We start from the raw sequence: 72,089 nt of genomic DNA on the forward strand, positions 1-72,089 counted from the left end.
TAATTTCACACATAAGTCGCTCCTGAGTATAAGTCGCACCCCCGGCCAAACTATGAAAACAACTGCGACTTATAGTCCGAAAAATACGGTATATCACTAAGCTTTAGAACTTTCTTGTAAAAATCTCCTTCTGCGTCTGTCCCTGGCACCCACATTTCAGGCTGGCCGCTCTGGAAACACTCTGTGGAAACGCTCCCCACCCACACTGCTTGGTACCTCGTCTGACCTGCTGTGACGTAGATTACCATAGTAACTAGTAGGGTTGTACGGTATACGGGTATTAGTATAGTACCACGATACTAATAATCATATTCGGTACCATACCGCCTCTGAAAAGTACCGGTCCGCCAAACCCTAAGATTTTTTGTTCAAATAAAGCCAATAATTTTTTCCGGTTCCCTTTATTTAGAAAAGTATCAAAAAGTATTGAAAAGTATCAAAATAATATTAGCATCGGGACAACACTAATCACTAAAATATCATGCAAAAGTGCAGATTCCAGCCATTGAAATACGTTGTATAGTTGAAAGGTCTACTGAAACCCACTACTACCGACCACGCAGTCTGATAGTTTATATATCAATGATGAAATCTTAACATTGCAACACATGCCAATACGGCCGGGTTAGCTTACTAAAGTGCAATTTAAAATTTCGCGCAAAATATCCTGCTGAAAACGTCTCGGTATGACGACGACGGCGCGTGACGTTGCGGATTGTAGAGGACATTTTGGGACAGCATGGTGGCCAGCTATTAAGTCGTCTGTTTTCATCGCAAAATTCCACAGTATTCTGGACATCTGTGTTGGTGAATCTTTTGCAATTTGTTCAATGAACAATGGAGACAGCAAAGAAGAAAGCTGTAGGTGGGAAGCGGTGTATTGCGGCAGGTGTTGTGCTGGATAACGCACCCCCGCCGTAGAATGCACCCCCTGACTGTTGTGCCGGATAACACAGCCGGTGTTTCATTGTTTACATTCCCGGAAGATGACAGTCAAGCTTTACCATTGGCCTGTGGAGAACTGGGACAACAGAGGCTCTTACCAGGAGGACTTTGAGTTGGATACGCAGACACGGTACCGTGAGTATGCATGCAGCTGCAGCTTCCAAACATTTGATCGCTTGCCTGTACGTGCGTGCCGCTATGTGCATGTCACGTATGTAACTTTAGGGAAATATATGTGCTGTATGAACTTTGGGGAGGTGAACGGTACTTTGGGCTGTGGGATTGAGTGTGTTGTGCAGGTGTTTGAGTTGTATTGGCGGGTTATATGGACGGGAGGGGGGAGGCGTTTGTTATGCGGGATTAATTTGTGGCATATTAAATATAAGTCTGGTTATGTTGTGGCTAATAGAGTATATATATATGTGTTTATTTACTGTTTTAGTCATTCCCAGCTGAATATCAGGTCCCACCCGCCTCTCACAGCATCTTCCCTATCTGAATCGCTCCCACTGCCCACTAGTCCTTCACTCTCACTTTCCTCATCCACGAATCTTTCATCCTTGCTCAAATTAATGGGGAATTCGTCGCTTTCTCGGTCCGAATCGCTCTCGCTGCTGGTGGCCATGATTGTAAACAATGTGCAGATGTGAGGAGCTCCACAACCTGTGACGTCACGTTACTCGTCTGCTACTTCCGGTACAGGCAAGGCTTTTTTTATCAGTGACCAAAAGTTGCGAACTTTATCGTCGATGTTCTCTACTAAATCCTTTCAGCAAAAATATGGCAATATCGCGAAATGATCAAGTATGACACATAGAATGGACCTGCTATCCCTGTTTAAATAAGAAAATCGCATTTCAGTAGGCCTTTGAAGACTTATGGTCATTAGAAAACATCACTGCACATCATAATGCATACCTGCCAACTTTTGAAATCAGAAAAACCTAGTAGCCAGGGTCCAGGGGCCGCAGGCCCCGGTAGGTCCAGGACAAAGTCCTGGTGGGGGGTTCAGGCCGACGCAAAATGATTGTTAGCATTCAGACAGGTTAAAATGTTGCTAAAACCATCACTTTTCTATCAGTCACAGTGACTTTTCAAAACAAAAATATTACAGCAAAAATCATATGGGTTGATTGACATGTTTATTCTGTAAGCTAACTTCAATAGTTTGAAATTATTTTGACAGTTAATGCCAGTTATCCTGTCAACCTTTCACAAGACTTCAATTTGTTAATTGAAAGTATAAACAGTATAAACACTTTTTACAGTAAACAAATGGTAAAACAGTACTAAACAATTCCATTAAAAAAAAAATTGGTGTCATTAACTTTCTGTCCAAGCTTGTATAATCTACTGCCTTGTTCAATTGTAAAAAATATTCTGTGCCTAAAATTCACATTTCTATCACAATTATCATACTGTAAACATGGTAAGCTAACTTCATTAAAATTAATAGTCCTGTCAATAGTATGGAATTACAATTCAAATGTAGTTTTTTTGTAAGCCTTTCAAAAGAATTCAAAATATGAAAAATTAATGAAAATTAATTTAAGCCATCAGACACTTGAAAAGTGGCACATCACATCTCGAATGTAATCATTTTAACTTTTCAACAGAAATAGCACTGCAAAAATATTAAGGACATACTTCTGTATTTTGGTAGTTATGCTGTCAACATTTAACAAGATTTCTTCAACTTGGACTTGAAAGCATAAATAGTATAAACACTTTTAATAATAATAATAATAATAATAATAATAATAATAATCGGTGCTGCCGTCAGTCGACATGCTAAATGGTTCCGTCTTCATGACATCGGCGATACTTTTTGAGGATTCTGTTCCAAGACACTGAATAATGTTTGATGTTTTGGTTCGACCACATCCATATTTTTTGGCGATTTTCGAGTCGGGAAACATTTTCCGAAATACCTGTCCCATGTGATCAGCCAGTGCGATTGGAAGTCCATGCTCAATTAATGCCTCCGTAAATAAAACTTCGGCATTTATTACATCCAAAGAATCTGTTTGGGCGACGAAAAACGTTGAAAGTTTTCCACTTGTATCGCTAGCAACGGCATTAGACTTGTGTTTTTTTGTCCCAACGTGGTCTTTTACATCGCTAATTCCTCCGTGTCCGATCGAAAAATCTTGTCTGCACAAGGTGCAATTCGCGTAGTTTTCACTCTTTTTGGAACGGATAATTATTCCCGGATAGGCTTTTGAATATTCTTCACGGAATGACTGCAGTTTTCTTTTCGGTTTAAGACTCGTTTGCGATTTTTCTCCGGCTGTTTCCATGATCGCTCGCTCGTTTGGAAACAATGGCAACTGGTGCCTCGTGCTTGGCAGCGGTGCTATAGATAGCCTCGCGCATGGCATTCGGAATGGCTCGATAGGAAGTTACGGGAAGCAGTGTCGATTGTCATTGTTGTTACGCGATTTCGTGAATAAAACTTTAAAAAAAAAAAATTTTTTTAATTAATGAAAAACCGTATTTTTTATCACTGCAACCGTAACCCGGAATAGGTTGATGAAAACCGTACTAATTACGGGAAAACCGGAGTAGTTGGCAGGTATGCTAATGGCAGCTACACTTTCCATCTTAAAGATCTAAAAAAAATATGTGGGAATGTCCGGCGGGCCAGATTGAAAAGCGGGCCTTAATTTGCCCAGGTCTGGTCCAAACAATACCAGAGAGACACGTACTTGTTCACCATGTTTTTCTGCTTCAAGACTTGGTGCACCTCGGTTGCAGTGGCCGGACCTTGAAGCTTCTGACCGTTCAGCAGCTCCTTCTCCAGCTGCTCGATGGTCTGAGTGCACAAAAACCCTGGCTTTTAACCAACTAGACAAGCAAATAAAACGTTCTAAAAAAAAAAAAAAAAAAGATGCTGTCCTTACTTTTCCCGTTTTGGCAAACTCTTCCCCGATCTTGCGGTTGCGTCCGCCGTAGCAGGTGGTGATGAGGTCGGCCACGCCGCAGCTCTCCAGGAAGGTGCTGGCGGAGACGGCACAGTCGGTGCAGAAGACCTTGGCGAAGGCGATCATCTCCATCAGGCCCAGGCGGATCACCGCCGCCTTGGTGTTGTCGCCGAAGCCCAGGCCGTCACAGAAGCCCGCGCCCACCGCCACGATGTTCTGAAGACACACGGCAGGAGTCGCCCACGTTTTCTGGCGTTCCCCTTTAAGGGTTTCGGACAAACCTTGAGCGCCCCGCAGATCTCCACCACGTCCGACTCCTGCACCACGGTCACGCGGAAGTTGGTGGTCTGCATCAGCTCCTTCAGTATGGGCCCGTGGGCTTTGTCTTTGCAGCCTTTGATGGACATTTCACCATATTTTAGTTTGTTGGTAGTAAATATATACTTCTATACCATACTTGCCAACCTTGAGACCTCCGATTTCGGGAGGTGGGGTGTGGTTGTGGGCGTGGTTAAGAGGGGAGGAGTATATTGACAGCTAGAATTCACCAAGTCAAGTATTTCATACACACATATATATATATATATCCTGAAAATATGCAAACAAAACTGTGTTTAGATAATTGATACTTCAAACTTGCATAAATAAATATTAAGGAATATAACATAACTTGGCTTCTGAGAGTTTCAAAATGTAATGAATAAAATGCTAAAAGTTGTTGATAAACAAGCAATTATTTTAATAATTAAATATGGTCATTTTAAATGAATTATTATGATAATTTAAAATGAATTATTTCAAATATGTTTATTTTAATGTATAATTCTATGGCTGGATGTAATAAGGAGTCAGAAAAAAATACAAATACAAATACAATTAATTTTGATGTTTTTAGCTAAATATAGTAAAAATGTATTTAGTTGTTTTTTTTTTTAAGTTAATAAATATATTTATTTTTAGGTAAAATAAACATAATTATACAATTTATCTCTAGTCTGGATGATTTAGTTCTTGTCACCCTGTTGTCCTCCTGTCATGAAAAAAGGCTGTCCTCACTCAGGTCCGCCTGGAGCTGGAGGGGGCGTGGCTTCCAGCTCCGGCTGAAAATCGGGAGATTTTCGGGAGAATATTTGTCCCGGGAGGTTTTCGGGAGAGGCGCTGAATTTCGGGAGTCTCCCGGAAAATTCGGGAGGGTTGGCAAGTATGTTCTATACTTACTACCTGCACGCTGACTACTCTAAAGTATATCCAAGTTTCATTACGTGAATGCCACAGTATGTTATTCTGATTCAGCTAGAGCGCAAAAGTTAGACGCCCTTCTTCTCCCACAGTTTTCATCGTATCAAAACGTTCAGCTTGGCCAAGACAACCTTGCTAACATTTTTCTTCTACCAAAGTATCGCAGATTACCAGGAATTCCAGGTCATTTTTCCCATTGAAAATGAATAAGGCCATTTTTCAAACGTGCCCACCTGTATACATTTCTCACCCGATTCGAACAGTTCCATCATCCATACACTCCACTCACCCTGGGAATTTAAGCCAACAAGCGGTAGAAAATGGATGGATGTTTCCCGGTTCCAAAAATTCCTGGTTTTCCCGCATTACCAGGAACTTTTCCCCCAATGAAAATTAATTGGCAATTACAAACCACTTCACATCCCACATTTTTTATCTGATTGCAACGTTCCAACATCCATACACTCCATTAACCCAACATGTTTATTGGTTCTGAAAATTCCCTGATTACCAGGAATTCTCACTTTTCATTGCAGTGTGTCCAACCGCTTATATTTTGACTACTCCCACATTTTTCATCCGATTTCAACCGTTCTACTATCAAAATATCCGCCTTCTTTAGAACATTCAAGCTATCAAATAAAAAAATACTAGAAAAATTCTCGATTTTCCCGCATTACCAGGAACTTTCCCCCCACTGAAAATGAATGGGAAATTACTAACCTCTTCCTATCCCACATTTTTTATCTGATTGCAACCGTTCCCAAATCCATACACTCCACTAACCCTGGACTTTCAAGCCAACATGTTTATTGGTTCTGAAAATTTCCTGATTACCAGGAATTCCTACTTTTCAGTCGCAGTATGTTCAACCGCTTATATTTCGACTACTCCCACATTGTTCATCCGATTTCAACTGTTCCACTATCAAAATAAACACCTTCTTTAGGACATTCAAGCTGTCGAATAAAAAAAAATACTAAACATTTTTTCGATTTTCCCGCATTACCAGGAACTTTTCCCCAATTGAAAATTAATGGGCTATTACAAACCTCTTAATATCCCACATTTTTTATCTGATTGCAACCGTTCCAACATGCATACACTCTACTAACCCTTGACATTCAGCCTGACATGTATATTGGTTCTGAAAATTCCCTGATTACCAGGAATTCCTACTTTTCAGTCGCAGTATGTTCAACCGCTTATATTTCGACTACTCCCACATTGTTCATCCGATTTCAACTGTTCCACTATCAAAATAAACACCTTCTTTAGGACATTCAAGCTGTCGAATAAAAAAAAATACTAAACATTTTTTCGATTTTCCCGCATTACCAGGAACTTTTCCCCAATTGAAAATTAATGGGCTATTACAAACCTCTTAATATCCCACATTTTTTATCTGATTGCAACCGTTCCAACATGCATACACTCTACTAACCCTTGACATTCAGCCTGACATGTATATTGGTTCTGAAAATTCCCTGATTACCAGGAATTCCTACTTTTCAGTCGCAGTATGTTCAACCGCTTATATTTCGACTACTCCCACATTGTTCATCCGATTTCAACTGTTCCACTATCAAAATAAACACCTTCTTTAGGACATTCAAGCTGTCGAATAAAAAAAAATACTAAACATTTTTTCGATTTTCCCGCATTACCAGGAACTTTTCCCCAATTGAAAATTAATGGGCTATTACAAACCTCTTAATATCCCACATTTTTTATCTGATTGCAACCGTTCCAACATGCATACACTCTACTAACCCTTGACATTCAGCCTGACATGTATATTGGTTCTGAAAATTCCCTGATTACCAGGAATTCCTACTTTTCAGTCGCAGTATGTTCAACCGCTTATATTTCGACTACTCCCACATTGTTCATCCGATTTCAACTGTTCCACTATCAAAATAAACACCTTCTTTAGGACATTCAAGCTGTCAAATAAAAAAAAATACTAAACATTTTTTCGATTTTCCCGCATTACCAGGAACTTTTCCCCAATTGAAAATTAATGGGCTATTACAAACCTCTTAATATCCCACATTTTTTTATCTGATTGCAACCGTTCCAACATGCATACACTCTACTAACCCTGGACATTCAGCCTGACATGTATATTGGTTCTGAAAATTCCCTGATTACTAGGAATTCCTACTTTTCAGTCGCAGTATGTCCAACCGCTTATATTTCGACTACTCCCACATTGTTCATCCGATTTCAACCGTTCTACTATCAAAATATCCGCCTTCTTTAGAACATTCAAGCTATCAAATAAAAAAATACTAGAAAAATTCTCGATTTTCCCGCATTACCAGGAACTTTCCCCCCACTGAAAATTTATGGGAAATTACAAACCTCTTCCTATCCCACATTTGTTATCTGATTGCAACCGTTCCCAAATCCATACACTCCACTAACCCTGGACATTCAAGCCAACATGTGTATTTGTTCTGAAAATTCCCTGATTACCAGGAAATCCCACTTTTCATTGCAGTATGTCCAACCGCTTTCCCCCCACTGAAAATTAATGGGAAATTACAAACCTCTTCCTATCCCACATTTTTTATCTGATTGCAACCGTTCCCAAATCCATACACTCCACTAACCCTGGACATTCAAGCCAACATGTGTATTTGTTCTGAAAATTCCCTGATTACCAGGAAATCCCACTTTTCATTGCAGTATGTCCAACCGTTTATATTTTGACTACTCCCACATTTTTAATCCGATTTCAACCGTTCTACTATCAAAATAACCGCCTTCTTTAGGACATTCAAGCTATCAAATAAAAAAATACGGTACTAGAAAAATTCTCGGTTTTCCCGCATTACCAGGAACTTTCCCCCCACTGAAAATAAATGGGCAAATACAAACCTCTTCCTATCCCACATTTTTTATCTGATTGCAACCGTTCCCAAATCCATACACTCCACTAACCCTGGACATTCAAGCCAACATGTTTATTGGTTCTGAAAATTCCCTGATTACCAGGAATTCCTACTTTTCAGTCGCAGTATGTCCAACCGCTTATATTTCGACTACTCCCACATTTTTCATCCGATTTCAACCGTTCTACTATCAAAATATCCGCCTTCTTAAGGACCTTCAAGCTATCAAATAAAAAACACTAGAAAAATTAGCGATTTTCCCGCATTACCAGGAACTTTTCCCTCACTGAAAATGAATGGGAAAATACAAACCTCTTCCTATCCCACATTTTTTATCTGATTGCAACCGTTCCCAAATCCATACACTCCACTAACCCTGGACATTCAAGCCAACATGTTTATTGGTTCTGAAAATTCCCTGATTACCAGGAATTCCTACTTTTCAGTCGCAGTATGTTCAACCGCTTATATTTCGACTACTCCCACATTGTTCATCCGATTTCAACTGTTCCACTATCAAAATAAACACCTTCTTTAGGACATTCAAGCTGTCAAATTAAAAAAAATACTAAACATTTTTTCGATTTTCCCGCATTACCAGGAACTTTTCCCCAATTGAAAATTAATGGGCTATTACAAACCTCTTAATATCCCACATTTTTTATCTGATTGCAACTGTTCCAACATGCATACACTCTACTAACCCTGGACATTCAGCCTGACATGTATATTGGTTCTGAAAATTCCCTGATTACCAGGAATTCCTACTTTTCAGTCGCAGTATGTTCAACCGCTTATATTTCGACTACTCCCACATTTTTCATCCGTTCTACTATCAAAATATCCGCCTTCTTTAGAACATTCAAGCTATCAAATACAAAAATACTAGAAAAATTCTAGGTTTTCCCGCATTACCAGGAATTTTTCCCCCATTGAAAATAAATGGGCAAATACATACATCTTCCTATCCCACATTTTTTATCTGATTGCAACCGTTCCCAAATCCATACACTCCTCTAACCCTGGACATTCAAGCCAACATGTTTATTGGTTCTGAAAATTCCCTGATTACCAGGAATTCCTACTTTTCAGTCGCAGTATGTCCAACCGCTTATATTTCGACTACTCCCACATTTTTCATCCAATTTCAACCGTTCTACTATCAAAATATCCGCCTTCTTAAGGACATTCAAGCTATCAAATAAAAAAACACTAGAAAAATTTGCGATTTTCCCACATTACCAGGAACTTTTCCCCCACTGAAAATGAATGGGAAATTACAAACCTCTTCATATCCCACATTTTTTATCTGATTGCAACCGTTCCAACATCCATACACTCCACCAACCCTGAACATTCAAACCAACATGTTTATTGTTTCTGAAAATTCCCTTATTAACAGGAATTCCCACTTTTCAATTGCAGTATGTCCAACCACTTATATTTCGACTACTCCCACATTTTTCATCCAATTTCAACCATTCCACCATCAAAATATCCGCTTTCGTCAAGACATTGAAGCTATCAAATAAAAAAAATACTAGAACATTTCTTGGTTTTCCCGGAATTACCAGGAACGCTCCCCATTGAAAATGAACGGGCAATATATAAATCTCTCCATATCCCACATTTTTCAACCGATTCAAACCTTGCCAACATCCACACACTCCACTCACCCTGGACATTCAAGCCAGCATGTTTCCTGGATACGAAAATATCCGGAGTTACCAGGAATGTACCCCCATTAAAAAGGAATGGCCAATTTACAAACTTCTACATACACCACATTTCTCAATGGATTTAAACGGTTCCAAAGACAACGGTTGCTCTTGTTACTCAGGTGCTAGCATGCTAACATTACATGCTAACATTAGCATGCTAACTGTTAGCATGCTGACATTAACATGTTAACTTTTTCAGCTCATTTTGCAACCATTTACCCATATAACTTGGTATGTGACACATGTTAACATGCCAATGTAAGCATTTCAGTTCCACCCGAGCGTTTCAGTGGTGGCATTCACACACAATTCTTACCGGAATTGCACAGATTGTAGTTTCTAGAGTATTATCCTTATGAGAGGATAAAAAAATGACAATGATGATGTTGTAGGACTGATTGTTTCATAATACCGATGGTCGTTTCGCAGAACTTTTCTTCGGCGACCTCGCTGGCGATGTTGGCTCCCATCAGCACCGACATGCTGATGCCCAGCTTCCCTCGGATGACCTCAGAGATCAGTTTCAGACCCTCTGGACCGGCGTCCACGCCCTGGTGTGAACACACGCATACAAGCTCTGCTCACTTACAGGGTATCTTCTTGGATATTAAGAGTATGTGAAAGTTCAACTCCAACCTTGTTTACTTCCTTGACAAACTCTTTAAGGTTCTTTAATCAATCAGAAATATCAAGCAGCTAAAATGCGCCAAACATGGATATGTGTGGCGGGAGTGTTTTGCATTTTCCCATCATCCTTTGTAATGGATTTAAATGGGTGTAATTTTGATTATTTTGTTTTACGTTGATTGGACCTTTTTTATAATATCCACAAAGTCCGGCGTGGCGCGGTTGGGAGAGTGGCCGTGCCAGCAACCTGAGGGTTCCTGGTTCAATCCCCACCTTCTACCAACCTCGTCACGTTCGTTGTGTCCTTGAGCAAGACACTTCACCCTTGCTCCTGATGGTTGGTGGTTAGGGCCTTGCATGGCAGCTCCCGCCATCTACCTCTGAGTATTAGACAAGCCTCCTCTCTTCCTGTTTTTAAATCTCTCTTAAAAACATACTTTTATTCCATGGCTTTTAACATTGAGTGATATCCATCTTGCAATGGCGCCCCATAATACACCTGCTGTGAACATGTTTTTATGTTTTTATTTATTCTATTTTATTTATTTATTTTTTATCGTGTTCTGTTTGTGTTGTGTTGTGTTTGCTCGGTACTCGTATTATCTTTTAACCTGCCCATTGTACAGCACTTTGGCTACCCCTGTGGTAAATTTTAAATGTGCTTTATAAATAAAGTTGATTTGATTTGATTTGATTTGATCAGTGTGTGAATGTGTGTGTGAATGGGTGAATGTGGAAATAGTGTCAAAGCGCTTTGAGTACCTTGAAGGTAGAAAAGCGCTATACAAGTATAACCCATTTACCAATGAGCAGGTTGTGTTATGTGTGACCATGTTTGTTGAAATTTTGTGCTGGTTGATTTTTTTTTCGTTCACCATGACTAGGGAAGGTTGTCTGAATTGGGTCATAAAAATAAATGTCTTGCAAAAACAATAACTTTCGTTGACCACCTGATGGCAACAAAATGGCCATTATTTGACTGCTGACTTTGGCTACCGAATTTTTCGGACTATAAGTCGCAGTTTTTTTTATAGTTTGGCCGGTTCGATCGAACCCAGGTTAAGAACCACTGGTATAGCATGTTCTATATGTTATAGTTATTTGAATGACTCTTACCATAATATGTTACGTTAACATACCAGTTGGTTATTTATGCCTCATATAACGTACACTTATTCAGCCTGTTGTTCACTATTCTTTTTTTTTTTTTAATTGCCTTTCAAATGTCTATTCTTGGTGTTGGCTTTTATCAAATAAATTTCCCCAAAAAATGCGACTTATACTCCAGTGCGACTTATATATGTTTTTTTTCCTTCTTTATTATGCATTTCCGGTCGGTGTGACTTATACTCAGGAGCGACTTATGTGTGAAATTATTAACACATTACCGTAAAATACTTATGTGTGAAATTATCAACACATTACCGTAAAATATCAAATAATATTATTCAGCTCATTCACGTAAGGGACTAGACGTATAATATTTCATCGGATTTAGCGATTACGAGTGACAGATTGTTTGGTAAACGTATAGTTCAGTGGTTCTTAACCTTGTTGGAGGTACCGAACCCCACCAGTTTCATATGCGCATTCACCGAACCCTTCTTTAGTGAAAAATAAAATGTTTTTTCTTAATTTAATCTTTATTTGTAAATATTAATCATGAAATTATGTTATTATATTAAATAAATACTAATAAAGATATATTTTACAAACAAAGTTACAGGAATGTACACATGATTCCATGTTTACATCTCATTGTGCAACATGTGAATGTTTTAGTGGGAACTAAATGCGATATCTGAAAGGGTTACAAATTATTTCCAAAGCAGGACCCTCACCCAGACATACAATACTAGTACACAGCTCATGAAAAACAATACTTTTTGTTATTGTCATTGCAAGTGGGCCAAAACACTTATATTAGAAAATAATCTCATGGATTACAATGATTATTGTAACTGTAGCTACTAATAATTAATATAATTTGTTTTATTTCTCTAAAACAGAATAATAAGTTAAGTTCATAAAAGGGAATTCAAAGTAACTGTAGCTACTAATAATTAATATAATTTGTTTTATTTCTCTAAAAACAGAATAATAAGTTAAGTTCATAAAAGGGAATTCAAATCAAAATGCATAAAAGTTCATAAGAAGGCTATATTTAAGTTACTATGGTCAAAAATGTAATTTCATGCCTTTTTGTTAAGTTTGTGGCATACTTTTATTTTGAAGTGTCTCGTTTGGTCTGTCGTCTGATGTAAGGAAGCTACTTCCGGGTATGAGTAAACATTTTTCATGCCATGTGAAGGCAGAAAGAGAGAAACTGATTGTCACAAAGACTAAAAAGTGTCACAAGGACTTGAAGCGTTTGGGCTATAAGAGCCTGAAGATCACAATTTCCTCCTAAAAGAAGCATGCAGGCCAACGAGGTATTTGTTTGTCACTTCTGTTTGTATTTACTTCGGTAAAATGTTCGATCCACATGCTGTGCATGTTGTTATTTTTACGTTTATAACGTGCTTTATTTTATTTCAGTTTTCACGGTGAATTTGAAGGGAAAGGAAGCCTTCAAATAAATCAGTTCAAGAAAGCCATTGTGTCTGTGCTATTTGGAGGGAGTTACAATTATAATAATAAAACATTTAACTTGTTATTTAGTCAGGTTTGGGACTGGTGTGCTGCTGGTGTGGCCACAGTGCATGTGCACGTCTGACGTCGCTCACATGTGCTCCACTGAATGCTCAAGGAGTTTTTGCGTTTGCTCAAGCATATGGAAAATTAGAGGGAACATTGTTTGGGCGTATCCATAATACCCCGATAGAGAGAAGTTTTTATTTACACGATGAGTCGGGTGTGTCTTGACCTCTGTGGCGGAGGCTCCGTCGAACCCCTGAGGCCGACTCACCGAACCTCTACGGTTCGATCGAACCCAGGTTAAGAACCACTGGTATAGCATGTTCTATATGTTATAGTTATTTGAATGACTCTTACCATAATATGTTACGTTAACATACCAGGCACGTTCTCAGTTGGTTATTTATGCCTCAAATAACGTACACTTATTCAGCCTGTTGTTCACTATTCTTTATTTATTTTAAATTGCCTTTCAAATGTCTATTCTTGGTGTTGGCTTTTAACAAATAAATTTCCCCCAAAAATGCGACTTATACTCCAGTGCGACTTATATATGTTTTTTTCCTTCTTTATTATGCATTTCCGGCCGGTGCGACTTATACTCCGAAAAATACGGTATTTTGCTTCTTGAACTCTTGCCGTCAGGTGGGCCAAATTGAATAGATCGTCTCGCGAGCCAAATTGAAGACGCCGTAGTTTTGACACCCCTGATTTAGACTATATTTATATTTAGACTAGTGATGGCTGTATGATGACACATTTTCAGTAGATTGTAAATATATATTACTAAAGCTATTCACACTGTAAACGGACTACTCTAAAGTATATGTGTTGCGAAGATACAATGTGAGGATTGTACTCTCAAGTCACACTACCTTGATGAGCGACACGCCGTGAGCGTCCTTCTTGATGTGGTCCTTGATGGTGTCGCACACCCTGATGATGAACTGGTGAGGCACCACAAACATCAGGATGTCGGCTCCCGCCACAGACTGCGCCAAGTCCGGGACGGCCACCTGGCGACGCCAACAAGCCTTTAGTCCTTCTTCCGCTCTGTCGTCATTCATTGTGAGGGGGAAAACTCACCACATTGGGGGGCAGCTTGTGACCGCGCAGATATTTGACGTTCTCGTGATCCGTGTTGATGATTTCCGTCAGCTTGCGGCCATCCACCATCTCCTCGAAGACCCACATGTTGACCACCGTTTCAAACGTGTCATTTTTGGCGGTGTTGGCCCCCACGATCTTGGCGATGGCCGAGCCCCTGCACACGTCACACATTTTGATAGGGGAACTGCACTTTTTGGGAATTTTGCACATCATTCACAATCCTTATGTAAGACAGGAACACATATGATTTTCTTTTTTATGCATTCTAAATCGTAAATAAACATTAAGAAAAGTCAGCTAACAATTGAGTCAATGGGAGTTGATCTATTCCTCGTATAAAGCGCTCTAAAAATCATACAAAAACCTCCATCAAGGCTTTATATATATATATGCTGTTAGTATATATGTAATGTATTAACATTCATAATAACATGTAATATTTACATATTTTGCTCATTTTAAACCTATAAGCGTATTAAAATCAGTTATATCACAACGTTCACTATTTCCTTCAACAATAACACCACTACTAATCATGTCAGACTTCATGAGAGACAACAAAGACTACTTTGGGACAAATGGTGATCCAGAACCTTATATTTTTGAGCCTGAATATACAGAGGATGACCTACAAGTTTTAAAAGCTGAGCAATAAGCAGATCCAGCAAATAGCAGTGTTGCTAAGTGGCTAAACAAGAAATTCAAACTACCAACATAATAAAACAATCACTTACTGTTTGGGGTGTAACGGTACTAGGGCTGCAACAACTAATCGATTAAATCGATTAAACTCGATTATAAAAATAGTTGGCGATTAATTTAGTCATCGATTCGTTGGATCTATGCTATGCGCATGCGCAGAGGCTACTTAAAAAAAAACAAATTATAATCCTTTATTTATAAACTGCAACATTTACAAACAGCTGAGAAACAATAATCAAAATAAGTATGGTGCCATTATGCTGGGTTTTTTTTTTCAATAAAATACTGGAAAGGATAGAAATGTACTTTGTCTCTTTTATCCGATTATTAATCGATTAATCAAAGTAATAATCGACAGATTAATCGATGATCAAATTAGTTGTTAGTTGCAGCCCTAAACAGTACACAAAAATTTCGGTTCGGTACGTACCTCGGTTTAGAGGTCACGGTTCGGTTCATTTTCGGTACAGTAAGAAAACAACAAAATATACATTTTTGGGTTATTTATTTACCAAATTTGCAAAATGTTCCACCAAAAATATTTTTCTTAGTGGAATATTTGATGTGAAGTAATGGGAACCTTGGATAGGTCAATAATTCATAATAACATTGATTTTGATTCAATATTATGTTTTGAGCAATGACAGTTTGAAAGAAAAAAAAAACAGCTTTGATTTATTAGTCAACATTGCAACTTTTTCTAAATTACATTCAACCTTTAAGCTTTTTTATTTCACTTTTGTTATGTTTTTGTTTATTTTGATAGTATTTTTAGAATGTGCTGTGGGCCTTTAAAACATTAGCTGTGGGCCGCAAATGGCACACTTTTGACACCCCTGCTATAGATAATAAAAATTAAATGTGATAAATCTATGGATAAAAAGCAGAGCCTGGCGACGCATGGGCGTTTATCATAAGTCTCTCTCTCTCTCTGTCTCTGCCCCTCCCTCACCAATGCTGTTGCACGCACAGTTTGTTTTGTTTTCAACCCCTTCTTAACCCTGAACGTACATAGAAAATACACGCAACCCTAACTCAAAATGCTGGACATTTGAGGCATTTAAGAAACTCCGCCCTGACAGCTCTGCAAAAGAGGACATGTCCAGTGAAAAGAGGACGTATGGTCAGTCTATCCTAGCTCGTTAGCTGCTAGCATGCCGTGTGTTGTGCCTCGGTGTGCATTGTTTACACAACGTATGTTACACTACTTAATATGTCCGTGTGGAAACTCGTTCGGTACACCTCCGAACCGAACCGGAACCCCCGTACCGAAACGGTTCAATACAAATACACGTACCGTTACACCCCTACTTACTGTACAATGTCTGCTCTCACTGGGATGCCGACTGATGGGATGTTTATACCTTCCCGTTTAGATTAAAAATGTATCATAATTCTCATGCAGGGTTAAAAAAAAGTGACGCAATCAAGCGTCTTTTCGTGTCTTTCTCGCCATCTCCGGGTATAAGTTGGATGTCAAAGTTGACCAACATCTCGGTTTATGAGGTGAGCGGCATGATTTATAATCTAGAATTAACCTAGAGGCAATCATTAGCAGCCGCTCAGCATGTCAATACAGAAGCATAAGCTAGTTAGCGTTGTGATCGCGGCGCGGCTAAAAGTAGTTCCTCTGCATTAGCGCTTATTATAACAATATTGCTAATACTTGGTTAATATTCAGGTCACGAGATGTAAATGGAGTATTGTTAGCGCTTTTTGGATGCATTTTTTTTAGAGTGATTAGAGGCAAAATGAATTACACTCATTAGCTGCATTGCTAGCCACCGATGACAAGCGGATTATTACAAATTAGAATGCAAAAAAAAAAATAAAAGTTTATCTTGTCTTACATAAAGTTTGTTAATGATGGGCAAAATTCTAAAGAAGCGCAGATCCCCTGCAAAGGTCTCATTGTGTCCAAAAGACCCAAATGTCACACAAAAAATCCTATTTATGTATTTTTTTGCTCCTGGAAATTAGTCTGGCTGTCATTTCCAATAAAAACGTTTTTAAGTAATGTGTAGATAACTAACTGTTCTTGCAAAGCCCCCCTTTCCATCGCCAGACTGGATATGTCGCCCCCTCTTGGTGTAACTGGAGCCTATTTCCCAGCCATACACAGTGTGGATAAAGGCAAATTATTGATTATTGAGTCACTTAATCCAAACGGAGTAATTAAGTACAGCAGACACTTTTTAGAAAGGAAGTCAGCAGTCTCACTGTGGCTAATTTACCTGCTCAGTGGCCTTGTGGTTAGAGTGTCTGCCCTGAGATCGGAAGGTCGTGAGTTCAAACCCCCACCCACTCACCGAGTCATACCAAAGACTATAAAAATGGGACCCATTACCTTCCTGCTTGGCACTCTGCACCAAGGGTTAGAATTGGGGGTTAAATCACCAAAATGATTCCCGAGCGCAGCCACCGCTGCTGCTCACTGCTCCCCTCACCCTCCAGGGGGGTGGAACAAGGGGAGGGTAATTTTCACCACACCTAAAGGTACTTTAACTTTTTAACATTTTTTATTTTTACACTTGTATAGTTAGGATTTTTAATATGCAACTGTGTACAGTTTGTAACAGTGATGGTGGCAGCAGTTTGACCCTGGAACAGATTATTTCCATTTCCTATCGAGTTTCTATTATTACTACTTTTTCTTGCACAATTACACAGATATTGTTGAGCACCCACGCAGAAAAGTTGCTCGCAGGGTTTAGGTGGATGGATCCAAACATCGATAGTATCAGTATCGCAGTTATGATTTACAGAGCCCCTAAAGGGACATGGGGGAAATATTTTTTTTTATAATATTTTTTTTATTTTATTTTTTTTTTAGCGCACGAGAAACTTTTTATAAAATTATAAAAAATTAATTAAAAAAATTATATATATTCATATATTTTTTTTAGACATGTATCTTGTGCGCACAAGATAGTTTCTCGTGTGCACGAGATACAGTACAAGTCTAAAAAGAAAAGAAAAAAAATAATCCAAATATTTTTTTTATAATTTTATAAAAAGAAACCCTCATGCGCACCAGAAAGTTTTTCGTGCGCATGAGATACATGTGTAAAAAAAATTAAAAAATTAAAAAATTAAAATTTTTATTTATTTTTTTTACTAATTTTATAAAAAGTTTCTCATGCGCACGAGATAGTTTCTCGTGCGCACGAGATACAGGTCTAAAAAAAATATATATAAATAAAAAATGATTTAAATTTTTTTCCCCCCATGTCCCTTTAGGGGCTTTCTAATGATTTCTGTGTTATCGCAGGTTTTTTTTTTGCATTAAATAGAAAAAATGCTTGTTTTTACTGGACATTGCGTCGATATCATTAGTTGCAGTATCGCCCAACAGTATGTTTTGGGTTGGTCATGTCTACATAGGGGCTGCAAAAAAGGAGCCATTGTTTCCTGACTGAGACTTGCACGGATGTAAACATGCCTGTGAATACTAAATGATACTATTTACACTATTATTTGTAACTTGAAATGCGAGTTGACCGACAACAACAAGCGTTCCCCGTTATTAGGCTGCTGGTGTGGACTGTGGAGCCATTAAAGGTCAGCGGGGGTCATTCTGAAGCCCGCTAAAAATAGACGGCGAGTGAACTTTATGGATGCTGTCATTATGTAACGAGACAAAGAAGGAGGTAGAGTTGTTTGTTGTGAAATGGAAGTTTTAAGGCAGTTTACTCACCAGTTTCCAGAGCCCACCACACACACCTTCTTGGGAGAAGCCATCCTTGTCTCCACACAGCAATGACTGGACCCGCCCCTATTTATTACGGGCACGCGCCTGGTGCGCGAACGAGCGCGCACGTCATACCCCTCCGCCGTCGAAATGACGTCACGTGCGACTTTATCAATTAATGCGATTCGGTTGTTTGTTTTACTTTTTTATAAACCTTTATTTATAAATTTCAACATTTACAAACAGTTGAGAGATAATAATCGAAGTAAGTACAAAAACAGTACAAAACAGAGTAAAGTAAATTCAAAAGCGATTCGGTTGTTTTGATTATTCATCTACTTATGACGTCACAGTAACATTTTTAATAAGCAAAAAACAAAAAAAAACAAGAACAACCCCGTGGCGCTGTATTGTACTATTGTTGTACTTGTTTTGATTATTATTGTAACCTATTTTTATGGGCTTGCCTCTTTATGATGTTAAGTTCCTGTTATAAACTGTTATACAGTATATGCCTTGAGCTCTTATTTTGAAGGCGCCAAGAGGGGAAGTGATGACACGTTGTAGTGGAGCGGAGGTTTTTGAAAGAAAGAAAATAAAGTGGTCCTCTGTTTCTTTGCTTGTTTGTAAATGTTAAACATTATAAATACAAATTTATAAAAAATAAAAAAATACCAATAACACCACCGGCTAGCTTACGTTACTAGTGGTGGTTTAACAGAACACATTTGTTTGGCGATTGTCTATATTTGTCACAATCACAAAGTTTGTGTATCAAAATGTTTTACCGGCCAAATAAAACGATTGGTGTTTACGGCGGTCACTCACCCGGTCTCGTCGTGTTGTTGTTATGATAGAATAAACACACCGTGACAGCTAATGCTACAGCTATCCAAATTGCTATTAGCTAACGACACCTGAAGCTAATGCGCGTGCATGTGTTACGTACGTAATTACGTCATTACGTATGAGAAGCCGTGAGTGGCGCCCTCAAGGCAGCTGTGTAAATGTTGCATAAAAACAAACATTTAAGATATTCATAAAACGATTGGTCCCGGTCTCGTCGTATTGTTGTTATGATGGAATAAACACTGCGAATGCTATAGCTATCCATAGCTAACGACACCTGAAGCTAATGCGCGTGCATGTGTTACGTACGTAATTACGTCATTACGTACGAGAAGCCGTGAGAGGGCGCTATATCCTGTGGCGCCCTAGTTTGTTTACTCCAAATATTTGTTTATAAATATTTTAAATGTTTTTTTGTTTTGTTTTTTGCAACATATACACAGCTGTATATGTTGCAAAAAATATATATATATTTAAAATATTCATAAACAAATATTTGGAGTAAACAAACTATGACTGTCAATTAATTTTATTTTTTTTAATCAAATTACATTTTGGAATTTGGATCATTAATGATTGCATAATTGAAAATGTGCTTAAAGCAGAAGTGTCGAACTTGTTTTCATCGAGGGCCACGTCGCAGTTATGCCACCTTCATGACAGTGAATAATTTATCAATTTAAATATACAGGGATTCACCTCAATTGCCTATGTATATGATTATATTTTTTACATACATTGTAAAAAAAAATAGGGATGTCCGATAACGGCTTTTTTGCCGATATCCCGATATTGTCCAACTCTTAATTACCGATACCAATATCAACCGATACCAATATATACAGTCGTGGAATTAACAAATTATTATGCCTAATTTGGACAACCAGGTATGGGGAAGATAAGGTCCTTTAAAAAAAAAATAAAAAAATAAAAATAAGATAAATTAATTAAAAACATTTTCTTGAATAAAAAAGAAAGTAAAACAATATAAAAACAGTTACATATAAACGAGTAATTAATGAAAATGAGTAAAATTAACTGTTAAAGGTTAGTACTATTAGTGGACCAGCAGCACGCACAATCATGTGTGCTTACGGACTGTATCCCTTGCAGACTGTATTGATATATATTGATATATAATGTAGGAACCACAATATTACCGGTAATAACAGAAAGAAACAACCCTTTTGTGTGAATGAGTGTGAATGGGGGAGGGAGGTTGTTTTGGGTTGGTGCACTAATTGTAAGTGTATCTTGTGTTTTTTATGTTGATTTAATTAAAAAATAAAAAAAAATAAAAAAAATTAAAAAAATGATACTGATAATTAAAAAAAACGCTTCCGATAATTTCCGATATTACATTTTTTAAAGCATTTATCGGCCGATAATATATTTAAAAAAATACTGTTTTACTATACAATTTATAGTGTTTTTACAGCCATATTACCGTAAATGGAAAAATGATACTATTGTTTTTTGCAGTAAAATTCTGGCAACTGAGTAGCAAGTTGTTTCTTTTACCGTAAAATCTACTGTCATTTTTACAGTGTACAGTTTGATGGATAACTCGCTTTGCCGTCATAAGTCAAGCAGATATTTATTTTCATTCTAGTAAAAAAAAAAAAGTGTATGCAGTCAGAGTCTCCTCACTCATTTTTTACTGACGTACTGATCACTGACCATATAGCGGATGAGGTAAAAAAAAGCTTGTGTGCTCAAAATAAATTGTACAATTAATCTAAGTGTGTTCTTGAATAATGGGATACTTTTTTGTGATGAATCCCATGAGGTAACTCGGTAATTTTGACAGCCCTGATATAAAGATACAAATGAATACCGTAAATTTCAGACTATAAGCGGCTACTTTTTTCCTACACTTTGAACCCCGCAACTTATAAAACGGTGAGGCTAATCCATGGATTTTTCTTCGCTGGAGCCATAATACAAGTAGTTTTCAGGAAAACAACTCAAAAGGTGTGCTAGGGCGCCATCTTTTGGACGAGTTCACTCACTGCAGGTGCTGCAATGTTCTTCCATAGTGAAGTGAAGTGAATTATATTTATATAGCGCTTTTTCTCTAGTGACTCAAAGCGCTTTACATAGTGAAACCCAATATCTAAGTTACATTTAAACCAGTGTGGGTGGCACTGGGAGCAGGTGGGTAAAGTGTCTTGCCCAAGGACACAACAGCAGTGACTAGGATGGCGGAAGCGGGGATTGAACCTGCAACCCTCAAGTTGCTGGCACGGCCACTCTACCAAACGAGCTATACCGCCCCATACAGTGCTTTTAACCGGAAGTAGAAGTGCCGTTCAGTCTTCTAGCCGTCCACAGCGTTTTTACTCGTACGGATTCTTCATTCATCACTCCAAGCAAGGTTTGTATGTTTTACAATATAACTAAAACTGTTCATATTTACTAACTTACCTACTCAGTGGCCTAGTGGTTAGAGTGTCCGCCCTTAGATCGGTAGGTTGTGAGTTCAAACCCCGGCCGAGTCATACCAAAGACTATAAAAATAGGACCCATTACCTCCCTGCTTGGCACTCAGCATCAAGGGTTGGAATTGGGGGTTAAATCACCAAAAATGATTCCCAAAAATGAGGCCACTACTCCCCTCACCTCCCAGGGGGTGATCAAGGGTGATGGGTCAAATGCAGGGAATAATTTCGCCACACCTAGTGTGTGCGTGTGACAATCATTGGTACTTTAACTTTAAAACCGTCCCACGTGTGATGTCGGAGTGTTTTTATGCATATTTGTACGTGCTATAATAATGTTACGAGTGTTTTGTGTTAGTGTTACTAACAATGGCATTATTTTTGTATTGTTTCAGTTTCACAAATTCCTCAATAAATTCACCAAAAACGTCACCGTGGAGTTATTCAGTCTGTTTAGCTGATTGGAGAGCGAGCGAGTGCACGACGATGACTTCTGTTTTGTTTGATCAGCCGTTTTGCTGCCGTGTAAAATATGTAAAGAAACATTTACAGAATATTTTTGTGTAAATAAGTAATTTCACTACGCTTATAGTCCGGCGTGGCTAAAATATGGGGAAAAAAATTCCCCTAAAATTTAGTGGGTGTGGCTTATATTCCGGCGCTCTCTACAGTTCAGAAAATAACATATATATTGGCCATAATAGGCAAGGTATTGAAATGCCATGCTCAAAAATGATGGATTTCAAGTAAAAATAGCCACTTAACTCAAACTCAAAACAGAAAAGGTGTAATTAAACACTTAAACAATGGCTGTAGTCCTGCTTGATGCAAGTATTTCAGGTTAGTGGGAATGTTGCTCCAAGTGGCTTCATGAAGGGCATCCACTTTGAAACGGATTTGTATTTTTGACCTCGCGATCATCCCCAAACGTTCTTTACTGAATGGAAATCAGGGCAACATGCTGGATAGTTGAAAAGAGTGATGTTGTTCCGATGTCCCGGCGTAAGAAAACCTTTCGAGTGAGATCTCCTTGGCATGCTAATGACTCTGAAAGTCATCAGGAGGACCGTCAAGGTAATATTTACTATAAATAACACAGCTTTCTTCCATCTTTAAATGCCCGATGGTTGTTGCTCCCTGGCAAACTCCCAACCGGGCAATGAAGACATGTTTTTGTTTCTGCAGCCCTTCCCTTGCCGATGGTTTTCATTTGGAACGTGGTCCCGTGCAGTATCGGGACCAGTGACATTTTTGGGGCTTCTTTGTTTCATATCCTTCAGGATCTGTGAAGACCTTTAAAATGTCATCCTTACTGCGTCCAACCAACCAGAGGCCGTGCTTATGCAGCTCCACAATCCTACTACCTTCAAAGACAAAGCTTTTTTGTGTGCCTTTGGGCATTAGATCATGACAATGTAATGGAATACAAACATTTGTACACATTTTGGGTTTTGAAGGCGTCAACTTTTGATTGGCTGACAAAACCATTTAAATTCAGTTTTCAATATATTGCCTGATGAAAATAGTTTTGTCTCTTGCTTCCATTTGTCTTTTTGCATTTTGACTTTCCTTAGAACCTTCTGAAGATCTAACATTTAAGTTTTGCTTATGATCAAGAGAGTGTGTTTGAATAAATACTCGACCAATATCTATATTGTAGCTTGCAGTTCTGACAAATATATTAATTTCGTGGTTGTACCCCAAAATAACAGTTGGATTTAAATGTTAAATCAGTAATTGTCAACTTGTGGTACTTGCGTGCCATCTAGTGGTATGCCAAAAAAATCCCTTGATTAAAGTACAGTGTTTGATTTTCTTATACTCAGTGTGCATTGGCCAAAAATATTACAATATATTTGTTAAATAAAACCTCTACCTTGTTTTTGATGCATACTTAAACCTACTGTGCTACTGTATTTCAATGTTGGTCAGTATAGTGGTACTTCTGAGGTGATACCTTGTGAAAAAAGTTTGATTATTAGGGGTGTAGGAAAAAATAGATTCATGTCTAAATCGCGATTCTTATTCAATTGATTCATAATTTTCAAAAATTGATTAAAAAAATCTTATATATATATTTTTTTAAATAAGAATTGATTCCTAAAAAACATTTTTTAAGCTATCTTCATGAAACCAGACAAAGCTTTCCTAACCTTTAACATGTTTTGAAAAAGTTTCATTATAATTATTATACCAAATACATTGCCAGAATCGGTTTGAATCAAAAATCGTGTTGGATCGAGTAACGATTCTGAATGAAATCGTTTGCTGCCCAAAGATTCACACCCTTACAGATTACCGTACTTTTCGGAGTATAAATCGCTCCGGAGTATAAGTCGCTCTGGCCGAAAATGCATAATAAAGAAGGGAAAAAACATATATAAGTCGCACTGGTGTATAAGTCGCATTATTTGGGGAAATGTATTTGATAAAAGCCTACACCAAGAATAGACATTTGAAAGGCAATTTAAAATAAATAAAGAATAGTGAACAACAGGCTGAATAAGTGTACGTTATATGAGGCATAAATAACCAACTGAGAACGTGCCTGGTATGTTAACGTAACATATTATGGTATCATGCTATACGTTTACCAAACAATCTGTCACTCCTAATCGCTAAATCCAATGAAATCTTATACGTCTCGTCTCTTACGTGAATGAGATAAATAATATTATTTGATATTTTACGCTAATGTGTTAATTGTTTCACACAGAAGTCGTTCCTGAGTATAAGTCGCACCCCCGGCCAAACTATGAAAAAAACTGCGACTTATAGTCCGAAAAATACGGTATATTTTTTAATGTTAGAGATTTCACGTGTTGAGAGAAATAATACTTTAATTGAAATATATATCTGATAGAGATGCGCGGTTTGCGGACACAACCGCGGAGTCCGCGGATTATCCGCGGGTCGGGCGGTTGAAATAAAAAAAAATTAGATTTTAAATAGATTCAGGCGGGTGGCAGTTAAACCAATTCGGAAATATATATACATAGTTAAATGTTGTTACCCACATACGAAAAACGAGCAGGCACCTGCAGCATATGCCACAACAGAGGAAGAAAAAAAAGAAGAGATGGACACTTTTACGGAGCGGAGAAGGGACGCCTCGCCGGGGTCCGGGACCGAGGCCCCTTCCCCCGAGAGGGCCCCACCGGGAGCCGTAGCTGAGGTGATCCGCGAGAAGGGCCCGACGCACGTCCAGGGTCACCACCGCGCCGACACCCCGCCTCGTCCGCCTTCGCCGCGGCCGGCGTCACGCGCAGCAGGTAAGCAGCTTACCTGCCCGCCACCCCCGTGGCCGGGGGCTCGTAACAGGGGTCACTCCGCGCGCTCCGCCCGCGCAGCTAACCTGCACGCCACCCCCGTTGCCGGGGGCGCGTAACAGAGGTCACTCCGCGCGCAGTGCGCTCACGAAAGGGGTGGGGCTCACCCTGGTGAGCCGAGTGGGCCACTTTTGGTAAGCAGAACTAGCCCTGCGGGATGAACCGAACGCCGGGTTAAGGCGCCCGATGCTCATCAGACCCCAGAAAAGGTGTTGGTTGATATAGACAGCAGGATGGTGGCCATGGAAGTCGGAACCCGCTGCCGAATCAACTAGCCCTGAAAATGGATGGCGCTGGAGCGTTGGGCCCATACCCGGCCGTCGCCGGCAGCGAGAGCCGCGAGGGCTAGGCCGCGACGAGTAGGATGGCCGCCGCGGTGCGCGCTGAAGCCTAGGGCGCGAGCCCGGATGGAGCCGCGCGGGTGCGAGGGACATCGCACCTCCACGCGCTTGGAGGTGCGCTCAGCGCGGCTCCTAGATGATTGCGCACTGGTGTGCGTCTGGGCCGTGACAGCGTGGCACGCATTGAATGTCTCTGCTGCATTGGATCAGTCTCCTTTCTTTCTAACAGGCAAAAGCTTTATAACCTCACTAATGCCTTGCATCGTCTATATTAGATATAAAACAACGGGCGGGTGCGGTTTTGATTAAATGTTAGTTCGGGTGGATGCGGATGGTTGACGACTTTTGTGATGCGGTTGCGGATGAAATAATTGCCTATCCGCGCATCTCTAATATCTGAACACAATCAACCCATTTATTAATCAGTTTTAAATAAATCTATACGAAGAAAAACGGGAAAAAAATATTGTTGGTCAACTTTCTTTACGTGTCCTTTATTATGACATAATAACATACAGAAAAATAGGTTTGGTCCAAGAAAAAGATTCAAATAATACTACAGTATTGTTTCCTAATCAGACATCACTCCTCCCAACACACACTTTAGTTCATTTCCTCAGTGTCAGCTCTTTTTGCAAGTTCCAAGTGACCACTGCTCTTGTGTTTAGGGAGTGCAAAAAACTGATCAATTATAAATGCAGCTTCTACTATCTGACCATAGACAAAAGTTTAGAAAAAAAAAAAAACATTTGTTGGGATAAGAGGTACAATTGGACTTCATTTTCTGCTCAGTATGTACAAAAATGTATTTTGACAAGAGGTACTGGCACTAGCTACTTCCTTGATCTTCTTCTGTACTAGCTAACAAGACAAGTACTTATACTATACATAGTTAATGAAAAGGATTAATCGAAATAAAAGAGAAGTATTTGTTAAAGATAGAAATAACTACATGATTACCTGAAACATGTTTGTTGTTTGAATGAGTCACACCATGATTGAGGAGATTTAAACAATATCAGCATGAGTTGGGTGAGGTTGGTAGTTTAAAAAAAACAAAACTGTATAAATGAAGTGTTGTCAGGTATAATCTGCTTGTCTGCTCTTCATTGGCGGGGTGTAGAATGTGAGTCGACATGGGAAAGGAATGTATGGTTAAGACATGCAAAACTCATTGTGCTGGAAAAGCAAACTTGGGGGCGGGGGAGAACAAGGAAAACAAACTTGTCATCCAACATGGCCATATGTCTAATCACTCGTGGAGAACATCAGACTGGAGTTCTTTAGGTGTTCCTGATGCCAAGGGCTTGCTCCAGCTCCTGTCGCCTCTGCTGCACCTGGAACACCAAACAAAGGAGGAGGTGAAGGACATGCACAAGAGATCGACCGATGGTTTTTCCAGGGTCGATACCGATTATTAGTAGTCAAGGAGGCCGAGTGCCGATATTTATCTGCAGTAGAGGTTATATAAACATGAATAGTATGTCAGTAAATAGCTGGACAAGGCTTTATATTGTTAGTTTTCATTTTATTTTAGGAAACATGGGACCAGTAGCCATATCATTTTTAATCCGGTGCTAATTTAGGTTAATTTAGCAGCAAAAACATCAAACACCTTTATTATGTGTGTTTCAGAGGAACATCAACATTTGCATTTCAAAATATGGGAAATTTCCTGGTAAGATTTATTTTAAAAATATGATTTTTTTTTATTTTTTTTTACACCACAACAACTCGCCGCCATCTACTCAATTTAATAGCAGTTTATGGATTTAATACATTGGTAGGTTTCCTCATGATGAACCCTAAAATATTTGTTGGTTGGTCGGTTTAAGTTTCTTTTAAACGTGTATACCGTATTTTCCGCACTATAAGGCGCACCGGATTATTAGCCGCACCTTCAATGAATTACATATTTCATAACTTTGTCCACCAATAAGCCGCCCCGGACTATAAGCCGCGCCTACGCTGCGCTAAAGGGAATGTCAAAAAAACAGTCAGATAGGTCAGTCAAACTTTAATAATATATTAAAAACCAGCGTTCTAACAACTCTGTTCACTCCCAAAATGTACGCAAATGTGCAATCACAAACATAGTAAAATTCAAAATAGTGCAGAGCAATAGCAACATAATGTTGCTCGAACGTTAATGTCACAACACACAAAATAAACATAGCGCTCACTTTCTGAAGTTATTCTTCATTCGTAAATCCTTCGTCTTCGGTGTCCGAAGTGAAAAGTTGGGCAAATTTACGATCCACTGGCAGATGTTGGCGTCGTCTGGCGCTGCCTCCTCGTCTTAGTGAAGGTGTGTTCGCCTTCTGTCTTCCATTGTTCCCACGCAGTTAGCAGTCTAGCTTCGAATGCCCTGTTGACACCAATATCTAGCGGCTGGAGGTCTTTTGTCAATCCACCCGGAATGACGGCGAGTATTGAATTAAGTGCGTAAGCGTGTCTCTCAATGTGCTGTTATGAGCTAGCAAATATAACAACTACACTACCCAGCATGCAACGATAGTTACGAGCATGCGCGGTAGCCCTGAGAAGTTCCCACGCAGTTAGCAGTCTAGCTTCGAATGCCCTGTTGACACCAATATCTAGCGGCTGGAGGTCTTTTGTCAATCCACCCGGAATGACGGCGAGTATTGAATTAAGCGCGTAAGCGTGTCTCTCAATGTGCTGTTATGAGCTAGCAAATATAACAACTACACTACCCAGCATGCAACGATAGTTACGAGCATGCGAGGTAGCCCTGAGAAGCGATGTTGTATGCTGGGAGTTCGAATGTGGTTATGAGCACGCTGTGAGAAAACGTTGAGAACTCAGTTAACACGCCTCGTCTGCATTATTTATAATTAGACAGACAACACACTTAATAGGAGCCATTTTGGGGTCTTTACATAAACACACAAATGGAAATGAAACGTCACATATCCCAGCATGCACCGCGCGCTTCTTCTACGGGGAAAAAAGATGGCGGCTGTTTACCGTAGTTGCGAGACCTAAACTTTATGAAAATGAATCTTAATATTTATCCATATATAAAGCGCACCGGGTTATAAGGCGCACTGTCAGCTTTTGAGAAAGTTTGTGGTTTTTAGGTGCGCCTTATAGTGCGGAAAATACGGTAGTTTTAATATGATACGTCACATGGCGCAGTGGGTAGAGTGGCCGTGCGCAACCCGAGGGTCCCTGGTTCAATCCCCACCTAGTACCAACCTCGTCATGTCCGTTGTGTCCTGAGCAAGACACTTCACCCTTGCTCCTGATGGGTGCTGGTTAGCGCCTTGCATGGCAGCTCCCTCCATCAGTGTGTGAATGTGTGTGTGAATGAGTAAATGTGGAAGTAGTGTCAAAGCGCTTTGAGTACCTTGAAGGTAGAAAAGCGCTATACAAGTACAACCCATTTATCATTTATTTATTACATATTATATATCTGCGTTCAAAGAACTCCGGCTTATTAGTGATTCCCAGAGCACAAAAAAGTCTGCGGGCTATAGAGCATTTTCTATTGGGGCTCCAGTACTCTGGAATGCCCTCCCGGTAACAGTTAGAGATGCTACCTCAGTAGAAACATTTAAGTCCCATCTTAAAACTCATTTGTATACTCTAGCCTTTAAATAGACCCCCCTTTTAGACCAGTTGATCTGCCGTTTCTTTTCTTTTCTCCTCTGCTCCCCTCTCCCTTGTGGAGGGGGGGTACACAGGTCCGGTGGCCATGGATGAAGTGCTGGCTGTCCAGAGTCGAGACCCAGGGTGGACCACTCATCTGTGCATCGGTTGGGGACATCTCTGCGCTGCTGACCCGTCTACGCTCGGGATGGTGTCCTGCTGGCCCCACTATGGACTGGACTCTCACTACTATGTTAGATCCACTATTGACTGGACTTTCACAATATTATGTCAGACCCACTCGACGTCCATTGCATCCGGTCTCCCCTAGGGGGGGGGTTACCCACATATGCGGTCCTCTCCAAGGTTTCTCTTTGTCATTCACATCGACATCCCACTGGGTTGTGAGTTTTTCCTTGCCCTTATGTGTGCTCTGTACCGCGGATGTCGTTGTGGCTTGTGCAGCCCTTTGAGACACTTGTGATTTAGGGCTATATAAATAAACATTGATTGATTTCTTTCAAACGTGTATAGTTTTAATATGATACGTCACATATTTTACATATTCTAATTACAACATGTCCGAAGAAGAGTAGGAAGAAGCAATCGCATATGTAATCCTACCCTTTTCTATTTCATTGCAATTACTACATACTTGCCAACCCTCCCGGATTTTCCGGGAGACTCCCGAAATTCAGCGCCTCTCCCGAAAACCTACCGGGACAAATTTTCTCCCGAAAATCTCCCGAAATTCAGGCGGAGCTGGAAGCCACGCCCCCTCCAGCTCCATGCAGACCTGAGTGACGTCAGGTGCGCAACACCACGTAAATCGTTGGCCAACCAAAAAATAACCCCAGTACGCTATAGCCAACATTCACCAGGAGATGGCAACAGACAAACATAGATCACTATTACATTCCTCCCCTTTTAGAAATGTATAGAAGTTACTCAAAATAAATAAACAACCCAACCAAAAAATGCAGCAGCTCAATTAAAAAACTGTACTTAAGCCACATTCTTTTCTTTTCTTTTTTTTTTTTAGTACTGAACTCTTAACCCTCATTTGTAAAAAATAACATGCTTATTATACAAACAGTACTTGTACACCTTTAACACAGATTTTTATACTGTCTTCAGAGATTCAGTTTTTTTGGTGGTACTCGAAACCTTTCTGGGTACCTGCGAAAGGGTGTTCAGCATGGTTAGAAAAATAGTGACAGAGAATAGAACAAGGATGGACAATTCAACCCTTAACTCAACAATGAGTAGATGAGTGTTATGTGTGTGTGTATATGTGTAAATAAATGAACACTGAAATTCAAGTATTTCTTTTATTTATATATATATATATATATATATATATATATATATATATATATATATATATATATATATATGTAACTAAAAATTACTGAAAGTCAAGTATTTTATTATATATATATATATATATATATATATATATGAAATACTAGACTTGGTGAATTCTAGCTGTAAATATACTCCTACCCTCTTAGCCCCGCTCCTAACCACGCCCCCGCCCCACCCCGACCTAGCCCCCCACCTCCCGAAATCGGAGGTCTCAGGGTTGGCAAGTATGAATTACTAACACATATGTCCACTTACTGTTCTCAATTTATAACACAATATACATCAATGATTTCTAAATGGTATGACAGATATGAAATTACATTTAAATCAATGCAATTCTGGGCTCCTTCACGTAGTTTAGAGTTGAGACATTGTTTACGATGGCTGACATGATTTCTTCCTGGATGTTACAGAAAGTATGAGACCGTGTGAGCTGCTGCCTGTTCTTCTTTACTTATATAATATACTCCTTTTTGAAAATTTACTCAAAGTTTGTTTTTTGGCAGATATTTTTCTATCATCCCATGTCCACCCATCTCTGTCGCATTGTTTTTTATTGAATAACAGCACTCGCCACGCTGGGAGTGTTGCGGACGGAGGCTTGTCGAGCAACTCGCAGTAGCGAAAAAACAGAAGGAAGATTTCTTTAAAAAAGGACAAAAACTGGAATGCCCGGCAAACAATGTAAGTTGTGAAGAGTTCATGTAAGCAGAGGAGACGTGCTGTCGGTAACCAGAGAAAGGGGGCTTGGGAGTTAGCCGTGTGAGCACCGCAGCACAAGTTAGCAGACCGGAGCGGTGGTTATTACTATCTACTTCACTAGTTATTTATTTTTTCAATACAAAATACCAACATTTTATGTGTCTCTATTGTATCTCCTGGTGTCGTTCTGTTGTAGTTGTGTAAAATAAACAATAAAATAAATTAAATATGAATAAAAAGACCAAAACCAATATACGTCAAAATGCCAAATATCTGGCCAATCCCTAACCTGCACACAGCCGCACCAAGATGGCGCTCAAGTCTCACCTTGGAGTAGAAGTAGCGGCAGACGGCCTCCTGAGCCCACGGCTGGTAGTAGAACTCCGCTCGTCTCTCTTCTTCTGGGTTGCCCACGACGTCCGTCATGGTCTGTTTACATGAGAAAGCCTCGTTAGGTGCTACTGAGGTGACATTGTTCTCATGTGCACACGTGGAACAAAACCACTGTGACGTGTCACATTCACAGCTGGCAGGTGTGTGACGGCTGATCAGCGCGTCGTAACGCGGTGGACGGGAGTGAGGCAAGCACCCGGCTCAGTGTGATTGAATATTTTCCACTTGGCGCTCTGCAGTCACACCCGAGTGGTTGCGAGGGAAGGCATCTGAGCGTGACGTGTATACTTCATAGACTCAAGTGTTAGCACGACGCTTTGTGATGCACTAATGTAAATAAAATGTCAGAAATGTATCTGTGAGGAAAAGTGTCCTGCAAATTGATTTGATTGTATGTTTAATGAATAACACGTTTAAAATATTTTAAACTACTTTGAACCCAAAAAGGAGAGCATCTGTTGCCTTTTCCTGTTTTCTAAAATTATACTTTATCATTATGTATAATCATTTAAATTCTTCAAAAAATGGGTATACTTGTATAACGCTTTTCTACCTTCAAGGTACTCAAAGCGCTTTGACACTATTTCCACATTCACACACACATTTACACACTGATGGCGGGAGCTGCCATGCAAGGCCCTAACTACCACCAATCAGGAGCAAGGGTGAAGTGTCTTGCTCAAGGACACAACGGACGTGACGAGGTTGGTAGAAGGTGGGGATTGAACCAGGAACCCTCAGGTTGCTGGCACGGCCACTCTCCCAACCGCGCCACGCCAAAATGGATATCTTTAGAAATGGATATTAAAAATCTTACCACAATAATTTACTAAAATAGTTTTATGCCATTATTTATTCCAAAACATTTTAATTGTTTGCTTAATTATTGTAATGTGCTTAGTGTTTACATGCTACTAGCATATATGCCATTAGCCTCTTCTGATAACAAATTTTACTCTGCAATATATTGACCTAAAAATTATTGCTGATCAGCAATATCATTGTCAACAATTTTTTGAGACCAAATTGACCACTAAACGCGAATACATAATAATGCAAATATGCCCTTTAAAAGCAACAAAGTATTTCTCGTATATTTTAAACATTGCAATTGGAATGTCAACTTTTAAATATCCGGGTTAAATAAAATAATAAAAATAAAATATACCGTACTCCGTTAGCAAAATGTTGCACTTGATTTAAAATTACAACCAATAGCAAAGTTGTAATATACCTCAAATATACCAAACCAAAACAATACAGTGGCTGACTAAAATTATTGTGAACAAAATTATCATTGTTAATATTATCGCGGTATTGTTGAATGTGTTCAAAAAGTATTTATACACACTAAAATGTTTTAACTAAGTTGTATTTTTCTTTTTATAACAAAAAATTAAACGCAATAGACTTTCTTGGCAGAGAAAACTAATATTGTTCTGGCTTCGTAAGAAACCTATTATTTTTATTTGTGTGTTTAAATATGCTCTTCCATTTTAATTTGTACACATTTAAAACATTTTTTTACTGTAAATTTGGTGATCACTTTGTTTCACTTCCGGTTTATGTGACGTCACGTGAGTCACTTCCGGATAAACAAATCTTTGTATGTTTCAACTCGACACTCTGGAGTTTACAGTATATCGATAACTGTGCAAAGAGAGCACAGCCTTTATGTTCAATGTTAATATCCTATTTAGACAGTAATGCGCTTATATAAGTTTAGTTTAGGGTATGACGCTAATGTCTCTTGTTTTCATGTTAGCATTTAAGCTAGCAAGCAAGCTAACGCTAGTCAGACCATAAGTTTATCAAACAGCTGTTATCATTCAGGTTATTTTTATTATTTTATTTAATACGATAATACTAATTGAAAAATATTTTTTCCTGGTAAAATTTAGTGGGTGCGGCTTATATACTGTGTGCTCTATAGTCCGGAAAATATGGTATGCCAGATTTTGTTTCGAAAAAGACAAATGTGAAGAGAGATGGCCCTCGTAAATTTCAGATTGTCAGGAAGACCCTTCTTAAAAAGGCAGTAATATCCACATTAGAAAGTAATATACAAAAATAGCAATGATTGTTAATCTGATGGATAAACGACAGATGGAAAGCCTTCCACCTTAAGGTCTCTGCACTGCGACTGCAGCCAGTCGTTGATGAAGCCCTGAGGGTCCCTGGCGAAACTGAGCATGAACTCCCTCTGGGTCTTTAGCTGGTTGATGGTCTCGATGGTTTCGTGGATCTGAATGAATGAATCAAATGTGAGAAGCGAGGCATTTTCTGAAGGACACTCTAAAATGTGAAAATACCAGGTTATATTTTTTTCTAAACTGTCAGGGTGAAAAACCATGACTGACCAGCAGGAGTCACTATCTCCAAAACAAAGAGGACTGGGACACCCTGTGCTTCCTAATAGCTGCTGGCAGGTGGTGGAAAGGACCTGACTGACCTCATGGATTTTGGGAGTCAATATGACATTGAAGGCCAAATCAGATTTGTGTGAAATTGGCCTCAGCACGCTGGCCATCTGTAGCTGTAACAAGTTTGTGCTTAATGTAGCTGTGCCTTCACGCCACATTTAAACTGCTGGTATTCATCATGAAGCACGCTCATTATTCCTACAATACACTCACTAGTCACTTAATTCGGTACACCTCGCGCAAGAGTTGTGTTGAAACAATACCACAATCATTGAGATATTGAGGTGTTGCACACGGTGTAAAACCAACCAAGCATGGTGAATAAACAACAGGCAAGATGCGATCAGTTTACCCGTCTTAACACCACCTGGAGGCTGCCGTTACCTTGTTGTCCAGCCCTGCTATCTCCTGCTGACTGGCCGTGGAAAGCAGGAAGGAGTTCATCTGGGTCTTCAGTGTGTCGTCAACTTCCACGTCAATGTCGTAGCACGCCGTCTTCTTTTGGTCGTTGGGGTCCACGCTGGCAGAGGGAGGGACGCGTCACAAAGTGCACATTTAGCTTATGCGGTTATTCCATGATACGGTGTAGCCAGGGATCCCATGATGTAAAAAAAAAAATGGAGGTATTGAAAAATATCAGCTGGGAGCTCAGAGGGCGGATTTTTACCATTTTTAAGATGCTTTAGAAGGCATTTCCTACATAGAAATTCTGAAAAAATGCAGGAAAACGTACAAATGGTTTCTATCCATTAGATGCTATAAGCTTTAAAACCTTTTTTTTTTCACAATAGTTCTTGTTTTTGTTGAGAAAATATCTTCACCATATCAATATTAGCCATTCCAAGATGTAAAACATCCGTAGTTTGTCATTAGTTTAATGTTTTGTTTGCTGTGAGAAAATCCCTTCACTACAATATAGGGGTGTAACGGTACGTGTATTTGTATTGAACCGTTTCGGTACGGGGGTTTTGGTTCGGAGGTGTACCGACCGAGTTTCCACATGGACATATTAAGTAGCGTACCGCATGTTTTGTAAACAACGCACACCGAGGCACAACACACGGCATGGTAGCAGCTAACGGGCTACGATAGACTGACCATACGTCCTCTTTTCACCGGACATGTCCTCTTTTGCGGGGCTGTGCGGGCGGAGTTTCTTAAATTCCTTTAAATGTGTATTTTCAATGTACGTTCAGGGTTAAGAAGGGGTTAAAAACAAAACAAATTGTGCGCGCAGCAGCATTGGTGAGGGAGGGGCAGAGACAGAGAGAGCGAGAGAGTTATGATAAACGTGCGTGTCGCCAGGCTCTGCTTTTTATCCATAGATTTATCACATTTCATTTTTTATTATCTATAGCAGGGGTGTCAAAAGTGTGCCCCGGAGGCCATTTGCGGCCCACAGCTAATGTTTTAAAGGCCCACGGCACATTCTAAAAATACTATTAAAATAAACAAAAACATAACAAAAGTGAAATAAAAAAGCTTAAAGGTTAAATGTCATTTAGAAAAAGTTGCAATGTTGACTAATAAAACAAAGCTGTTTTTTTTTTTTTCAAACTGTCATTGCTCAAAACTTAATATTGAATCAAAATCAATGTTATTATGAATTAATGACCTATCCAATGTTCCGATTACCTCACATCAAATATTCCACTAAGAAAAATATTTTTGGTGGAAGATTTTGCCAATTTGGTAAATAACCAAAAAATTTATATTTTGTTGTTTTCTTACTGTACCGAGGTACGTACCGAACCGAAATTTTTGTGTACCGTTACACCCCTACTACAATACTATAAGGCCTTTCATAAATACAATAGACATGATGGCTATATTTGATAACAAATATTGTAATTGTAAAAACTAAAATATTTTGTTAAACTCATGAGTCACTTAGTAAGGCATGAATGTAAGACTGCATTCATTGTACCTTCTAAAAGTTAGTTTTTTTTAATTATAAAAAGAAGCTTTTTATAACATGTAATCTTAATAAATCCATGACTATATTATATAGTGCTTTTCAGGCAACTTTGGCCATGCAGCACTGCATTTTGATTTGTGGGTTTAGTATTGTAAATCATAATTTATAATCATGACAAAAACATAAATTACATTACCGTATTTTCCGCACTATAAGGCGCACCTAAAAACCACAAATTTTCTCAAAAGCTAACAGTGCGCCTTATAACCCGGTGCGCTTTATTACGATTAATTTTCATAAAGTTTCGATCTCGCAACTTCGGTAAACAGCCGCCATCTTTTTTCCCGGTAGAACAGGAAGCGCTTCTTCTTCTACGCAAGCAACCGCCAAGGAAAGCACCCGCCCCCATAGAACAGGAAGCGCTTCACCCGCCCCCATAGAACAGGAAGCGCTTCACCCGCCCCCGGAAGAAGAAGAAAAAACGCGCGGATATCACCGTACGTTTCATTTCCTGTTTACATCTGTAAAGACCACAAAATGGCTCCTACTAAGCGATCCGGTTCATAAAAAGACGCAATCTCTCCATCCGCACACGGATTACTACCGTATTTCACAGCAACTGAACCGCACTGTGGAACGGGAGCACGTACGGTGAATATTCGCACCACAGGGAATGAAGTCATCCTTCACTGTGGTTCTAGCTTGCCATGCTAACTTCCACTCATGGTGATATTCAAAAGGAAGACCTTGCCAAAAGAGACCTTTCCAGCCGGCGTCATCATAAAAGCTAACTCGAAGGGATGGATGGATGAAGAAAAGATGAGCGAGTGGTTAAGGGAAGTTTACGCGAAGAGGCCGGGTGGCTTTTTTCACACAGCTCCGAAGGCGAACACACCTTCACTAAGACGGGCAGACAGCCTCGGACGACATACGCCAACATTTGCCAGTGGATCGTAAATGCTTGGGCAGATATTTCGGTCACAACTGTGGTCCGAGCTTTCCGGAAGGCAGGATTCACAGAACAACAGCGACACTGACTCCCGATGACTTCTACGAGACGGAACCGGCCATTTTGGATACCACGCTTGCGCAACTTTTCAATTCGGACACCGAAGACGAAGAATTCGAAGGATTTACGAATGAAGAATAACTTCAGAAGGTGAGCGCTATGTTTATTTTGTGTGTTGTGACATTAACGTTCGAGCAACATTATGTTACTATTGCTCTACACCATTTTGAATTTTACTATGTTTGTGATTGCACATTTGCGTACATTTTGGGACAGAGTTGTTAGAACGCTGGTTTTCAATATATTATTAAAGTTTGACTGAACTATCTGACTGTTTTTTTGACATTCACTTTAGCGCAGCGTTTTTTTGACATTCACTTTAGCGCAGCGTAGGCGCGGCTTATAGTCCGGGGCGGCTTATTGGTGGACAAAATTATGAAATATGTAATTCATAGAAGGTGCGGCTAATAATCCGGTGCGCCTTATAGTGCGGAAAATACGGTACTTTTGTTTCTGTAACACTGATAAATGTGACGATAACAGTATCACAAATAGTGCAAACATCTAAAATTCTACATTCAAAAGTACAGTTACCTTATAGAAGGCTGTTTCAGTCATGTATTTACGATCAGGCAAGCGGCGAAATCCCCCATTCTTCACCACTGAGAGCAGTTGATCATCCAATACCATGAATAAGATTAGTTTACCGCAAATGCTGACTCCATGTTGGGATTCTCTTGAAAAATGTTTTCCCCGCTGGAATGAATGGGTTTGTTGTTTTTGTCCCGCCTCGTTAGCTTTAGCCGCGGTAACTTCATTGTGTGCGTCTGCATGGCGGGCTTTTCAAGTGTTTCATGAAGTTTCTTGTATTGAAACGTCCTACATGTGTCTTACCCCTCGAAACAGAAGTATTGCATGTCGCTGCTTGAGTTTATGATTTTGCCGCAGCGTAGTCCTCCATTGATGCAATGGTTTTCCATTTCAGGTAGAAAAGAGGCGAAGCAGTAATTTCCATCCAGCATTATTAGCATGCTAGGAGACTATTGGCTTCTATGTGGCCTACTTAGGTCATAGACCCGATGTTTCCAACAAAACACCTATTAGTATGGTATCAGAGATTTAGTTACAAATATTAACCAATACAAATATCTCCAAAAAGTGCCGTATCAGCATCGAAACATTTTGGTGATTGTTTTGGCATACCACTAGATGGAGCCCACATACCACTACAATTTGAGAATCACTGGGCTAGAAGAATAGCGGATCCCTGTGCAGCAGCTGTGGTGCATGATGCTTCACTACCTGATCACATGGTTGATGATGATAGGCTCTGGAGGCATCAGAAGTGCATGCAACCGCTGTGGAATCTCAGAGAACTTCATCCTCTGGGTCTCAAAGATCTGCAAATTAAAGGAAAATGAATGCAACTGTTTAGGAGCAAATTCATATACTTGCTTGATCAATTTTCAAACTTTTTTTTTTTTTTTTTATAAATATGTAGCCATATACAGCAGCCCTATATTGATGAATATTAAATGCTCAGTCAAAAAGACAAAAAACAGGTGACTTCACTGTCTATATACAACTATTTAGTCTCATAGCAACTTCAAATAGTCAGCATTTATTGCACTGTAAAGTAGGGCTGGGAGCAGAGAGGTAGCGTCATGGCTAACGTTAGCTGTGGTGCGAGTGGTAATACGAGAGAAAGAAGGTGCGAATCTGGTAACAAATGAAGGAAGAATTAATTCCTAAGAAGAACAGCACAGGGTCCATCGTCTGGCGGTGGTTTGGCTTCAAGTGGGAATATGTCGAACAGACAACCGTAATTTGTCAAGTGTGGGGCAAAAACGTTGCTACAAAAAGTAGCATTACTGCTAATATGTAGCATCATTTGAAAAGTCACCTGCTAGAGAATGAAGAGTGTTTGAAACTCTGCATGTCCACATCTCCGTTCGGTGCCACACCAACAAAATGCAGAGGCAACCATTTCCACATCAACACCGTATGAAAAAAATTGTCAACAACAGAAGGAGATAACGTCCGCAGGAACCTACCACATAGCGCAGGACATACACTATTTGATTTCCTATTATGCAGCTCATTTTTATTTGAGTTATTGAAATATCTTGGGTGACATCATGCACAAAAGTGCACTTTACTTGTTTTAAACTATTGTAGTGGTGTTCAGTACAAAAAGTGCACTTTAATTTAGTAATGTATGTCATCTTAGTGACATCATGCACAAAAGTGCACTAACAGCTTGTTTTAAAATGTCTCTGATAATCTTGCACTTTCTGTTTTGAAATGACATGAATGTGCCACTGCTCAATAACTGTTTAATAAATACAGTTTTGGTAAATTGACTTAGTTAATATTTCCCTCTCTGCATGAAAGTTTAAAATGAGCATATATTAATGCAGTATGAAGAAGAATGTTTTAATGTAGACACATAGAATCATCATACTGCTGTGATTATATGCATTAAGTGTTCATTCAAGGCTAAGGCAAAATATCCGGATATATATCGTGTATCGTGACGTGGTCTAAAAATATCGAGATATTAAAAAAAGACCATATCGCTCAGCCCTACTGTAAAGCATTTCCAGCCTTGGAAATTCAATGCAACATCTTCAAGAAATTCAAGCACTGATGGGAATGTTGTGAATTCCACAAGAATGGGATGACACAAATAGTGGTAAGAAAAATGTGATATGTAGAGAGTTTTCACTCATTTTCAAATATACGTATTTAACAGAATAATAAACTAGGCATCATTAAATTCTCCTTAAGCTTATGTCTATAGACTGGTGCCTTTTAGTGAAATGGCATTGGATCCTTATGTGCCAACGGATCTGGGCCTGAGCACAACAGTCGTGTTTAGTCCCCTGGAGCTCAGCCTGTTATGTCTGTGTCTTGTGTCGCCAGTGAGCCACAAAGACGCAAACCGTCTCCTTACAAGGACAAGACTGAGAAAAAAGCACTGCTCAGCATCAAGAGCAGGAATAGTACTGCAGGATTTTGAGGGGAAAAAATTATTGAGATTTTTCTTTCCAAGAATGCGATTTGATTTGCGATTTTTGTATTTCATACACATATATGCATACAACTGTGAAAGAACGAGTGAAGGAACACGTTAGACTCTTAATAAACATATTTTTGTCTCAAGGAGCCACACATTACGACAATTTGCAATAATTTACTTTCAAAAATATTTGGCATTAAGCAGTCTGAGCTTTTGTCAATATAAGGCTCTTACACGGAATAAAAAATCGATAACTATACAGTGTTAATAATGTAATGTAATAAAATACCACCATAACGACCAACATTAAAATACTGTGGTGTAGTAGGCCTAAGTGTTCAATAAGGCAATGGTTTTATTTAACAAGTATACTCGGTTTGAAAAGTAACACTGTTTGAATACAACAAAACACTACTTTAATCAAGTGATTCTTTGGCGTACAACTAAATGGAGCTGGCATACCACTAGTGGTACTTGTACCACATATTGAGAATCCCGGTCATAAATAAATTAACAAAAAATGTAATTGACTAACAACCAAATTTTTACTAAAAGTGCATTTTTTTCCAGTAGGAAAAACTAGGTTGGGAATTCTTGCTCATTCGTCTGTGTTGATGGGCTCATATTGCCCATCAGATTATAAGATGAAGTATTACCATTATGGGACATTTGGCTTTGTAATCATATTTTTCCCTCCTAATTTTTGTTACTTTGTGGAACTTCTCACTGGGGAGTCGCGAGGCTCTCTGTTTGTGATTTGGTCTCGTTGAGTCACTCTTCGCCCACCAAGACAAAGACTGTGGATGAGTGAAAAGAGGGCTCACTGCGTTCAGTTAATTCTACCGTTCAGCTGCTAAGAGTGATGCACCAAATGGGGCTTTTTTTCCTCCCTGTTTAAAGCGAGAGACAGGGAAAGGCGAGGCTCAAAACCTCAGCACTTTTGCGGTTACATAATCAAACTAATTAAAACTTTGATGTTGATTATTCGTGCTGCCCTAATTGAGAACTGTAATGGCTATTATCCATCATTTCATCTGCAAAAAGAAAGACGTCGCCCACCTGCTGCAGGTACTTATCGCAGTTGATGAACTCTCGCTCGTGAGGGTCCTGCAGCTTGTGGGTCTTGACGTACTGCCACAGGGCCTGAATGATGACCGGCCTGGTCTGGGTGTGGATCCCCAGCATGCGAGCAAGGCGAGGGTCCAGCTTGAACTGCGGGGGCTATTTTTGGTTTGTAGAAAAACAACCACCTTGCAGTCAGAATATATTTGATTACTCATACTTTGGCAGTTTATTATTCGGGAATATGATCGGGGAAATACAAAACACCTTGTGCATTACATTTCATGCTATCTCATGTATTCCGGTATGACAAAGTTCCTTAAACAAGTCAAAATCAATGTTAATATTAGCTGCTAGAACAGATTACATGCAAGCAAATGGCTCAAATGTGGCGAACGGCGTTCAAAATCTTCTTGGATTTACACGATTCATCGGAAGGACCATTTTGGCCAAAATTTCCAGGAAAAAGCAGACAAATCACATTCCTAATTGGTAATATGAACCTTAACCTGCATACCTGGTAGTCCAGCATGAGCAAGACAGTGCAACGAACACCCACATCACCGGGTCGTTTCACCTGGAAGCCATCAGTCTCCTGGGTGGTGGCGGTCCTATGCCACTAAAATTGTGCAAAGGGATTATTTTTATTACCACAAGAACACTTTTATAGGAAAGTATTTTTAGGTCAACCAATCAAATCAACCAAATGTTTGCCCTCTTATTTCTGAAGGCAGTAATGAAGGAATAGTGTTTCAAAGAAAAAAAAAAGTGTCTCCTTGTGGCCTTACCTCCACAAGGTGATTATCTGGACCGTAAAGATCTTTGTCCAACTCGATGACCAGAGACTTGAAGAAAGAAGAGAACTTCCTCTTCTGTTTAGTGGATTCATACTTGGATACAGCAGTCTGCAACACACAAAAAATGCATACTGAAATAAATAAAAGTACTTTTTAGTGACTAAAAGAATGATCTTGATTACAACTCTTACATCTTCCAGCAGACGCCCCTCCACACGTAGCTCCCATGATGCTACAGTGCCCTCTCCATCCTCAGCATCGGGTTTGGCGGGATTGAATGTGTTTGATATGAAGATGCGAAGCTTTCTCTTTTGCTAAAGGCGAAAAACAAGAGCCCAATGTCATGTTATCAGTAAAAAAAATTTAAAGTACACTGCAGAACCGCTAAATCCGACACCACCAAGGACTTGTGACAGAGCAACCCTAAAAATTGGGACACAAACCTTTATGGGCCTCTTGAGGGCCTCCTGGATATCCAGCCTCTTGCGCATGATGGTCTGGTCCAGCTTCCTCTCAAAGGCCAGAAGATCCATGTAAGCCTGAGATTCAGGGACCAGTTCCCTGATCTGCTAGGACAAAACAGTGAGCAGAGTGTTACAAGAAAACACACTTGAAGACACATTGTGTCTCTAACGACTACTACTCCTATTAGGGCTGGAAGATTCGGCAAAAAATTATGTTTTCCGTATCATCCACTCTCGATTAATATCAAAAACATTTTTAATATTGTTATTAGTGCAAGTTTTAAAGCATCTGTACTGAAAACAATAAAACTAGGGTATTCTTTAAGATTTTATGAATATACTGAGTTAAAGCAAATTAAATTAAAGAGCAGCAATTGAATAATTTACCAAAAATGTATATGCAACCAATAAGCAAAGAAGTCAAACAATGCACTGATATGATCCAGTTTAAGAAACTATTCGAGTACCGGTACATCGTCAGCCGTTGTCAATCCACTGCTGGACGAAAACCTCAGCATGTTTCTGCCATAGTGAACGATCTCTAGCTGCTCCCTGCCACTGCACTGTTCCTCAATATTTGTCTATTTCATCTCGCCATCTCATTCTTTGTCTTCCTCTATTTCTGCTCCCATCCATGGGTCTCCATGATGTCATTAGGGAAGTACATCTATTATCTGTTCTCCTACTGATATGTCCAGCCCACTTCCACTTACTTAATTTGATAGTTCTCATAATGTCTTGGACTTGTGTTTGTTTTCTCACCCATTCATTTGTTTTTCTGTCTTTATATGTGATCCCGAGCATATTTCTTTCCATGTTGTGTTGTGCTGCTGCTATTTTCTTTTCCATTTTATTTGACAATGCCCAGGTTTCAGCTCCATATGTCATTGATTAAAGACCTTTCTTTTTAGGCTTAACGGTATTTCTCCTCTCATGATGTTGCTCAGTTTTCCATATTGGCACCAGCCCAACCTGATTCTCCTCCCTATCTCCTGTTCTTGACTCTTCGAGTTGCAAAGTGTTTAAAAAGTACAACTGATAAACATTTGGAATATTATTGAAAATGGGATAATCCTATTATTGTCATTATATGAATCTCGACCTAAACATTTATTCACAAGAACTTTAATGTTAATTTTTTAGGGATTAAAATTGTGTTATAAATTAAGAACCCGAAATGTGTTATGGTAAAGGGGTAGAATTAAATTTGTTCTGCTTCTTCCTACTCTTTTTTTAGAGATGATGTAATGAGAAAGCGGAAAAATGTGATGTCCCATAATGTAATTGTACACATGTTTGAAATAAATTTAAACTACAACCATAACCGTTTTGAGATTTTGAGCAAGGATGCCTCAGTTACTACTCTAACACTTGTGGTCAAACTTATGTATTAGACGCTGTCAAGCTATCATTCACTTACCAATTAAAACATCTTACCAAAAAATATTTTTAGAGTGGTATTGGTGATTGTGTCCACAACTAGCTAGAAATTAGCATTAGCAGTCATAGCATGGTGTTTATCACACAGCTTTTGGGTGACAAGTAGTCATCATATTGCAAAAAAACATGTAATTTGGGAACTGGTCGCCTCTGTGTTTTGGAGTTACCGTAGTTTAATAGTTTGAGGTGGCGGCGTGTTCCGGAGGCAGGCACAGAGATGGCTCGAGCAGGTTTCAGGGCTGCCGTCTAAAGTGCTGGCTTGATTTTGTCCACAATTTTGTTGACGCGTAAATCACAGGGCCCTTGATAACTCCCAAAGTTGGTATGTATTTTGCTGCTTTCAGTTGCGCATTTAGCTCCAAGTTTGGTCATTTTGTTCACATCTATGATTCCGTTTACTTCTGTGTATCTTGTAACCGGAATTGGGACGGTACAATGTCGACTCAGATCGCCTGTTGTCATGGACATTTCCGCCATTTTTGACGGAGCTAAACATGCTCACATCTGATCACTGTGATCGACTTGAAATGTATAATATAGACCAGGGGAGAGCAATTAATTTTTACCGGGGGCCGCATGAGCAACCTGAGCACTGCTGGAGGGCCACACCGACAATATTTCAATTAAATTTTGCTCAAATTATTTTTGATATACCTTAAGATAAATAATAATAATAATTTCATTTAACCTAACTTAACTTTATACAAAAGCAGATTGCTTTTGATGGTTTTATTTTTAAAACTGTCTTACACAACACTTCCTGATGTATAATACAATGCAAAAATGTCAATTTCTGTCACTTTATCCTACATCCTCTTTAAAAGTCCAACATTTTTTCCCGTCAGATTTGGACAACCATCTGTTGTCACACCTGCCAGCTTGTCCCATTTCAGTCCTAACATGTCCAAACACACATTTACCTATGTGAACAAGTCATTACCTGTGGTTGTCTCTTTAATTGACTGCTTGGCTGCCAGCTCCTCCGTGATTTGAAAGTCTGCAGTTATCCCACGTAAGAAGATGAGCAGCTGGGCGGTGTTACGTACATCGCAGCACTCATCCAAAGCCAGCGAAAAACAGTCAAAGTCGGCTGTTCTGTTCTTCAGCTGAAGCTACAAGTTTCCAGCGATGGTCTCAACCCGCCTTGTTACAGTTCGTCGGGTGAGTGAGACGTTCTCAAATGCGCCCCTCTTCTCCGGGCATATTAGCACAACAGAGTCCAATAAGCACTCCTTAATAAACTCTCCGTCAGAAAACGCCTTACTTTTTCTGGCGATTTTGTGAGAAATGACGAAACTTGTCCTGATGGCTGCATCTATGGGGGTGTGAAATTTGGCAAAAAGTCCTTGTTGGGTTTGCAGTTTTACCATCAACGCATCAGCCTCCCTTGCGCACGCTTCATCAGACAGATTCCGGTATTTTTCCTCGTGCTTCGCCGTGTAGTGGCGATTCAAATTATATTCTTTAAACACAGCAACCTGTGTACCACAAATTAAGCACACGGCTTTACCTTTAATTTCTGTAAAGAAATACTTGGCAGTCCATGTCTTGTTGAAAACACGGCATTCGTCATCAACTTTTCTCTTTTAAGCGTCTCTGGGATAATTGGACATCATTTGTCGCTGTGCACCTTCACTCACAGGTTACACAAGGACATACGCTCATAAATAACACTTTTCAAAATAAAAGCAGCACAGTTGTATTGCACGCACGACATAAATGTGTTTTTAAATGTATTTTGTAATTTGTGATTGCCGCTGTTCACATTCACTCACAATCGCGCACATGCATACGTCCACACGGAAGTAATACAAATAACGCTTTTCAAAACAAAAGCAGCACCGTTGTATTGCACACTCGACATAGATACTTTTTAAAATGTATTTTGTAATTTATGATTGGCCTCACGCGGGCCGGACAGGGACGCACAAAGGGCCAGGTCTGATATAGACTAAGCCCCAACTCCTACTACAACTCACCCTCTGAGGTAGTATTTTATCAGCCATCTTCTTCTTCTTTGTGCTGCACAAAACAATAAAAGTAGATCAATATGACGAACAGGCAGCTGTCGTGTATTTGTCTGTTAACTAAATATAATTGAAGCTCGTTCATGTAGTAGATATTCAACTCATGTTTTAAGTAGGACTTGCAAGTCTGTAATGGAATGTTATTAAATGAAAAAAATAGAGGTTGTACAAAACAAATGGGACAAAAACATGACTGCCTCTTAACTCATCGATGTATGTGAAACAGACTTACTGCTGGTTGCGGCTCTGCTGTTGCACCTGCTGGATCTGCTGAGGGGCGGGCCTCTTGCGAGATGGATCCATCACACCGGGCATGCCCGGGCGGGACACGGGGCTGCCGCCGTACCCCGGTGGGCCCATGGCCGGCCCCTGCGGGTTCATGCGACTGGATGGAGGCATGCCTGGTCTCTGTAATTGGAAAACACTGTATATAATTACCAGAGTAGGGCTGGGCAAATAATTGAAAAATAATTAAAATCAAATGTGGAGCTTTCAACCAACGTAAAACTGCTGTGCCGGTTATTTCAACGGTTCCCTCCTTGTAATTGCATTTCTACTAATACACGTGTCAAACTCGAGGCCTGGGGGCCTGTCATGTAGTTTTATGTGGTCCGAAAAAGCCTGGAAATAATGTGCGTGAATAAAGTACTTCATTCTTTCTACTAAACTTATTCTTACTTTCAATTTTGACGGATAAAATTGCACCGGTTGATCATCCAATACTATGAATTTCATTTGTTTACCGCAAATGCCGACTCCACATTGAGATTCTTGTGAACACTCTTCTTTCCACTGGATTGAATATGTCAGGGTTTGTTGTTTTTGTTCCGCCTCATTAGCTTTAGACTTTAGCCATGTTGTGTGCGTCTGCATGGCAGGCTTTCAAGTGCTTCTTTAAGTTGCTTTTGAAACGTCCGACATGTGTCCCACCCCTCGAAACAGAGATGTTGCAAGGTTTGCATATTGCCGTGCAACTTGATGGCTGCTCGAGTTTGTTATATTGCCACACCGCCGACATGATGTTGGCTTTGGTAGTGCAGTCCTCCATTGCCGCTTTAGTATGCCCATTCCAGGGAAAAGAGGCAAAGAAGAAATAATTTCCGTGTAGCAACATTAGTATGCTAACGGACTTACTGGCTTGTGTGCGCTCTATTTAGGTCGTACACCTGTTTTTTCTTACAAAATTCATATTATTGTGGTATCGGACATTTCGTTACAGGTACGTTCTGATACCTATTCCTCCAAAAAGTGCTGTATTGGCATCGGAACATCCCTGTATTTAATTAAAGTACCAGCATAATGGAAAAACAAGTTGACTTTATATGCTTAACTGTGTTTCATTGTATCCATAAAACTATATCCAATTGTATTCACAATCAGCAAAGTATGTGAAAATACTGTCTAAACATCACAAAATGCCACAATTTTGAATCCCATTTTGAATATTCCGTTCTAAATATCTTTGGCAATTTCCGTAGATTTGAGGCAAGGCAAGGCAACTTTATTTGTATCGCACTTTTCATACACAAGGCAGACTCAAAGTGCTTCACAGCACATGTGGTACATCAAAGTGAAATGAAAGAAAATAAAAGCAAAATTAAAATGCAGACAATAAAAATAAAAACAGTGCGGACGTTAAAAGATTTAGCTGAAAATAAAAGTTTTCAGCCTAATTTCTTTTCAAGTACATCAACAATCTCTCAAGTCTTGTGTAAGATTTGTTGCAACTTTTAAGGCATATTTCCCCCCGCAAACTGCACAACTTGTGTGGAGTGGTATGTCCCAAAGGTGTGTGAGTTGCCGATACTGTACAAAAGAAAATGGAAGCAACACAGCGGCAAACAGGGTCCGAACGGAGAACAACTCACCAAGCCGTGCGCTAAAATATCAAAGAGCTGACTTCGTGTATCTGACAGCATGAACGCAGCAGTTTAAAGGCAGCAGACAACTCGACAAGTCACTGATGGCGGCTGTCTTCCGGCAGGAATTCCAACAAACGAAGAGGGAAGGACAGCAGCAAGGGCATCTGATGTCGACTTGTCAACAATATCGGTCTTATCGACGTGCTCTGTACGCCATTCCCCTCCCACATACCCAGATAGGGACCTCCCACACTACATGGCCTTGATTTACCTGAAAACAGGAAAGTTCTGCGCAATTCAGAGTGTAACGCGTCCCTGAATGTGCTGCACGAGGCTTCTTGTATGAATGAAAGCAGTCAAGGACGCTCGGAAAGAACGAGGGAGGCTTCTTTTCAGAAAAGTTGCTGGTAGCTAAGCAACAGGCACTCTTGACAACTGCGGACCACTGATAAAAAAAATCTATTAAATACTTTTAAATACAAGGGTATCCTTGTGGGGAAGAACATTGAAACACATTTTGAAAGACTACACCTATAAAGAAAGGGTCATCTGCCAACCTGCAATGAAAATATGGCTGTACAAAAATATGTTTTAGATTTGTTCAATGTTGTGCATGTGAATGAAAATGTTTAGAATTTTTAGCATAAAACCCAGAATATGCTCTTGTGCAGTCACTACGCTGTCCCTTCCAATTAGAGATCAATCTGCGCCGATAATTGGTATTTTGACATAGATCAGTTTCGACCTTACATAAGCAGACACAATATATACACCACAGGGTCAGACTCAGGGCCCGGGGGCCAGATCTGGCCCGCCACATCGTTTTATGTGACCTGAGAAAGCCTGGAAATAATATCTGTAAATAAACCACGTCTACTTTCTTACTAAACATATTTGTTCTTTCAATTTTGACAGAAAATGTGCATGTAATGCCTACAATTGCATGTCTTTTAAGCTTAAAAACTATTTGGCTTTGCAAAATAAAATGTGTTAACACAGGACTGTCCAAAGTGTGGCTAGCAGTTCCAGTTTTGTTGGTATATTGTTGCATAAACAATAACAGTAAAATCTAAAATTTCTGATGCTAAGCGAAAAAAATATTTGAAACTAATAAGACAGGGATGTCCAAACTTCTTCAAACAAACAAGGGTCGCATACTGAAATAAAGTATTTGGGGGCAGTTTAGATGTTTTCCCATTAAAAAAGAGTGTGTTATAAGTGACAGTGTACTATTAGATATTAGTATCAACATTTCAGCTTTTTCTTATTACATTTAATCTTTTTTGCATTACTATTTTTTTTACCCGTCTAATAATAACAGTACATTGTCATCTATAACACAAAACTGACACATTTTGTATTTAGATATATGGAAAGTCTGTTTTTAAAATTCTTCTTACAAACGAAAAATACAGTACATCAAAATGGCCCCTGCATACTTTGACTTTTTAGTACACGGCCCTTGTTGGAAAAAGTTTTGACATCCCTGTATTATTAACATACATTCTAAACATTTGTTAGAACAAAAATATTGTCCCCCGACTTATGATTTCACAAGCAAGTACGTTATACATTAATTTGTACATTAAAAAAAAAAAATCAAATGAATTGGGAATTGTGTCATATCATGAGGGGATTATACATTAAAATTAATATACTTGAGTTTGAGTTTATTTGGAACATGCATGCATACAACATGATACATCACACTTTCCAGTTCCTCTATTCAACATGTTCGAAAAGGAGTAGGAAGAAGCAGAGCTTATTTAATCATTTTCCTTTACATAGCAGTTGCTAGAACTTTCATTCACTTATTGTTCTCAATTTATTCACAATATACTCCATAAGTAATAACAATAAAAATAAATAAATAATAATTGGTGAAGTAAGTTATATTTCATATGATGAGATGAGTAAGATTATCTAGAAAATGAATGGATGTATGAAATAAATTCAGAATGTTTATTATGGTTCTTCTTCTTTGTACTTTGTAAACACTTTAAGTTTGAAGAGTTTCTTGAAAGGATTATATTAGTACATTGTTTGATTTCTTTGCTGAATCCATTCCATCATTTAATTCCACATACTTACATACTGAAGGTCTCAAGTGTTGTACGTGTGTACAAATGTTTTAAATTACATTTTTCTCTAAGATTATATTTCTCCTCTTTTGTTGAGAAGAATTGTTGTATATTCTTGGGTAGCAGATTATAGTTTGCTTTGTGTATAATTTTAGCTGTTTGCAAATTCACGATGTCGTGGAATTTCAGCATTTTTGATTCAATGAATAAAGGGTTTGCATGTTCTCTATGTCCAACATTATGTATTATTCTAACTGACCTTTTTTGTAACACCGTTAATGAATGAAGTGTACTTTTGTAGTTATTTCCCCATATTTCTACACAATAACTCAGATATGGTAATGCCAGCGAGCAGTAGAGAATATGGAGTGGTTTTTGGTCTACAACATGTTTTGCTTTATTCATTAGACGTGTTTCTTGCTTTATTTTTACTGTAAGAAGCGGAACTCGGAAAGCAGAAAATGAGGGAAACCCGTGGGAACTAAAAGTTAAGAATACAGTGAATAGCTTATGAAATAAGTTTACCAACCATTCTCTCCTCAAAAAGGGCATATTTTTTCAAAGTTAAATTCTTGCATTGGCCTGTTACATATCTAACAGATGTGAGTCACTTACATTTTTTTTTACCAAAATGTTTTCAAATGTCTGAATATCCATCCATCCTTTTTCTACTGCTAATCCCAATTGGGGTATATTGTAGCGTCCCGGAAGAGTTAGTGCTGCAAGGGGTTCTGGGTATTTGTTCTGTTGTGTTTATGTTGTGTTACGGTGCGGATGTTCTCCCGAAATGTGTTTGTCATTCTTGTTTGGTGTGGATTCACAGTGTGGCGCATATTTGTAACAGTGTTAAACTTGTTTACACGGCCACCCTCAGTGTGACCTGTATGGCTGTTGACCAAGTATGCATTGCATTCACTTGTGTGTGTGAAAAGCCGTAGATATTATGTGATTGGGCCGGCACGCAAAGGCAGTGCCTTTAAGGTTTATTGGAGCTCTGTACTTCTCCCTACGTCCGTGTACACAGCGGCGTCTTAAAAAGTCATACAATTTACTTTTTGAAACCGATAATTTTTAAACCAATACCGATAATTTCTGATATTATATTTTAAAGTATTTATCGGCCGATATCGGTAGTCTGATATTATCGGACATCCCTACCTCCATTATTTACTTTTTTAATCAATTCTGTACACTGCTGCTGGAATTTTAATTTTCCTGAGGGAATTCTCTTGAAGGAATCAATAAAGTACTAGTTATCTATCTATCTATTTCAGTGGTTCTTAACCTCGGTCGAACCCTAGGGGTTCGGTCGAACCCTAGGGGTTCGGTCGAACCCTAGGGGTTCGGTCGAACCCTAGGGGTTCGGTCGTGAGTCGGCCTCAGGGGTTCGGCGGAGGTCGAGACACACCCGACTCATTGTGTAAATAAAAACTTCTCCCTATCGGCGTATTATGGATATGGCAACAGCAGAAGTCACACTGATTTGCAGGTGTGTAATTTGTTGTGAGTTTATGCACTGTGTTGGCTTTGTTGTTTGAACAAGGTGATGTTCATGCACGGTTCATTTTGTGCACCATTAATAAAACATGGTAACACTTTAGTATGGGGAACATATTCACCATTAATTAGTTGCTTATTAACATGCAAATTAGTACCGTATTTTCCGCACCATTAGCCGCACCTAAAAACCACAAATTTACTCAAAAGCTGACAGTGCGCCTTTTAACCCGGTGCGCTTTATATATGGATAAATATTAAGATTCATTTTCATAAAGTTTCGATCTCGCAACTTAGGTAAACAGCCGCCATCTTTTTTCCCGGTAGAACAGGAAGCGCTTCTTCTTCTACGCAAGCAACCGCCAAGGTAAGCACCCGCCCCCATAGAACAGGAAGCGCTTCTTCTTCTACTGTAAGCAACCACCCGCCCCTGGAAGAAGAAGAAAAAACGCGCGGATATCACCGTATGTTTCATTTCCTGTTTACATCTGTAAAGACCACAAAATGGCTCCTACTAAGCGACAAGGACCCGGTTCATGAAAAGACGCAATCTCTCCATCCGCACACGGATTACTACCGTATTTCACAGCAACTGATATTCCTGTGAACCGCACTGTGGAACGGGAGCACGTACGGTGAATATTCGCACCACAGGGAATGAGAAGTCATCCTTCACTGTGGTTCTAGCTTGCCATGCTAACTTCCACCCATGGTGATATTCAAAAGGAAGACCTTGCCAAAAGAGACCTTTCCAGCCGGCGTCATCATAAAAGCTAACTCGAAGGGATGGATGAAGAAAAGATGAGCGAGTGGTTAAGGTAAGTTTAAGTTTACGCGAAGAGGCCGGGTGGCTTTTTTCACGCAGCTCTGTCCATGTTGATATACGTATGTTTGTGATTGCACATTTGCGTACATTTTGGGAGTGAACAGAGTTGTTAGAACGCTGGTTTTTAATATATTATTAAAGTTTGACTGACCTATCTGACTGTTTTTTTGACATTCCTTTAGCGCAGTTAGATGCGGCTTACAACACGGGGCGGCTTATTGGTGGACAAAGTTTTGAAATATGCCGTTCATTGAAGGCGCGGCTTTTAACCCAGGGCGCCTTATGATGCGGAAAATACGGTAACATATTTGCTCTTAACTAGTCATTATTAAGTACTTATTAATGCCTTATTCGGCATGGCCTTATTATAACCCTAACCCTCTATCCCTGGCCCTAACCCTAACCAAATAACTTTAAATTAAGTCTTTGTTACTTAGAATATGTTCCCCTAGTGTCCAAAAAACTCTAAATTAAGTCTTTGTTACTTAGAATATGTTCCCCTAGTGTCCAAAAAACTCTAAATTAAGTCTTTGTTACTTAGAATATGTTCCCCTAGTGTCCAAAAAACTCTAATTAAGTCTTTGTTACTTAGAATATGTTCCTCCTAGTGTCCAAAAAACTCTAATTAAGTCTTTGTTACTTAGAATATGTTCCCAATACTAAAGTGTTACCAAAAACATATAACTTTGTCTTGAATTTGAAAAAAAACACAACATTTTATTTTTCCACTAAAGAAGGGTTGGGTGAATGTGCATAAGAAACTGGTGGGGTTCGGTACCTCCAACAAGGTTAAGAACCACTGATCTATTTCTATAAAGTTTCCGGTGCACACACTTTAGCCGAAGAACGTTTTAAGACATAATGCACATGACATTTGACTACAAAATGAGTAAAGTGCAGCAAGTATCTGTGCACATGCATGGACTATTTGCATGGTTTATCCTACGCATCATAACGTAAATGACCGCCATAACCACAACACCAGGGGGAGCTCCACAAACCACGTTTGTGGAGCCCGATCTAACAAAGGTCTTAACTCATTCTCCTTCTATGCCACATCAATATAGAATGCACTCCCAACAGGTGTAAAAGAAAGGGCATCTCTATCCTCCTTCAAAACCGCACTAAAACAACACCTCAAGGCAACTTCAACCCTTGACAAACACCCTCCCCGCTCCACATCCCACCTCCCCGGATTGTAAATAACCAAATGTAAATAATCAAATGTATTTCTAATGTATATACTTGTTCTTATGCTATCTGAACTCACTATGTTCTCTGCTCGCTGTACATATCCTACCAAGTCAGACTTAGGGCTGGGCGATATATCGATATACGCGATATATCGCGGGTTTGTCTCTGTGCGATATAGAACATGTCTATATCGTGATATTCGAGTATACGTTCTCACGCAGTTGCTTTTAGCTGCTGGCATTACACTACAGGCTCTTCCCACTCTTTCTTGTGTCTCCTTCCCACAGACAGCAAGCGCACATTCTTACATATGTCACATACTGTCACGTCATACGTCACATACGTGTACGCCCTCCTTGAGCAGAGAGGTAGCAGCATGGGTAACGTTAGCTGTGGTGCGAGTGGTAATACGAGAGAAAGAAGGTGCAAATCTGGTAACAAATGAAGGAAGAATTCATTCCCAAGAAAAACAGCACAGGGTCCATCGTCTGGCGGTGGTTTGGCTTCAAGCGGGAATATGTCGAACAGACAACCGTAATATGTCAAGTGTGGGGCAAAAGCGTTTCTACAAAAAGTAGCATTACTGCTAATATGTAGCATCATTTGAAAAGTCACCCGCTAGAGAATCAAGAGTGCTTACTCCGCATGTCAACATCTCCGTTCGGTGCCACACCAACAAAATGCCGAGGCAACCATTTCCACATCAACACCTTATGAAAAAAAGAGTCCACGACAAAAGGAGATAATGTCCGCAGGAACCTACCACATAGCGAAGGACATACACTATTTGATTTCCTATTATGCAGCTCATTTTTATTTGACATTTATTGAAATATCTTGTGTGACATCATGTTCATACCTGCCAACTTTTGAAATCAGAAAAACCTAGTAGCCAGGGTCCAGGAGCCGCAGGCCCCGGTAGGTCCAGGACAAAGTCCTGATGGGGGGTTCAGGTTCGCCCCCCGACGCAAAATGATTATTAGCATTCAGACAGGTTAAAATGTTGCTAAAACCATCACTTTTCTATCAGTCACAGTGACTTTTCAAAACAAAAATATTACAGCAAAAATCATATGGGTTGATTGACATGTTTATTCTGTAAGCTAACTTCAATACCGGTAGTTTGAAATTATTTTGACAGTTAATGCCAGTTATCCTGTCAACCTTTCACAAGACTTCAATTTGTTAATTGAAAGTATAAACACTTTTTACAGTAAACAAATGGTAAAACAGTACTAAACAATTCCATTTAAAAAAAAATTGGTGTCATTATTAACTTTCTGTCCAAGCTTGTATAATCTACTGCCTTGTTCAATTGTAAAAAATATTCTGTGCCTAAAATTCACATTTCTATCACAATTATCATACTGTAAACATGGTAAGCTAACTTCATTGAAATTAATAGTCCTGTCAATAGCATGGAATTACAATTCAAATTTAGTTTTTTTGTAAGCCTTTCAAAAGAATTCAAAATATGAAAAATTAATTTAAGCCATCAGACACTTGAAAAGTGGCACATCACATCTCTAATGTACCGTATTTTCCGCACTATTAGCCGCACCTAAAAACCACAAATTTACTCAAAAGCTGACAGTGCGGCTTTTAACCCGGTGCGCTTTATATATGGATAAATATTAAGATTCATTTTCATAAAGTTTCGATCTCGCAACTTAGGTAAACAGCCGCCATCTTTTTTCCCGGTAGAACAGGAAGCGCTTCTTCTTCTACGCAAGCAACCGCCAAGGTAAGCACCCGCCCCCATAGAACAGGAAGCGCTTCTTCTTCTACTGTAAGCAACCACCCGCCCGCGTAGAAGAAGAAAAAGCGCGCGGATATCACCGTACGTTTCATTTCCTTTGTGTGTTTACATCTGTAAAGACCACAAAATGGCTCCTACAAAGCGACAAGGATCCGGTTCATGAAAAGACGCAATCTCTCCATCCGCACACGGATTACTATTTCACAGCAACTGATATTCCTGTGAACCGCACTGTGGAACGGGAGCACGTACGGTGAATATTCGCACCACAGGGAATGAGAAGTCATCCTTCACTGTGGTTCTAGCTTGCCATGCTAATGAAACTTCCACCCATGGTGATATTCAAAAGGAAGACCTTGCCAAAAGAGACCTTTCCAGCCGGCGTCATCATACAAGCTAACTCGAAGGGATGGATGAAGAAAAGATGAGCGAGTGGTTAAGGTAAGTTTAAGTTTACGCGAAGAGGCCGGGTGGCTTTTTTCACGCAGCTCTGTCCATGTTGATATACGTATGTTTGTGATTGCACATTTTCGTACATTTTGGGAGTGAACAGAGTTGTTAGAACGCTGGTTTTTAATATATTATTAAAGTTTGACTGACCTATCTGACTGTTTTTTTGACATTCCTTTAGCGCAGTTAGATGCGGCTTACAACACGGGGCGGCTTATAGGTGGACAAAGTTTTGAAATATGCCGTTCATTGAAGGCGCGGCTTTTAACCCAGGGCGCCTTATGGTGCGGAAAATACGGTAATCATTTTAACTTTTCAACAGAAATAGCACTGCAAAAATATTAAGGACATACTTCTGTATTTTGGTAGTTATGCTGTCAACATTTAACAAGATTTCTTCAACTTGGACTTGAAAGCATAAATAGTATAAACACTTTTAACAGTAAAACAGTACTAAACAATTCCAATAGATAACATTGGTGTCATTACCTTTTTGTGGCTAAAATCCAAATGTATTCTATCAGATTGATCGTAACTGCAAAAATGATATGGTAACTTTATTGTCAACTGAATAATGTTTGATGTTTTGGTTCGACCACATCAATATTTTTTGGCGATTTTCGAGTAGGGAAACATTTTCCGAAATAACTGTCCCATGTGATCAGCCAGTGCGATGGGAAGTCCATGCTCAATTATTGCCTCCGTAAATAAAACTTCGGCATTTATCACATCCAAAGAATCTGTTTGGGCGACGAAAAACGTTGAAAGTTTTCCACTTGTATCGCTAGCAACGGCATTAGACTTGTGTTTTTTTTGTCCCAACGTGGTCTTTTACATCGCTAATTCCTCCGTGTCCGACCGAAAAATCTTGTCTGCACAAGGTGCAATTCGCCTAGTTTTCACCCTTTTTGGAACGGATAATTATTCCCGGATAGGCTTTTGAATATTCTTCACGGAATGACTGCAGTTTTCTTTTCGGTTTAAGACTCGTTTGCGATTTTTCTCCGGCTGATTCCATGATCGTTCGCTCGTTTAGAAACAATGGCAACTGATGCCTCGTGCTTGGCAGCGGTGCTATAAATAGCTTCGCGCATGGCATTCGGAATGGCTCGATCGGAAGTTACGGGAAGCAGTGTCGATTGTCATTGTTGTTACGCGATTTCGTGAATAAAACTTTAAAAAAACATTTTTTTTAAATTAATGAAAAAACGTATTTTTTATCACTGCAACTGTAACCCGAAATAGGTTGATGAAAACCGTACTAATTACGGGAAAACCGGAGTAGTTGGCAGGTATGCATGTTTTTAAACTATTGTAGTGGCGTTCTGTACAAAAAGTGCACTTTAATTTAGTGTTGTTTTGATAAGTCATCTTAGTGACGTCATGCACAAAAGTGCACTAATAGCTTGTTTTAAAATGTCTCTGACAATCTTGCACTTTCTGTTTTGGAAATGACATGAATGTTTGTGCCACTGCTTAATAACTGTTTAATAAATACACTTTTGCTAAATTGACTTAGTTGTGATTTCCCTCTCTGCATGAAAGTTTAAAAGTAGCATATATTAATGCAGTATGAACAAGAATGTTTTAATGTAGACACATAGAATCATCATACTGCTGTGATTATATGTAGCCGAGCTAAATTTTATTCTATTTTATTTTAATTTTGGTCATTTATTCACATCATTTTTTGTGGTGAACTTCCCCAAAAGGGTTTCTCATTGTAAATAGGTTCCACTCTATTATTTTCCATTACATACCTTTTTGTTTCCCTGGGGGGTGATTTGGCGTTGCACCTTTGTGACCAGCTTCAGTGAGCACTGACGCTCGGAGCAGGTAAGTCACGTTTATGTCTCTCTCCTTTTTTTTATAAACTTTTTGGTTGTCGTTCTTAAAAGTGTTTTGTGGGAATGCTCACTGTCTTGTGACTTGTTGGTGGGCATGCGTGTTGAATTCCTGAATGTTGATTGTTGAATTAGTGACAAAAAAAATACTTTTGTATGCTAAATGATGTGTGGATTAGCCTATTGCTAGCGGCAGTTGTTGCGGGGTTTCCTGGTCTCGTAAGTTTACGCACGGGTCAGGGGCTCTGTTGTGTGTCTGTGTGGACATCTTGTGTGCCGCTCTAGCATTAATATGAGTGTGTATTATTTTCTTCTTTATTTTTAGTGGAGAGAGATCGTTTTTGCCGTGGACTGTGTGACGCCCCGTTGTTTTTGTTTCTATTCAAAAAAGGTATGTATGTTATGAGGTATTTTTGACATGGTTTATTGTATAAAAAATATAAAAAGAGTCGATGTGGGTGGGAAAGATGAGGTGTATTATTGCACATTTTAAGGATCATTTTTCTTAATATATATTGTTATTTGCTGAAGTATATATTTTATATTCTGTGTTTTATTTAATTAATTTAATTGAGACTATTGTATGCTTTATTTACCTTTTCATTATTATTATTATTATTACTATTTTAGTTATTTTTATTATTATTATTATTTCCACATTAAGAATATATAATTGAATTGAGTGAGCACTGACGCTCGGAGCTGTGGAGAGAGATCGTTTTTGCCGTGGACTGTGTGTGACGCCTCGTTGTTTTTGTTTGTATTCAAAAAAGGTGAATAAACCCTCCATGATTCAACTCCTGAGTGTGCGCCTCACTACAAGATACACAACGCAGAACAGTGACTGTTACATATATGCATCAAGTGTTCATTCAAGGCTAAGGCAAAATATCGAGATATACATCGTGTATCGCGATATGGCCTAAAAATATCGAGATATTAAAAAAAGGCCATATCGCCCAGCCCTAGTCAGACCTACAATGTTTCAATGTCCATTTCTGTGATGATGCAATTGTTGATGACTCAGCCAAACCCTCCTCATCCCACCCCCCGGATTGTAAATAATGTAAATAATGCAATGTATATACTCTGATGACTGTATTATGATGATAGTATATATTTGTACCATGAATTGATTTACGTGGACCCCGACTTAAACAAGTTGAAAAACTTATTCGGATGTTACCATTTAGTGGTCAATTGTACGGAATATGTACTGAACTGTGCAGTCTACTAATAAAAATGTCAATCAATCAATCAAAAACACAACAATCAGCATAAAGTGGATGTGAATATTTCAGGCGCCATTCATTCATTCGTACGCTTAACAATACAACATAAAATACTGCCATTTATTCAGCAATGTGTTTTGTTTAGCTGTGTCGAGCACCAGTTTGATGGTTTTGCTGGTAAAAAAAAATCATAAACAATTATACAACTGTGACTTTACGTACATTATTATTGCTACATAGGCTGTTTAGCATGCTAAGCTAAGTGGTTAGCATGCTAAGCTAAGTGAGAAGGGGGGGAGGGTGTTAGCGAATGAAACTAAACTTTGGTATTCGTTTAGAGTGAAGCATGAATGTTTAAAAAAATGTATAGAATAAAGATTTTAAGTGGGCTGACTGAGTGAGGGGAGAGTGGGGGACTTAAAGGCGGCTAGTGGCTAGCAGGCGGTGACAAAGCGCCGCTAAGGGGCTTTGTTCTAGCGGCGTCAGCGAGCAAAGATGGGGGGCGACATACTCACCGGGTAGCCGGGCCCTGGCATCGGGGAGCGGTACAAGTGGTTCTGCGCGGCCGGTGAAGGTCCCATCCTTCCAGTGGGAGTCCCCGGGCCCATGCCAGGTCCCGCACCCGGAACCGGCGGCCCAGGACCCATTACACCGCCCCCACCACCCGTGGGTGCCGACTGAAAGCCCCCTCTGGCCGCCATCTCTTCCCCCGTGTGAGAGTGTGGCCGCCGGTCCGGTGGAGGCACTGAGTTATCGCGAGAGCGAGCGAGAATGGTGTTGTCATGTCACAGCGCCCTCGCTGTATGTTTTCGGTATTGCATCAACATCTTCATTTTTTTTTTCTCATGTATTTTTATTTCAGGCAATAACATGAAAAAAAAAAAAAGTACCAATGTTTTTCAACCTTTTTTGAGCCAAGGAACATTTTGTTGTGTTGAAAAAATACGGAGGCACACCACCAGCAGAAATAAATAAAAAACTAAACTTAGTTGACAGTAAAAAGTCGTCGTCGCAATTGTTGGATATGACTTTAAAGCATACTTGCCAACCTTGAGACCTCCGATTTCGGGAGGTGGGGAGGTGGGGGGCGTGGTCAGGGTGGGGCGGGGCGTGGTTGGGGGCGTGGTTAAGAGGGGAGGAGTATATTGACAGCTAGAATTCACCAAGTCAAGTATTTCATACTTATATATATATATATATATATATATGTATATGTATATCCTGAAAATATGCAAACAAAACTATTTAGATAATTGATACTTCAAACTTGCATAAATAAATATTAAGGAATATAACATAACTTGGCTTCTGAGAGCTTCAAAATGGAATGAGTAAAATGCTAAAGTTGTTGATAAACAAGCAATTATTTTAATAATTAAATATGGTCATTTTAAATGAATTATTATGATCATTTAAAATTAATTATTTCAAATATGTTTATTTTAATGTATAATTCTATGGCTGGATGTAATAAGGAGTCAGAAAAAATACAAATAAAAATACAATTAATTTTGATGTTTTTAGCAAAATATTGTAAAAAGGTATTTAGTTTTTTTTGTTTTTTTTAATTAATAAATATATTTATTTTTAGGTAAGATGAACATAATAATACAATTTATCTCTAGTCTGGATGATTTAGTTCTTGTCACCCTGTTGTCCTCCCGTCGTGAAAAAAGGCTGTCCTCACTCAGGTCCGCATGGAGCTGGAGGGGGCGTGGCCTCCAGCTCCGGCTGAAAATTGGGAGATTTTCGGGAGAATATCTGTCCCGGGAGGTTTTCGGGAGAGGCGCTGAATTTCGGGAGTCTCCCGGAAAATTCGGGAGGGTTGGCAAGTATGCTTTAAAGCATAACCAAGCATGCATCAATATAGCTCTTGTCTCAAAGTAGGTGTACTGTCACCACCTGTCACATCACCCTGTGACTTATTTGGAGTTTATTTTGCCGTTTTCCTGTGTGTAGTGTTTTAGTTCTTGTCTTGCGCTCTTATTTTGGTGGCTTTTTCTCTTGTTTTGGTATTTTCCTGTAGCAGCTTCATATCTTCCTTTGAGCGATATTTCCCGCATCTACTTTGTTTTAGCAATCAAGAATATTTCAGTTGTTTTTATCCTTCTTTGTGGGGACATTGTTGATTGTCATGTCATGTTCGGATGTACATTGTCTTTGCTCCACAGTAAGTCTTTGCTGTCGTCCAGCATTCTGTTTTTAATTTGTAGCCAATTCAGTTTTAGTTTTGTTCTGCATAGTCTTCCCTAAGGTTCAGTGCCTTTTCTTAAGGGCACTCACCTTTTGTTTATTTTTGGTTTAAGCATTAGACACTTTTTTTTACCTGCACACTGCCTTCCGCTGTTTTCGACATCGACAAAGCAATTAGCTACCGGCTGCCACCTACTGATATGAAAGAGTATTACACGGTTACTCTGCCGAGCTCTAGACAGCACCGACACTCAACAACAACACAACATTTGCAGACTATAATTACTGGTTTGCACAGAGGTTTAAAAACACTGAGGTACACGTAATATTATAAATTAAAATAATGCAACAAGTAATGTACAGTATGTAAGCATGATGGTACAGTTTTGCCTGAAAGGCAGTGGGAAGAATATAACTGATTTAAACCCACCCCCCGTTCTCCATTCAATGATTAACACATTAAGTTTCACTGTTACTTTGTTTAAGGATGATATAATACAAATGTTGTATCATAGTGGAATTACCACAGGTAACAATAAATATTACACTGTAACAATAATTTGTATCAACAATGTAGGAAGAATGAACATAGCAACATTGGTAATAGACAACATAGCAATAATGGTAATAGACAACATAGTAATAATGGTAATAGACAACAGAGCAACAATGGTAATAGACAACATAGCAATAATGGTAATAGACAACATAGCAAAAATGGTAATTGACAACATAGCAATAATGGTAATACACAACATACCAACAATGGTAACAGACAACATAGCAATATTGGTAATAGACAAAATAACAACAATGGTAATAGACAACATAGCAATAATGGTAATAGACAAAATAACAACAATGGTAACAGACAACATAGCAATAATGGTAATAGACAAAATACCAACAATGGTAATAGACAACATAGCAACAATGGTAATAGACAAAATACCAACAATGGTAATAGACAACATAGCAATAATGGTAATTGGGACGGCGTGGCGCAGTGGAAGAATGGCCGTGCGCAACCCGAGGGTCCCTGGTTCAATCCCCACCTAGTACCAACCTCGTCATGTCCGTTGTGTCCTGAGCAAGACACTTCACCCTTGCTCCTGATGGGTGCTGGTTAGCGCCTTGCATGGCAGCTCCCTCCATCAGTGTGTGAATGTGTGTGTGAATGGGTAAATGTGGAAGTATTGTCAAAGCGCTTTGAGTACCTTGAAGGTAGAAAAGCGCTATACAAGTACAACCCATTTATCATTTAATAGACAACATACCAATGATGGTAATAGACAACATAGCAATAATGGTAATAGACAACATAGTAATAATGGTAATAGACAACATAGCAATAATGGTAATAGACAACATAGCCATCCATCCATCCATCCATCCATCTTCTTCCGCTTATCCGAGGTCGGGTCGCGGGGGCAGCAGCCTAAGCAGGGAAGCCCAGACTTCCCTCTCCCCAGCCACTTCGTCCAGCTCTTCCTGTGGGAGCCCGAGGTGTTCCCAGGCCAGCCGGGAGACATAGTCTTCCCAACGTGTCCTGGGTCTTCCCCACGGCCTCCTACCGGTCGGTCGTGCCCTAAACACCTCCCTAGGGAAGCGTTCGGGTGGCATCCTAACCAGATGCCCGAACCACCTCATCTGGCTCCTCTCGATGTGGAGGAGCAGCGGCTTTACTTTGAGCTCCTCCCGGATGGCAGAGCTTCTCACCTTATCTCTAAGGGAGAGCCCCGTCACCCGGCGGAGGAAACTCATTTCGGCCGCTTGTACCCGTGATCTTGTCCTTTCGGTCATAACCCAAAGCTCATGACCATAGGTGAGGATGGGAACGTAGATCGACCGGTAAATTGAGAGCTTTGCCTTCCGGCTCAGCTCCTTCTTCACCACAACGGATCGATACAGCGTCCGCATTACTGAAGAGGCCGCACCGATCCGCCTGTCGATGTCACGATCCACTCTTCCCTCACTCGTGAACAAGACTCCGAGGTACTTGAACTCCTCCACTTGGGGCAAGATCTCCTCCCCAACCCGGAGATGGCACTCCACCCTTTTCCGGGCGAGAACCATGGACTCGGACTTGGAGGTGCTGATTCTCATCCCAGTCGCTTCACACTCAGCTGCGAACCGATCCAGTGAGAGCTGAAGATCCTGGCCAGATGAAGCCATCAGGACCACATCATCTGCAAAAAGCAGAGACCTAATCCTGCAGCCACCAAACCAGATCCCCTCAACGCCTTGACTGCGCCTAGGAATTCTGTCCATAAAAGTTATGAACAGAAAGGGCAGCCTTGGCGGAGTCCAACCCTCACTGGAAACGTGTCCGATTTACTACCGGCAATGCGGACCAAGCTCTGGCACTGAGCATACAGGGAGCGGACTGCCACAATCAGACAGTCCGATACCCGAGCACTCCCCACAGGACTTCCCGAGGGACACGGTCGAATGCCTTCTCCAAGTCCACAAAGCACATGTAGACTGGTTGGGCAAACTCCCATGCACCCTCAAGGACCCTGCCGAGAGTATAGAGCTGGTCCACAGTTCCACGACCAGGACGAAAACCACACTGTTCCTCCTGTATCCAAGGTTCGACTATCCGGCGTAGCCTCCTCTCCAGTACTCCCGAATAGACCTTACCGGGAAGGCTGAGGAGTGTGATCCCACGATAGTTAGAACACACCCTCCGGTTCCCCTTCTTAAAGAGAGGAACCACCACCCCGGTCTGCCAATCCAGTGGTACCACCCCCGACAACATAGCAATAATGGTAATAGACAACATAGCAATAATGGTAATAGACAACATACCAATGATGGTAATAGACAACATAGCAATAATGGTAATAGACAACATAGCAATAAAGGTAATAGACAACATACCAATGATGGTAATAGACAACATAGCAATAATGGTAATAGACAACATAGCAATAATGGTAAGGAAACATTGAGCACATGTTAACACTATGAGACAGAGTACAACATCAGGTCAAATTAAAGACCCTCATCGCTATATTTGAACCAGACCCCATGTTTGTATAATCTTCAATACTACTTTTTGTGAAAACTACCCGTTTAAAAACAAAACACCACATGAAACTTGCATGATCAAATCCAAACGATGCTTTAATATCGTGGCAAGTGTGCTAGAATTTGCACAACAGCATGTAGCTGTGAACATATGTTTTTGTTACATAATGCATTTGCATAAAATGAAGGTGTGCATGTATTTCTAGTTGTATCGCATGGTCCCCACCACAGTGAGCAGGCATGTTAGTCATAGTGTCCACTGTCCCCCATCATTGCCTCTTGACCCTTTTTTTGTTTTTATAGCAAGGCCTATTCAATTATAGATATGTCACTCAAAATGAAAGTCATGTCACGTTAAGACCATGAAAATAATACATGTGTGATGTGTGTGTGTTTTAAATGCACTTACCTGGGGTAGAAAATACTAGACCATGGCAAAGGTATTTTTGCCTTTTAAATGATTAATGTACAAAACCCAAAACCAGTGAAGTTGGCACGTTGTGTAATTTGTAAATAAAAACAGAAAACAATAATTTGAAAATCCGTTTCAACTTATATTCAATTGAATAGACTGCAAAGACAAGATATTTAATGTTCAAACTGAGAAACGTACCTCTTTTTTGCAAATAATCATTAACTTAGAATTTAATGGCAGCAACACATTGCAAACAAGTTGGCACAGGGGCATGTTCACCACTGTGTTACATGGCCTTTCCTTTTAACAACACTCAGTAAATGTTTGGGAACTGAGGAGACACATTTTTGAAGCTTTTCAGGTGGAATTCTTTCCCATTCTTGCTTGATGTACAGCTTAAGTTGTTCAACAGTCCGGGGGTCTCTGTTGTGGTATTTTAGGCTTCATAATGCGCCACACATTTCCAATGGGAGACAGGTCTGGACTACAGGCAGGCCAGTCTAGTACCCGCACTCTTTTACTATGAAGCCACGCTGTTGTAACATGTGGCTTGTCATTGTCTTGCTGAAATAAGCAGGGGCGTCCATGATACCGTTGCTTGGATGGCAACATATGTCGCTCCAAAACCTGTAATTACCTTTCAGCATTTTTAGTGCCTTCACAGATGTGTAAGTTACCCATGCCTTTGGCACTAATACACCCCCATACCGTCACACATGCTGGCTTTTCAACTTTGCGCCTATAACAGTCCGGATGGTTCTTTTCCTCTTTGGTCCGGAGGACACGACATCCACAGTTTCCAAAATCAATTTGAAATGTGGACTCGTCAGACCACAGAACACTTTTCCACTTTGCATCAGTCCATCTTCCATGAACTCGGGGCCCAGCGAAGCCGGCGGCATTTCTGGGTGTTGTTGATAAATGGCTTTCGCTTTGCATAGTAGAGTTTTAACTTGTACTTACAGATGTAGCGACCAACTGTAGTTACTGACAGTGGGTTTCTGAAGTGTTCCTGAGTCCTTGTGGTGATATCCTTTACACACTGATGTCCCTTCTTGATGCAGTACCGCGTGAGGGATTGAAGGTCCGTAATATCACCGCTTACATGCAGTGATTTCTCCAGATTCTCAGAATCAGAATCAGAAATACTTTATTTAATTTACCCTCGGAAAATTACCCTGGGACTGTCTCCCAGCTGGACTGGAAACGCCTCTGGATCTCCCGGGAGGAGCTGGACAAAGTGGCCGGGGAGAGGGAAGTCTGGGATTTTCTGCTTAGGCTGCTGCCGCACTACGATGATCAACTTTGTGGATGTATCATCAAATTTGCGGTCTCATGTTTTGGACATTTGGGTGAGGAGAGGAGCAGAGCTTTCAACCGATCACCACCCGGTGGTGAGTCTGGTGGGGGAGGATAGACAGACCTGGCAGGACCAAACACGTACCGAGGGTCTGCTGGGCATGTCTGACAGAGTCTACCGTCAGAGTTTCAAGTCCCACCTCCGGAAGAACTTCAAACATGTCACGAGGGGGGCCACGGGGAAAACCCAGGACGTGGTGAAGAGATAATGTCTCCCAGCTGGCCTGGAAACACCTAAGAATCCCCCGGGAGGAGCTAGACGACATATAGCTAGGTAGAGGGAAGTCTGGGCTTCTCTGCTTAGGCTGCTGCGCCCGCGACCCGACCTCGAATACGCGGAAGAACATGGATAAATGCACAAAAAGTAATCTATCATTGGTAGAGGGTGTTTTTGTGCAGGAGAGGTCTGCCTGTGCGTGTTTCTATTTGTATGCCACTCAGACTTACGCTTGAAAGAATAAAACAACTATCCGTCCTGGATCTTGACAATTTCAGCAAAGTGAAAATGAGCAGCGGCGTCAGACAGTGAATACAAAAACAATTGAACACAAATACTGTAATGCCTGCCCTGGCTTTGACCTTATTATTGGAGCGCTTCCAAACAAACAGTTTTTATTTATCAGTTCCTTTATAGTGAGAGTTATATATACAAAGCCCGTTTCTATATGAGTTGGGAAATTGTGTTAGATGTAAATATAAACGGAATACAATGATTTGCAAATCCTTTTCAACCCATATTCAATTGAATGCAATACAAAGACAACATATTTGATGTTCAAACTGATAAACTTTATTTTTTTTTTGCAAATAATAATTAACTTAGAATTTCATGGCTGCAACACATGCCAAAGTAGTTGGGAAAGGGCATGTTCACCACTGTGTTACATGGCCTTTCCTTTTAACAACACTCAGTAAACGTTTGGGAACTGAGGAGACACATTTTTTAAGCTTGTCAGGTGGAATTCTTTCCCATTCTTGCTTGATGTACAGCTTAAGTTGTTCAACAGTGCGGGGGTCTCCGTTGTGCTATTTTAGGCTTCATAATGCGCCACACATTTTCAATGGGAGACAGGTCTGGACTACAGGCAGGCCAGTCTAGTACCCGCACTCTTTTACTATGAAGCTACGTTGATGTAACACGTGGCTTGGCATTGTCTTGCTGAAATAAGCAGGGGCGTCCATGGTAACGTTGCTCCAAAACCTGTATGTACCTTTCAGCATTAATGGCGCCTTCACAAGATGTGTAAGTTACCCATGTCTTGGGCACTAATACACCCCCATACCATCACACATGCTGGCTTTTCAACTTTCCGGGGATGGTTCTTTTCCTCTTTGTTCCGGAGGACACGACGTCCACAGTTTCCAAAAACAATTTGAAATGTGGACTCGTCAAACCACAGAACACTTTCCCACTTTGTATCAGTCCATCTTAGATGAGCTCAGGCCCAGCGAAGCCGACGGCGTTTCTGGGTGTTGTTGATAAACGGTTTTCGCCTTGCATAGGAGAGTTTTAACTTGCACTTACAGATGTAGCGACCAACTGTAGTTACTGACAGTGGGTTTCTGAAGTGTTCCTGAGCCCATGTGGTGATATCCTTTACACACTGATGTCGCTTGTTGATGCAGTACAGCCTGAGGGATCGAAGGTTTAGCTGCTTACGTGCAGTGATTTCTCCAGATTCTCTGAACCCTTTGATGATATTACGGAACGTAGATGGTGAAATCCCTAAATTCCTTGCAATAGCTGGTTGAGAAAGGTTTTTCTTAAACTGTTCAACAATTTGCTCACGCATTTGTTGACAAAGTGGTGACCCTCACCCCATCCTTGTTTGTGAATGACTGAGCATTTCATGGAATCTACTTTTATACCCAATCATGGCACCCACCTGTTCCCAATTAGCCTGTTCACCTGTGGGATGTTCCAAATAAGTGTTTGATGAGCATTCCTCAACTTTATCAGTATTTATTGCCACCTTTCCCAACTTCTTTGTCACGTGTTGCTGGCGTCAAATTCGAAAGTTAATGATTATTTGCACAAAAAAAAAAGTTTATCAGTTTGAACATCAAATATGTTGTCTTTATAGCATATTCAACTGAATATGGGTTGAAAATGATTTGCAAATAATTGTATTCCGTATATACTAACACAATTTCCCAACTCATATGGAAACGGGGTTTGTATATAAATAATTCCTGGTCCATGGCTCTCCAAGTAAGCGTGCATGTCATCATGTTACTCCGTCTGCACACGGATGATTCACTGTGCAAACAAGTCGGGTCATTTGCACAAACATCAAACACTGTCTTCAAAAATGGGGTTTTAGGAGTGTTTCCAGGGAGTTAGTGCACCAATTATGAGCGTGTCATTCCCGTTACCTCTCCAGAGGGGACTTGCCATCCAAAATGGCAGCTGATTAGCTCCTGTGACAGGCTTGTGCACTGTGCACACAAATGAGAGGCCGCGATCATCAAGTCGATTGCCGCCTCCCTCTCGCGCTCTCTTTTGCTTCCTCCCAAACGGCGTCATCGTTAGCGAGCCGCTTAAAAAGCGCAGAAAAGCAGGCTTATCCTCTGGCCTGGAATCCCAACGTGGCGTGGCAGAGGACGGGGACTGCAGAGATTGGTTTGACAGAGCGTGCCTCAACTGACCTGACGAGGGAGTCGAGACACTTTGGTAAAGCCAGAGAGTCGTCCTCCGTCCTGCACGGAGGCAATGGACTGTGCTCTACTTATGTGGCCCGCGAAAGCCTGGAAATAATGTGTGCCCGTAAAGTCTTACAAAACATATTCCTTCTTTCAACTACGACGGAAAAATTGCATGTCTATTAAATTCGAGAATTATCTGACCATGCAAAAAACATTACGTTAACACAGGGGTGTCTTTAACGCAGGGCTGTCCAAACCTGTTAGAATAGAATAGAATAGAAAGTACTTTATTGATCCCTGGGGGAAATTCAGCACCACAGTTCGCTCACAATCAACAGTAAACACTTAGGTATTTTTTACATGTGAATAATATAAATAATAGGGCTGTGAATCTTTGGGTGTCCCACGATTCGATTCAACACGATTCTCGATTCAAAAACGTTATTTTCCCGATTCAAAAGGATTGTCTATTCATTCAATACATATGATTTCAGCAGGATCTACCCCAGTCTGCTGACATGCAAGCAGAGTAGTAGATTTTTGTAAAAAGCTTTTATAATTGTAAAGGACAATGTTTTATCAACTGATGGCAAAAATGTAAATTTGTTGTAACTCTTAAATGAACCAAAAATATGACTTATTTTATCTTTGTGAAAATATTGGACACAGTGTGTTGTCAAGCTCATGAGATGCGATGCAAGTGTAAGCCACTGTGACAGTATTGTTCCTTTTATTTTATTTTTTATAAATGTCAATGAGGGATTTTTAATCACTGCTATGTTAAAATTGTAACTAATATTGATCCTGTTGTTGATAATATTCATTTTTGTTTCACTACTTTTGGTTTGTTCTGTGTCGTGTTTGTGTGTCCTCTCAATTGCTCTGTTTATTGCAGTTCTGAGTGTTGCTGGGTCGGGTTTGGTTTTGGAATTGGATTGCATTGTCATGGTATTGCTGTGTATTGTTTTGTTGGATTGATTTATTAAAAAAAAAAAATAAAAAAAAAATGTTTAAAAAAAAAAGAGAATCGATTCTGAATCGCACAACGTGAGAATCGTGATTCGAATTCGAATCGATTTTTTCCCACACCCCTGATAAATACAATCTATTATATACAGCATTATTCACATGTGAATAATATAAATACAGTCTATTATACAACATTATTCACATGTGAATACTATAAATACAGTCTATTATACAGCATTATTCACATGTGAATAATATAAATACAGTCTATTATACAGCATAATTCACATGTGAATAATATAAATACACTCTATTATACAGCATTAATCACATTATTCTATTATATATTTAATTAAGTACAGTGGCTTGGGGGCTTTTGACTTGGGGGCAGCATTGGGCTAAAAAATTTGGTCGAGGGCCGAAAAGTAATTATATATATATATATATATATATATATATATATATTGTCGGAGGCAGATATTTACATATATCCGTATTTAAGTGTTACTTCTTTATTTTCATAATCATATTACAAAACAGCTAGTGTTTTTCTTCCAACTTTTGGTTGTCTGCAAATACTGTGTGCTAACCTTGACTGTGGAATGTAAGAAGGAGAGATACTCCTTCTCCTTATCTGTTCTTGTGTCCAGATGCGGTGGACAATGGGCATGTGTTTGGGCTGGAAAGACAAGACAACGAGGGTGGGAGGGAGAGAGACTTTATAGAAGAGAAGGTTTCCATATTTTAGATCAGACCATTTTAGCTGCGCGATTGAATGTTCTATGCTGGACTGGTCTCATTATATTTCCAAAGCTTTGGGGATAAAATTACAAAATACCTATTCTGTCTCTGGTGGTTCTTCTACTCAGCCATAAGTGTCATAAAAGAGCTTGGGAGTGGCCAGCGACTTGAATTCCCTGGGAGGAACAACTGGTCCGAACGCAACAATTTGGGGGCTCGTCCGGGATGACACGCTGAGAATTGGACACCTCTTGCACTCTTCTGGACAGACTCAGTTGTTGGCCAAACATAAAACAAGGTAAGCAGAGCCTTTTTCTAATATATATATATATATATATATATATATATATATATATATATATATATATATATATATATATATATATGTATATATACATATTATAATGCATATATAATTAATATAATTGGATACGAGTATGTGAAAGTTTGACCTTTACCTTGTTTACTTCAGCAATGACTTCCTTAACGTTATTCAATGTGGTCTTCCACATCATTTAACGTGAACCGCCAAATCATTTATCGTGGTCTGCCAGGTTATTTAACGTGGCCTGCCACATCATTTAATGTGAACCGCCAAGTCATTTATTGTCATCTGCCAAGTCATTTAATGTGGTCCGCTACTTCATTCAAGGTGCCCTGCAACATCATTCAATGTGGTCTGCCACATCATTCAAAGTGACCCGCTACATCATTTTATGCTTACGTTATTCAAGGTGGTCCCCCACATCATTCAATGTGGCCTAACACACCCATTTTATGCGGCCCATCACGTTATTCAATGTGGTCTGCTACATCATTCAATTTGGCCTGCCACTTCATTTAAACTGGCTTGCAATATCATTCGATGTGGTGTGCCACATAATCAAACGCGGTTGGCTTTGCATTCAATGTGGCCTGCAACGTCATTCAGTGTGGTCTTCCACATCATTTAATGTGAACCGCCAAATCATTTATTGTGGTCTGCCAGATTATTTAACGTGGCCTGCCACATCATTTAATGTGAACCGTCAAATCATTTATTGTGTTCTACCAAATCATTTAAGGTGGTCTGCCCCATCATTTAACGTGGCCCGCTACTTTATTCAATGTGGCCTGCAACATCATTCAATGTGATCTTCCACATCATTCAAATTTGGCGTGCCACATCATTCAAATTGGCTCGCGACATAATTTTATGTGGACCGCCACATTATCCAAAGTGGTCTGCCACATCATTTAACGTGGTCTTCCACATTATTTAATGTGGCCCCCCACATCATTCAATGTGGCCCGTCACGTTATTTAAGGTGGCCTGCCAGATAAATAAAGTGGCCTGCCAGATAAATAAAGTGGCTTGCAACGTCATTCAATGTGGTCTTCCACATCATTCAATGTGAACCGACAAGTCATTTACTGTGGCCCACCACATTATTTAAGGTGACCCGCAACATCATTCAATGTGGTCTTCCACATCATTTAATGTGAACCGACAGGGCATTTACTATGGTCTGCCAAGTCATTTAGTGTGGCCCGCAACATCATTCAATGTGGCCATAATTGCGAGGTGGGCCTCAATAAAAACAAGTTTGACACCCCTGTCCTAATGTAATCTCAGGAGGTATGAAGGGGCTGATCCACAGCTGCAAGACAATTTCAGGACAGACTGGCCGAAAGTCAGCAAATGACAATGAGAATATGAATGAGGACAACATGGCCACGGCTGGTGTTGGGTATGTTGGGTATGGCATTTTAGGATGCGGGCGAGCTTCTTCTTCTGCAGAAACAGAGCGTCGACTCCCAACTTGTCTGATGCGCGACCCTTCAAAATGCCATCAGAGAATCCTCCTGAATTGGTTTGATTATTCTGTCTTGTCTTTCAGCTTCGAAGGGACCCTGCACTTTTTTGGGGGATATATATACACACACAGTATATATATATATATATATAGCCCGGCCCCCCGCCAAATATATTTAACTCAATGTGGCCCCCGAGTCAAAAAGTTTGGGGACCCCTGATTTAGATCAACAATATGATTTGCCTGAGTGACTGGACAGGACAGATTGAAAAAAATAAAATAAATAAAATAAAGAAATAAAAATAGATTTGTCCTTTTTTTTTATGGATTTTTTTGAACCAGGATAAATTCGTCAACATTTTTTTTGACACCCTTACTATTGAGAGATATGGAGTTATTTTTTAGTTAATAATGTAGTATTTTTATTATGTCATTATTTGCTAAATATCAGCCATTATTGGAGTTCAAATGTATATACTACCGCTGTGTAGGGTGTTAA

General features: G+C 39.8%; 2 protein-coding genes across 6 annotated transcripts in view; both read right to left on the reverse strand.

The window, feature by feature from the left end:
* The window catches only part of LOC133576419 (glycerol-3-phosphate dehydrogenase [NAD(+)], cytoplasmic-like), a 23,576-nt gene extending 4,105 nt beyond the window's left edge, over positions 1–19,471 (reverse strand). The window contains exons 1-7 of one of the 2 annotated variants that reach the window (XM_061929629.2): positions 19,325–19,471; positions 14,080–14,257; positions 13,869–14,009; positions 10,142–10,280; positions 4,151–4,263; positions 3,849–4,085; positions 3,654–3,760 (exon numbers count right to left, since the gene is read on the reverse strand). In XM_061929629.2, the coding sequence (XP_061785613.1) occupies positions 3,654–3,760; positions 3,849–4,085; positions 4,151–4,263; positions 10,142–10,280; positions 13,869–14,009; positions 14,080–14,187 (845 nt within the window). In that variant the 5' untranslated portion in view covers positions 14,188–14,257; positions 19,325–19,471. Of the gene's footprint in view, positions 1–3,653; positions 3,761–3,848; positions 4,086–4,150; positions 4,264–10,141; positions 10,281–13,868; positions 14,010–14,079; positions 14,258–18,502; positions 18,703–19,324 lie in introns of those variants that run through there. The other variant, XM_061929623.2, reaches the window with a different exon arrangement.
* Positions 19,472–25,910: 6,439 nt separating this feature from the next.
* Positions 25,911–59,159, reverse strand: smarcd1 (SWI/SNF related BAF chromatin remodeling complex subunit D1). 4 transcript variants are annotated; one of them, XM_061940326.2, is made up of 13 exons: positions 58,954–59,159; positions 45,926–46,101; positions 45,646–45,688; positions 42,206–42,328; positions 41,954–42,076; positions 41,754–41,870; positions 41,483–41,584; positions 40,963–41,124; positions 38,184–38,281; positions 34,339–34,474; positions 33,654–33,776; positions 31,466–31,567; positions 25,911–26,793 (listed from the first exon to the last, which is right to left on the reverse strand). In XM_061940326.2, exons 1-13 carry the CDS (start codon positions 59,137–59,139, stop codon positions 26,740–26,742), a joined length of 1,545 nt encoding a protein of 514 aa, XP_061796310.1. In that variant the 5' UTR covers positions 59,140–59,159; the 3' UTR covers positions 25,911–26,739. The 4 variants fall into 4 exon arrangements, with proteins under 4 accessions (XP_061796310.1, XP_061796302.1, XP_061796319.1 ...); XM_061940318.2 differs by having other exon boundaries at positions 42,206–42,331; XM_061940335.2 differs by lacking the exon at positions 58,954–59,159 and adding an exon at positions 47,562–47,706 and having other exon boundaries at positions 42,206–42,331.
* Positions 59,160–72,089: the final 12,930 nt, after the last annotated feature.

The sequence above is a fragment of the Nerophis lumbriciformis genome, linkage group LG03, assembly GCF_033978685.3.
Source record: "Nerophis lumbriciformis linkage group LG03, RoL_Nlum_v2.1, whole genome shotgun sequence".
Taxonomy (NCBI): domain Eukaryota; kingdom Metazoa; phylum Chordata; class Actinopteri; order Syngnathiformes; family Syngnathidae; genus Nerophis; species Nerophis lumbriciformis.

Coding starts and splice junctions, on each gene's coding strand:
- smarcd1 (XM_061940318.2), bottom strand. CDS start 59,139: ATGGCGGCCAGAGGGGGCTTTCAGTCGGCACCCACGGGTGGTGGGGGC. Junction 42,077..42,205: donor CCCTCAAGAGGCCCATAAAG/GTTTGTGTCCCA, acceptor TTTCGCCTTTAG/CAAAAGAGAAAGCTTCGCAT. Junction 31,568..33,653: donor CGCAGTGCAGAGACCTTAAG/GTGGAAGGCTTT, acceptor TCATGTAAACAG/ACCATGACGGACGTCGTGGG.